The sequence below is a fragment of the Tinamus guttatus genome, unplaced genomic scaffold (genome assembly GCF_059628265.1).
Source record: "Tinamus guttatus ecotype Peru unplaced genomic scaffold, ASM5962826v1 Tinamus_guttatus_pri_ptg000376l, whole genome shotgun sequence".
NCBI classification, from domain to species: domain Eukaryota; kingdom Metazoa; phylum Chordata; class Aves; order Tinamiformes; family Tinamidae; genus Tinamus; species Tinamus guttatus.
Genome location: NW_028288910.1, coordinates 756732 through 826409, shown reverse-complemented (window position 1 = coordinate 826409; position 69678 = coordinate 756732). Strand labels below are relative to the sequence as shown.

Below are 69678 nucleotides of genomic sequence, written 5' to 3'. Positions count from 1 at the left end.
CAAGCAGGGCTCACTCCTTGGTTTTTATGTTATACATTGCTGGAAAATAAATATATATGTAGGTATTTTATGCATACCTATGCATATATAATGTATGCATTATATATGTGTGTGTCTCTATACAATACACGCACAGACACAGATATATGTATTTTTAAAGCAATCTGATATGCGTTTTACTGAAGTATCACTTTTCTTCCCTTTGGCAAACGCTATCGAAGGCCGTTGCTCAGAAAACCTTTTTTTCTTTCTTTTTCCCCTCAAACAGCTTGGGAGCAGGGGCAGAGCCGGCCCTGCAGAACAGTGACTTTATGTCACTGCCACCTAGCGGGGAATAAAACTAAATTATTTTCTGAGATCGCGGCCGCGCCGCCCACTTCCCCGCTGCGCCGGCCGGGTCCATGTGCCGTAAGCAGTCCTGTCACGAGACCTCCGTTTATTACTCGTTTTCACACCACAAAGCGCTATGTATATACACGTGTCTGTTTATATATATATATATATTATTTACAAACTTACTTTCAAATATTCAGTATTGCATACTTCTACCTGTGCCTTGATGGACTGTCTCTCTTTTAAAGCGTTCCTGCCCCGGTGCGCTGGGAACTCGAGGGGAGCCCCACAGAAAACGCGGCAAAATCCGCCCGGGGCCGGTTCTGCGGCGCCGCCAGAACCTTCTGGAACCGGGTCAAGCGGCGGCGTCGGTTGCCACGGCAACCGCGGCCCCTCCGCGCCCCGCCCCCCGCCTGTATCGTCACGCCCCGCGGCGGCCAATGGCGGCGCTGGAGCGGCGTGACGTGGAGGGGCGGGGGCCGGGAGGGGGATCGGCGCGCGGGGCCGCGCGGCCGCAGAGCGGGAGCTGCTGTGGTGCCGCCATGTTCGGGGGCCTGGGGCGCTGCTTCGAGGAGGACCCGTTTTTCCGGTGAGGAGCCTCGCCGGGCCCCGGGAGCGGCTGCGGGGGGCCCCCCGGAACGGAGCCTGCCTGCGCTGGGGGAGCTGCCGCCGGGGGGCTTCGCCGCCCGGAGCCGCTTTGCCGAGAAGGAGCCGTTGGGGGACCCCGAGGGACGCGGTTCGGGCAGAGCCGAAGCCCTGGAGGCTCGGGGTTACGTAGCGGGCTAAAACTGTCGCTGATCGTCCTAAATATCAAAGTTTCGGGTTTTACTCCTCTTCTCGCTAATGCTCTTTTATCTTTTCGTGGGTCGTGTTGCAGTGCAGAGCACGGTACTAACTTCAGTGATGCGTGTTGGGGGGGAAAGCGCCGCCGTGGGTTGGAGTTGCCTGACTTCTGTAGTGTCTTTAACAGCTTCTTAAAAAAATTAAAAAGTAGGTGTTCTTTTTTTTTTTTTTTTTTTTTGCGGCTTTAAATTTATTAATGTATTCAGAAGGCTCTTTTTGAGCACCTGCTGTGGATGCCTATGATAAGTACAGCCCTGGCTGGTGTTCTTACATTAAAACTTTGCAAGTGCCTCTGTGAGATCACCTGAAGAACTTAATGGAAAACATCTATCCTTCCAGAGCTCATTTGTAGAACATGTTGGTGCTTCAGTTAGGCAGAAGGGCTTTCTTATTTCTCTTCCAAGAGTTCAGTGATAGTGCTTTAGTGGTTAATGTGTGTGTGCATGTTTACACTACAGAATTAGCTTAATTTCCCTGTGGGAAACTAATGTGGGAATCCTTATTTGCTTTGAAAAGGTAGGCTAAAATAACAGGTGCTCCACTGGGGTATTGGGAAGCCCCAGAAGTTAAAGCACCTGATTTGACCTCAAACTTGCATGATTTGTCAGAAATTAACTTGCAGCAGGTAAGGATGAGTACTCAGGGGAGCCTATTAATTTTTGGAGGGGGGCATAGTGCTTACTACGTGGAGCTTAATTGCAAGGTAAGTGTGATAGGATTGGGTCTACAAGGAAGGATCATGCAGCAGGGCTTGTGCCGGGGGTTTGTTGACTCTCTATCTCCTGGCTACAGGATATTCTAGCTGAGATTGCCCTTGCAGCCCTCAAAGCAGGATCTGCTGCTCTGCTGCAGAAGCAGGTTCTTAGCACTGGGATGGCCTCTGGAGCTGTACGAACTTTGAGTGCATTTGGCTGGTGGGTTGTTAATAGCATATATGTTGCTGTAGGTTACACCTGGGGACACTGCAGGAAATTCACTGTATATATTCCTTATGCAAAGTGAAAATAAAAGTGAAAATGCAGTTTACAGTAACCTGTGTGTTCAAAGTATGCTTTCATGGTCCTCCTAAATATCAGTTGCTCTTATCTTGTTAATTTTTAGTGTAGTCCGTGGTACAGTTAAAAAATGGAGAGAGATGTTGGAGCAGCTAGGAGGGAGCAGGTACATGCAGGCAAACACGTGTCAAACACAGAGAAGGGACTGAGATATGTTCTTTTAGTGCTGTCCTGGTGTACCTGTCTTACCTATGGATAGGGAAGTGAGCTTACTGCTTTATATAAGAAGATTAGCTTCCAAAACTGTAATGCTAGGTTTCCGTTGCCTCACAAGGAGAGGTTTGGACTGTTGGGCTGGGAATAGTGCCCGAGTTAAAGGCAAGGTCCCCATCCCCAAGCAGCTGTGCTGGGAGGCTCTGATCCATGAGCCAACATGCTTCCAAAGCCTGTGCTGAGCTTCCCTCAATGGCTTGGACAGGTGCAAAAGTGGAATCTCCTCTGCCAAGTGCAGTCGTCCCGTGTTTCTGATTTACCATTGCACAGGTTTTGTTTTATTGTTCCAGGTGTTATATTCAGTGTGCTCCTGCAGCTTGGAACTTTCAACTATGCCTTGTTTGAATTAGGAAGCTAAAATATGAAGCATAGTTTTGAGAAATCATGAACTGAATTTCTTCTAAGTTACTGGTTTTCAACTGAAGAGAAACATACGATGAAGGAAGGAGGAGCAGTCATTTGGCTACTCTGCTCTGATCGTGTAATTGGTTTCAGCTGGAACATAGAGCCTTAAACTTTAGAAGTTGAATGTGAACCCTACAGGAGCTAAACTCACCAACTGATGTGTCTGCCAGTGCAGCTCTTTACGGTGTGTGTTAGTATCTGCCTTTTCATTCTTAATATTGTCTTTTCTGTATAGTTGTATTTGTTTTATATCTTAACAGGCTTGGAGGCTGGACTTTTGGTTCCCTTTAGTGCTCCCTTCAAACATGAATGTCAAGTGAAGGTCAAGTTAACTATCTGCTAGCTAACTATCTGTTATTGGAAAATAACAGAACAATGACTGTACAGATGGTTGATATTTCTCTTAAGAACTTAGGGAATTTATGGTGGCTAATGTGTTTAGGACACTAAATCAATGTGCCAAACCCTTCTAAAAACCTTCATTCCTTTCTCAGTCAATGGTGCGGTATAGTAGTGCCAAGTGTGTAGAAGAAACTGACACATGACTTCCAAAACTTTATTTGCTCTAAAGAAAGACAAACTTTGAATGTAGATGTGATCAGCAGTAGTTAAGCTAGGATGTTGTCCATCTGCTGCTGCTGTCCTGCAAAATATGCGACCCGAAGGAAGGACTTCAGATCTTTTATCCTCTATTGAAGATAAAAAGACAATTTATATGTCTTAAAACTAAGATGGTAAGCTTAGTGCCTTTGCCTCTTTATTTTCCAGGCAGGTTTTCAGTTGAATCTCCCCTCTCGTTTTTGTCTTACTCTGGAACATACAGAACTCATAATATTTCTTTGAAGGCTTGACAACGTTAGTGCTGCTTTGCACTTTGATCCCTAAAATGTGCTTAAACTTGAGACATTTCAGGGAACTGGGAAAGTGTACTTCTCCTCCTGGATTGGCACTCTGCAGCAGGAATTTTGCAGCAGATGGTAAGAAGCCATGCTTCTGAGATGTGTTGTGGCCTCCTGTAGAGGGAAAAAGAAACAATAATAATAAAAAAAGGTAGTTCTAGGTACAAGTATTGGTGCATCAGATGCTTTAAATGAAAAATGAATGGCCAACAGAAGTTGCTGGAAAAATGGAAATAAGGCAAAAAAAATCAACTTTATTTCTTAATTCTGATTGCCTTTGTTTATAAGTAATGGATTAAACAAAACATGAAGTTACAGTAGTGCCGATATGTTAACAAAAATAAGTTCAGATGGTGCTGGAGGAGATTATATGGAAATAAACACTACCCAAGGGCCAATGTATGTGCTCTCCTGATCTGGACTTGTGCAGTAATTTTGCATCTGTTTTTCATCCCCTGGAAAAACAAGGAGGCTCTTGCTGTCTGAGAGCTGCTTATCACGTTGGATTGAAGCTCAAGCTGGCAGTCATGTGAGTAGGGTGGAGAGGCTCTGCTCATGACAGGGGAAAAAATACTTGTGAGCGCCAGCAGCCTGTCTGCCTGCGGTGGAGTGGCTTAGCGGGTGCATCGCCTAAAGGGATGTTGTTGGGTTACAGATCGTGTTGGAGGATTAATCCCGTGTTGAAAGTGTAGCCTCATTTCTGTTAGTGTTTATGTGTGTGTGTGTGTATATATATATTTTCATTTAAGGAAAGTCAAATGCTATGTGGGGCGCAAGAAGAGATCAGAGTGGCTCATTTTCATAGGGCCGCGGATGGGGCTGGGGGAGAGGCAGGGAAATCTATTCAGGAGATAATTGGTGAAGTCAGGGGAGCAACCCGAAGCTTTTCCTGTGTGGAGGAAGAAGTTGTTTTATAGGAAAGGTTGCAGTGGCCTGCAGGAATGAGGGCATGAGGTATCTGGGGAATGCCAAGAAATAGGTGGAAAGGGAGATGAGGTGCTGTTAAGATAGAGTAAACAAATCTAGGAGGTGGCTGTTAACACAAAGTGATTTTCAGTGGAGTAGCACCGGCAAAAATTAAAAGGGAGATGAAGAGAGAAAATCAAGTGTGTGGTGGTGGTGTTGTTTTAATACCCCCGCCCTCCCCTCACCCGAAAATTCGTAGCCTTCACTAGGCTGTAGGCAACAGTACTGAACATACATTGTGTTTGTGCCAACATTGTATTTTACTTCTGGCCTCAGTTTGAACTCTAGTTCAAACAATGGGGTGCTGTGTGCAACAATTTGTTTGCAAGCTGAGCTTAGGAGTTATGGTGGAGCTCTATAGCTGTTGGGAGACAAAAAATGAGTGTTAGGAAGGAGGAGAGAAGAGACAAAAGCTCCCAAGGAAAGCAGGAAGGTGGGAATTTTTGCTTTTCCTGCATGGAGAGGCAGGATATCAGAACACTGGGAACTGGGAAAGTGACAATGCAATAGTGAGTCATAAAATAAAGGAGAGAAAGCTGGCTGAAATTTAGTGGATGCTACAAGTTTTCAAGCATGTGGGTTGAAGAGAATGAAAACTAGAATGGAAGCACCTAGAAGAGGAAGTGGTGGAAAACTTCTTAGCAAGACAGGTTAAGATCAGTGATTAATCCCCCACTAACCTCTACAAGACCAAAGCACAGGGGAAAACGGGATTCTCTTAATTTCAGGGGCTGCAGGTAAAAGAAACTAAAGGTAAGGTACAGATCATACTTGGAGTTTCTGGGAGTTTGGGAATGTGTAAACTGGAGTGAAAGATGTCTGTGAAGGATGGAAAGCTTCACAAAATATGAAGAAAGAGGAAAAACAAATAGGAGGCCAAGAAAAATGAGAGTAATGAGAGGTGGTGTAAGAAGACAAAAGCTTTTTTTTTTTTTTTTTTAAAAAAAAAAAAAGCCAAGTAACCTGAGAGATGGGGAAAAATGTGAAAGTGAGAATAGTGGGCAATGACTTCCTAATTGGGTTCTATTAAAATAAAAAAATATAAATAGAACACCTATGGAATGATTTAAAAAATCAGTTTTAAAATATTTTGTAACTATTTTACATAGCTTGAAAGAACATACGCTAACCTTCTGTGTGGAATGTCTCTCTTTCAGTGATCCCTTTGCGGCTCATCATGAATATATGCGCCAGATGATGAGAAGTTTCTCTGATCCTTTCGGAAGGGATCCATTTCTCAGCATAACGGATGGTAGGGAGAGAGGGGTCGATCGAAGAACGCGCCATGAATCTCAGCTTGCTCCGAGAGGAAGTCGCAGAGTAAGATTTGGGGGTTATTTTGTTTATTTTGTTTGTTTTCTCTGCCATTGTTAAATAGAATTTATACTTGCTATACTATATTTGACTTCACATTTGCATTTTGCCTAAACTTAGTCCAGTGGAAAAGCAGGCCTGTGACCTTGGTCAGATTACTTGTATCGTTCTCAATAAAATGTGAATAATACCTCTTAATTCTGAAATGGTCAAAGACTTGAGCATTTATTTTGTCAAGCTTATTTGTATTAGAACTAATAATACATCTGTGTACTAGTAAATATTTCTTTTAAATGATTATTTTAATAAATACTATGTGTTAAATGTTAAATGGTAAATAATTAACACTCAACTTCCACTCATATATGAAAGCCAAGCTTATGTTTCAGCCCTCTAGAACACCTAGCATGTTAAAATCTTTCAATTTATTTTGTATAAAGGCTTCATATTCTATTTTTTTCCAATTCTTAATAATTTCCTGTAGCTACATGGCTGTAAGAATTACAGAAGATGTAAACTGATATGAAACCTAATATTCCTGTAGATGGTCACCTACAACTGAGAAGGCAAAAATCTGTGTACAGAAAGTACATTTTCGATTATCTATGAGTTACAATTATTGCCTATGTTTCTCTAGTTAAATCTTACCTAATTAAAAAAGCTCCCACCATCACTTCTCTTTTTCCTCAGCACGAGCAAAATATTTTGAATGTTATTTTTTATTAAGTCAGCGTCACTCACTACTGTTTGAGTTCCAGGACAAAGCAGATTATAGAGGGTTATGGAACTCAGCCAGGTTATTCAAACATAGATATTCAGAATTTCAGCATAGCTGAAACAGACTGTCACCTGCAGGTCAAGAGGGTAACTGTCAGATTCTTTCCTCTGCACTCATGTGTTGCCAGTTAGTTTCAAATATAGATGTACTGGATCTAACTAAGGGAAAGGCTTGTCTCTCTTGAAGCAGTTTCTTAAGCTGTGCTTAGTAGATACTTAAAAATGGACCTAACCTATTTTGGTATTTTGGCAATGGGAGATAAAGCATAACATTTCCTGTGCCTCACCTTTTAAAGGATTTAAAGGTGCAAGAGCACTGTGTTATTTTGCTGAGTACAAAAGAATTCTGCACCTCCTAAAATCTTTTCAATGTGTCATTTTGAAGCTCTTCACATTTCACGTAAGTTTTCAGAAGAAAAGTCAGTACTGATTATTGGATCTTTATAGTAGTCCTGACTTGCTTTTGCCATTCTTTCAGAAATGATGCAAGCAAATTTGATATCCATATGTTCCTACATAAAAATCTAACTATATCTTTGTTGTGTACAGCACACTTTAGGTTAATTCTATGAGTACTGTTAACATTGTAATTTGTTTATAAAGTAGATTATAGCGTACCTAAGCTTTCTTTACAAATGAAAATTTGTTATCACAATGCTACATGCATAATGTGTTTGAAAAATTAAAAACTTTTGAAATTTGCAATATTCAAACAGATCTTCAGTGTCAATTTTCCTCCTTTTGAGGGGAAGTGGAAGAGGAGATAAGGAGTATGAGGAAGAATAGGGGAAAACATTTTCAGAGATATGCATGCATGCACACGAGTTCCGTGATAAACAGTCTGGCTTGCATTTATTTTGCTCCACTTGACTAGGAGAACTTCACTGTAGTTTTGAACTTTTTGAAAAACTTAATGTCATAATAGTTTTCAGCTCCCTCTCCCAAAAAAAAAAAAAAAAAAAAAAGCCAGTTCTTGTTAACTGGAAACCATGATGGAACTTGAACAGAAGCTTGGTCAATAGGATATCTGATTGCCATATATAATAGGCAAATAATTAAGAGCTTTCAATATCTTGTAAAATAGAGTACTTAAAGTTATTAGTCACAGTAAAGATTAAATTATTATTTACTAGCATGTCCTTTTGTACCCAATAGGATTATAGACTTTTCTACCCCCACATATTAGATAGAACTACAATCTGATTCTCTGCAGGCAAAAATTTTTTACTTTTGCAATTGTAATCTTTTTATAAAGAGTTTGTGCTTCTGCTTAACCAGCCTTTCTTTAGGTAGGCTTTTATATAACTCTTCCATCTGAGTTTCCTGGAAACATCAATTTGTTTTCTAGGATCTCATTGCCCTGTCATATAGGGATATTCAATATGTGCTGGTCAAACAGGAACTGTATTTGCTGGTGTTTATAGCTACATCTATTTATACATCTGCAGAAGAATATAACCTGCTCATGGGGGATTTATTAGTCTTCAGATGGTTCTGTATATGATGATAGATATACTTAGAACTTCTCTGCAGTGACCTTTGAAACTGCTGATGAGTCAGGCTTCGTTTTCTTTATTGCAAGAGGACTATGGATATTTTAGAGAAATGTATTTATATTTTATTGTAATATGCAAAGAGTGCTTGTGAACGATTGGTTGCTTCCCTTATTTTTGTTTTTTAATCTCTAACTGTATTTTAAAACACTGACATAATTTTACACAAATTTAAGAGGTATATTGATGATTTTAATCAGCTTTCAGTAATGGGATGCTATTGCGTGAATAGAATCAAGTGTTTTTAGAGAAGCAGGTGACATCTGAAGTATTAGACCTAATTTTAATTCCAATGTAAAGGCTGTGGTGTACAAACGGTTCTCAATTTTTAGCTTCAAGTGCTTCTAGTACATACTTATGAATGTGAATTATTAGATGTGGTGAGTTACTGTTTTTTTGTTTCTATGTACCAAGAAACTATTGCATATGGTCATAGCACTCTCTAAATTGCCAAGGTGTCCTTGAGTGACTGTATTTGATCAGAAATATTTAATATCACCTGCTGTACATGAAAATGCACTAGCCAGTTCTGTGTCTCCTAGTAGAAACAATAACTAAAGGAGGCTGGTTCATGTTTCCTTTCAGGCACTGAGCTGCTCCTTCATGCCCTTTCCAGGCTTTGGCAGACTGGTTAGTATCCCTGGAGCAATAACCTGTGCTGCTCGTGCCCGTGCCCGTGCCCTGTCTGCATGGCCAATGCGTGGGCAGAGGCCCCGTCTCTGCGCTGCGGGCTGCTCTGCCTGGGGCTTGGCTGCACTCAACAGCGTCGTTGGAGAGGGCTTGTGTCTTATTAATGGGAACGGTGACGTAGACTAAACACTCGGATACCTAGTTTGAAAAAGTGGCTATTTAGCAGCCTGTTTTTCTCCTCTGTGGTTTATCTGTTTGTCCTTGGTCGCAGAACTGTCTCCTAATGAATGAAACACTGTGGTTGGGGATTGAGTGCAGCCACAGAGCAGACGCCGCTGACCTGAAGCGTGTTAGTGTCTGTGATACCCCACAGGATGTAGGGCCAGTGCCCCGAGGGCTGGGAGCAGAGGCAGGCTGAGTTACTGACACTTGCAATGATCTGATTGCTGGAGTGTCTATAGTAACTGCCTGAAGGCTTTGATACGGCTTAAAAGAAGTTTCAAATGCCTCTTTTTTTTTTTTTTCCCTCCTTCCAATAGCAGCTTTTATCATTAGTCAGTATATGCTATCAGCTACAGACCTTGCTAATAAAACTGTGCATGGGAGCCTCTCTTAAAATTGTCTAATTGCCTGTGCACCAGTGGATCTTCTGCTCCCGTGTTTAAAAAAAAAAAAAGTTATTGTTGGATATATATGCAGCATCAAATACATAAGCTGCAGTTAGAGCCCCAAGTTGGGGTGTTCTCATTCCCGTCACCGTCTGTGTGTTATTGGAGGGATGTACACCAGACTCTTTGCAGAGGAGAAGCAATGGTCAATGCTCCACGAGAGGATTCAGGTGCATGAAGAGTATCTAAGTGCAAATCCCAAAGTACATGCCATGGATAACCAGTGCTAGGATCATGTGGGGTTCTATAGCTTTGCACATTCATCCTGTAACTTGCATGTTCCTTGCTAGAGATGTGGTTTTTATCTTTGTATGCTGTTAGGACAGATGGATTCAGTTTATCTGTTCTTTCTCTACAATTATTTAATGGCTTCCTTTGTTAAAGTCATGATTCACTTGTTCTCTTCAGTCCCCAAGTAAACTACTTTCACAAGTCTAACCCTGACTTTTGCTTCTGAAGATAACCTGAAGTGAAATCTTTGCATAGGGAAGCCTAAGACGGTGAATTTCAGGTTTTACCCTAAGAGGTGTGGTTAAAATACCCTATTTCTGTTTCAACTTCTTCTGGAATGTTTCATCTCTGTCGTTGTGCTCCACGTGGAACTCGGAGCTAGGCCCAACAAGATCCTTTCTGGTAATGACTTGGCAGCAGTGTCTGCAGAACCTCACTGCATGTCAGGAAGGAGTTGTCCTAGAATTTTGTCCTGCTTCATGTTTATTAAGCAGGCTCCGTGCACTATGGGATTTGAATAATAAGGGCGATTTGATCTTCAATAGATCTGTAAGGTGTGGAGGGCCATGTGGTGCTTTTGACTGTGACAGGAACTGATAAACTAATCAGATTAGAAAGCACTTGTAAACAGTTCTTGCAAGCTGTCCACAATATGTGCTTATTCTGACATTGGGGTAACAAAAGGCTCACATAGCCCTCTTCAGCATTTCCTTCTTAACAGTCGGGATTTCTGTGCTTGCTTTCATTTATTTATTTTTTATTTTAAAATATGCATTTTGGTTTGTGTGTGTTCAGTAATTGCAGGCTGTGAACCCTGTTAATGCTCTGATTGACAGACATTGAAACAGTGCATGTTAACCAGGTTTAGAAATTAGTCATCTTAATCTTCATTTTTGATTGTTGTCTTTCAGCAGGATTCAGATTTTGGGGAGCCATTTTTTGCAATGGACAGGATGATGTCAAATATGCGAAACAGTATGCTAGAGATGCAAAGAAAATTTGTGAGTAACTTAAAATTTGTTTAATGACAGTGATTTAAACTGTCATTACTCTGGAATGGGGAGAAGATGGGGAGGTTACTGGCTTAGAGCGGATAGTAAGAAAACATGCTGGGTAGTTTGCTTTGCTTTCCGGACTAGAAAATACTGTAATTATAGTTCTCTGTGCTGTCATTTATAATTTGCTAGCAGCAGTACTTTAAACATAAGCTTAATTCTCTAGTGTTGGGACTGCTTTAAGCTGTCTGGTGTCTCTGTTGACAGAGCTGAGTACACCCTCAGTGCAGGAGGAGGTAAAGTGTTACTGCACGTCCTAAAAACTACAAACTCCCCAAAGCCTAAATGCCACCCTGTGCATAGACTTTTTGAGTCTATGCTTTTTAGAAATCGTTCCTTTTTTCACTGGTTTTATGTTCACTGCTGTTTCTTCAGCAGTGCTTGAAGATAGAACATCAATGTTTTGACAGCATTTATGTTTGCTTTATTAACAGGGCCTTGTAAAATGGATTGTTGTCATTGTTGCTAAAATCCTATTTCACTTGAACTCCAAGACTCCTTACTAGATCTTCTAACCTATGAGATACATATGGAGATGAACATGGCATGACTAAGCTGTGCTAGGACAAAAGTATGAGCTGCTGCTTATTGCTGGTTCTGCTTTTAATTTGTTGGCCAGATTCCTGGCCTGGTGAGCCCTGTGCCCAGACAATGCTAAGATAAGAGTGAGGGCATATCGTGTCCCAGGATCTGTTCCCCCAAGGCTGCGTAGGCACATTCCCACCAAACTTGGGAAGAAAGATTTATGAAGGAGGGGAAGGAGTAAATTGAGGTAAAAGGATCAACTTGGGTGGATGGAACTGTGTCTGATACCAGAATTGAGGGTTAATTCCCCAGGAGTGATTCCTTTTCTTAATGATAATTCCATTAAGATATTCCTAGCATGTAAGAAGTATTTACTATTCACAGATTTAACTTACATTAATAAGAAAAATGCGATGATTGCTCGTAGGATGACTTGTCTGTCCATCCAGATGCACACACGTTCAGCTCCTCTTCTGTGATGACATACTCCAAAATAGGGGATGAACCTCCAAAGGTTTTCCAGGCTTCAGCTCAGACACGTACGGCTCCGGGAGGTGTAAGTAATTTTGAGATGCAGTGAAGAGCTGATAGGCAATTTACAGAATTAAAGTTAATCTAGGCTAAACCACAGTCTTCACATCTTTTTACTGGAGACAGTTACTCCTGTAATTTAGAAAAGTGTATGTTTACAAAATACTGCTTACATGAAATGCTGCTTAAGCTACAGTGCTGTTTTTTTCCTTGCAATTTGTTTATGTGTAAGTATACATTTAGTTAAATTGTATATATCAAAGACTGGAAAAACAGAGAGTCAGATCCCTTGATTTTCAAGGCAGTGTTCAGTGTTGTTGTTTGCTATAATTAATCTACCCCTATGCATTTTAAACCATCTAAAACATAAGCTACCAAAGGCTGTCTATGTCTGCATGGCATCACTTCAGATCATCCCCTTTACCCAAGTGCTTTTAAATGCTTATATAATGCTTCAGCTGAAGATGCCCTTTCATTGGCTTTCTTGCAGCTGTTGCATCTAATTCTGCTAAGAAATTTGAATTTGAACCCTGAAGCAAGGTTCATGAAAGACTATATGCAAGCGGTAAAGGCCGTTCAGCATGATTGGCTGGGGGATATGTTCAAGCTCAAGCAGGCACTCGGTTATCAAAAAGGTTCTAATAATATACCTATGAACACAGTGATAAGTGGTCGCCAGGGTTTCAAACCAGTCAACATGACAACCTGGTAATTAGTTGTCCCTTCGTGTTGAGAATACTGGCATATGCTATTATTCATCCTGGTGTCAAGATGACCGTTGAAGACTTGTCTGCAGGTAGTATATTTAGACCAGGCCTTGACAGATTCTGCCCTCCACCTCTCCCCCCAACAATTACTATCCAGAATCTGCATTCAATGGATAGAAATTGCTGGATCTGTGTTTTGCAAGTGTATTTTTAGCTAATGCAATAAACGCAATGACTGGAAAAGCCTATAAAGTCTAATTTAAAGTAAGAAATAAAAGCTTCGTGGAAGGAAAAAAATACTGTTGCAAGAACAGATATTTGCCTTTTTTGTACAGGTTAAGGAGACAAGAAAAGCCCTTAAAGATTCTGAAAGTGGAGTGGAAAAAATGGCTATTGGTCATCATATTCATGACCGTGCCCATGTTATAAAAAAATCAAAGAACACCAAAACCGGTGATGAAGAACTGAACCAAGAATTCATCAACTTGGATGAATGTATGTCTTTATATTCAATATTCTGGTTTTATACTGGTATTTCACATATCAATTTTGAAGTTTCATCCTGAGCAGTCTTAAAAGGAACCCTTTATGAGGAAATGCCAAGTCTGCAAATCAAGTTCTGTATGTTCAAGTTTGATATAAAGTGAACACCAAAGTTTAAAAACAAAGAAAAAAACAGTTAAGACTGGAAAATGTTGCATCGTAAGAATGTAATGGGTTCCCTTTGTGGGTATGGTAACTGCTTGTATTTGAAGATAATTTAAATAACATATTTTCAAATGAACTTTTTACAGAATTGTCAAATTTGCTGTGTGCTTATTTACATGGGTCTAGTTATATGACATATGCATATCAACACCTTCATATACTTTTACAGAACTGCCTTTCAATTTAATTTTTTATCTTTCAAGTTTTAAACCTAGTAGCCATAGGCTTCTTGGTTGTCTCATATGGAGCTTCCAGAATTAATCTTCAGGCCATATTAGAGAAATGTGGATCATAAGTTAAAAAACACTATTTCAACAAAATTAACTTTGATTACATGCTTTCTCCTGCTTTGGTTGCATTTGTTTAAAATAAAAATAACTTGGACTGTTTTTCAGCTGATGCCCAGAACTTTGATGAAGAGTGGCAGAAGGAGATTATGAAGTTCAAGCCATCTAGAACTACATACAATGTAGAAGCTCCAAAATACAGAAGTATTCACAACATACCCAAAGATGGATCAAGAAGGTAAAAGTGTAGTTTCCTATCAGAAAAAAGTGCAGGGCATCAATAGAATAAAAGCCAGTTCTGAAGCAATCTGTTTAAGTTAATGAACAGACAATGCTTTCTGTCAATCTGAGAAGGAATAGTATGCTTTGATGCTGCCACACTAAATATTAACATAAGGCATAAGTAGTTTTGTAACTAAACTTTGAAGAAATTCAGTATTCTGTCTTTGAAAATGGCTATAAGCTAGTAGAATAAAATGTATGAGATTTTTCTAGACAAGCATGTCGGTGCTTTTAGCTCAACTGTGCGCAGACATTTAAAATCCCTCCCTCACCCCACTCCATCATTAAGCTGGGTTAGTTGCATTAAGATTAAATCCTTATGTCGGAATCGGCTTTTGTGGAAGGAGGTCAGATGGCTTTGGTAGGGCGGTGTGTCTGTCTGCAGCTCTCCTTTGGGTTAGGTTTCAATTAGGTTCTCATACAGCCCAAAGGTCAGGAAATCTGTGTAGGGACAAGCGTTTCATCTGCAAAAGGAGAAGCTCCCTTGCATGGGCTGTTTCCTGTCAAGCTTCTTTTTTCCTTCCTCCTGTCAATGTAACTTCAGGGGAAGTTGTGATGCTTTTGAGTTTACTGTTTGGTAGGGAATGCTATGGTGAAGGTGAATGATCCTCTTCTGCAAACTGTGCAGAGCACTTTTCCTCTGGCACCTCTGCAGTCCTAGAGATTTACTACAGAGGCTACCTTACCTTAAACCCCCATCTTGAAATATTTCTCATCAGGTGTGCAAGATGAGAAAATGGTCCACCTCCTTTTAGTGAATTTTATTAAAAGCAACTCGGACACTTCAGTGTTTGTGCTTTTCTCTTTTCCCCCCCCCTTATGACTGCCATTCCCAGCCTGTAAACAGTGTGCTCCTTGCATGGCTTCTCAAATACAAGAGCAAGGGTGGCTCAAGGGTTTAAAAACAAACGTTGCTTAATTTTCATACCTTCTATATCATAGTGCTAATGTTATTTTACAGCTTCCAAAGTACATCTGTTCAGTAGATTGAAGACTTTTCCTAAAATAACTAGACCTCCAAATAAGTAATGAACAAAAAGCTTGATAAAAATGTATCACATATTGGTTTTGGTTTTAATTTTGTTTCAGAGAGAAACCAGTTACAAAAACACCAGTTGCAGGTTCTAGAGGACCCAGAGTTTCTTCAGAGAACCTCAGTGTGAAAGGATCACATGTTCCCATCAAAAGCAGCAAAAAATAAACAGTTTCCATGTCCTTTTGGACGGAGTCTCTTCAGAGAAGATAATGGTGCTGTCTGTTTGTTTGTAAAGTATATGCATATATATGACCAATCTCTGTTTTGTTTTACTATTAGTGTGCCTTTCTCCTTCAATCTTTTGACTACTGAATGTTCTCTAAAACTCTAGATCCTTGCTTTAAACTGTCTATTTTATTAAGTACTTTCCATTTCAAAGCACTTTAATGGGATATAGCTAATTCTGCTTAAAAATACTGTTTTGCAGGGTTTTTCCTCATAACTGCACTAGTTGTCTCTCTATCAGGCCTGATAAATCAAACTGCTTTTTTCTTGCACTGTATAACTTGCACAGGAAGTAGATTATTTCAATTTTGTGTGACAAACAATTATTAATTTGGGTTTGGCAGTACATCAGTTAACCACAAATTCAGTGCACTATTGCCAGTATGTAATTGGATTTACAGTCACATTGTGAATTGCTACAGAATCCACAGATACATCTTAAATGTGGGGAAAAAAAGTGAAAGAAATACTAAAATGCTAATGAAATACTTAAACAAAATTAAAAATTTATCAGCTTTCTTATTCATGCACTGTGTTTGCATCTCACTTTTTTTTTGTACCTAGGATGTTAATTCTGTATTTTTGATCACTTGTGTATTTCCTTTGGAAGTGGCCCATTATATTTCATTCTTGAAGACTCTCCAGTTCTCCCTTTTTCTGTAATAACAGTGTCCTCCTAAAACTCAACTGCAACTTAGTTCTTAATCAGAAAAGTATGTGGAAGAAATTGGTTCAGTAGGCAGTAGTTTGTTAATTAGATAATGAATTAAGGACTCCTGAATAACTAAAATATCTCTGCATATGGAAAACTTTTTTTTTCTGTCAGCTGACAGATCTGTTGTGTGACTTCTGTGCCCTGATCTAGCGGATGCAGCCGAATATTGTTCATGTTCCTCTTCCTTGTTTCTCCCCTTTTTCTTACCCTTACTGTTTGGTTAAAGGGTTGTTGAAGGAAGCAAACTGTGGTTGCCTGAGAAGGGGTAAAGTCTTTGTATTCGAAGTGTTGAAGTTCAGATGCTGTTTTGTTAATCAGACTAGCTCCCATGTTGTAGTGTTAATTTTCTGTAGAATATAGCATTATAGCATTCGCACTGTAACCTGTATTTCAAGGCTAAAATATTATAGTCTCACCTTAAAAAAAACTATTTATATGATAAATTAAAAAGTCTAATTTAAGTATTTGTATGACTAAAAATTAAAAGCTGTCTTTAAAGTGCTTCTTTCTGGAGATTCCTTAGAGTATTTAACGTGGTTCTTGCCCCCAGGTGCTTGTGTTGCAGTCCCTGCTCCTGCCAGCAGCCGCTTCCCTGCGCTGTGTGAGCCCTGGCGGCAGCGAGCTCCAACCCGCTCTGCTCCCCTAAGGAGGAGGTTTAACCTTAAATCTTACCCCTTGGGACAGTGACAAAGGACAAAGTGGGGGCTGAGCCTCCCCTCCCTCAAGACTGCACCAATCTTGCCCTTAACTTAATGGAGAAACATAGCTGACAAACTCACTGCGAGCTTTTCATGTGAATTTCTCACTGATAAACAGCAGAAAAACAAAATAGAGCATAGTGCTTTTTTAGAGGGTGAGTTCAGTGAAAAATATGGAACAAACTTCACTTTCAGAAAAGGTGCTCTTTAACAGAAACTACTATTTATCTGACCACTTACATTTTTAGGTACACATACTATGTATGCACTGGGTGAGGGAGAAGTGACCCTCTTGCGTAATTGAGAAAACAAGTGCAAAATTGCTGTGGAAAGAGGCTACTTCACTTCATTACAGATTATTTTGTTGTATAAAACGGTCTTCTAACCTGTAATGCTACACTTGTAGTTCTGAAGCGAGAGAAATCCTTCTCCATGGAACCACCTGCCCCTACTAATTCGTTAATAAAGAGTTACCACTTACTTTGGCTCAGTGTTAGTTTTTGGGGGTGTGCGTTATTTGCTTGGGGTCCCTTGGAAACGCAGCTGCCCTAAGAGCGCTGCAGTGAGAGGAGAGGTGGCGTTGCCCTTCCACCAGAGAAACGCACCTCCAACGTGATTAAAAATAATAAAATAATTATTAAAAGCAGGCGCCGGGGCGGGCCCTGCCGCGGCCCGCCCCCCGCATGCGCGGCGGCGCCGGAAGGCCGCGGAGCGGTGACTGCGGCGGGCGCGGGGCGCTGCCGGGGCCATGTTGGCGGCGCTGCTGCTGCGGGCGGCGCGGCGGCGCCGGGCGCAGGTAACGGCCGCGCCACCATTTCGTGAGGGCGAGGCCGCGCGCGCGGGAGGCGCCGGCCCCGCGGGAGCGCCTGTAATGGAGGCGGCGCGCGGGAAGGCGCCTCGTGGCGGCTCCCCCGCCCCGGGGCAGCCGTTGGGGCAGCCCCTCGGGCACCCGGCGGCCGCGGTTCATGTTGCTTTACCCCTCTCCGCGCGCGGGCTGGCAGGTCTGCCCCCCTAACCGCTGTTTTGCGGCCTCCCGCAGCTTCTCCCCAGCGCCTGCTGCTGCCGCCGCTCCTCCTCGGGCCCGCTCCCCAATGAGAGGATCCGCAACATCGGCATCTCGGCGCACATCGACTCCGGCAAGACCACGCTCACCGAGCGCGTCCTCTTCTACACCGGCAGGATCGCCCAGATGCACGAGGTGCCCCCGCCGCCCTCGCCCGCTTCCCACGTGCCCCAAACCCGGCTGTCAGGCCCGTGCCCGCCGAGCTCTGTGGAACGTATCCCCACAGATAGATGTTTCCCTTCAGAAGTGGCAGTCAGAAACAGGCAGCGCGTAAATGTGGGGGTTTTGTTTTGTTTTCAGCTTCAGGTGTGTTATTTTGTTAAATTCCCAGTGTAGCAGGAATTGCCACAGGTTTTCAGTAGGTTCTTGCAGGAAGGACCCTCAGAAGGGCAGAGGGTGTTAAAGTTGTAGATGAAACTGCCTAAATTCAAACCTGCTCATAGTTGAGGATTTTGAAAGTTATTCCATCTCGCCTGTTTTGGTGTGGAAGATGGTTCTCCCTGGGTAAAGCATCGCTGCTGCTCATGGAAACTCCTTAGTAGACTCTTTAAGAGAGATTTTTGCTTTTTTTCCACAAGGTGAAAGGTAAAGATGGAGTTGGAGCCGTCATGGACTCTATGGAGCTGGAGCGGCAGCGCGGCATCACGATTCAGTCTGCAGCAACGTACACCATGTGGAAGGACACCAACATCAACATCATAGACACACCAGGTAGCGCCGGCACTGAGCACATCAGCATTGCCATTCCTTGATAGACGCAGAAAATATGGATCCATCCTTGTGTCCATTAGTCACTTGAGTTGTGCCAATGGAATGTGCCACATTCCATTGGATTTTGCTTTTTTTTCCATACCTATGAGAGTATAATTGCTTTTTACCTTTTACTGTCTATGCTTCCCTTTTCCAGGGCACGTGGACTTCACAATTGAAGTGGAAAGGTCCTTGCGCGTTCTTGATGGAGCCGTTCTGGTCCTGTGTGCCGTGGGAGGCGTTCAGTGCCAGACCATCACCGTGAACAGGCAGATGAAACGCTACAGCGTGCCGTTCATCACGTTTATCAACAAGCTGGACAGGCTGGGCTCCAGTCCAACCAGAGCAGTGCAACAGATGAGGTGTTTGTCGCTTGGTTTGTGAAATAGTTCAGGACTCAGGTTAACACTGAGAATATTGGGAAATGTTACCTTTTGGAGGCTGTAGTTGTTTGGGGGGTAATTATGACTTGTGGTTAATCCTAGTCTACACCATAACAAATCTGTGCTTTCCCAAGAAAATGATAGCAAAACAAATCTTAGTGTTAGCCCAGACTCACGGAGTTGGGAGTTTATTTATTATATTAATTTGGTATTTATTTATTATAATAATCTAGTAAGTGCATTAAAATGCAGCCAGACATTTGTCTTCGGTATTAGTAGATTCTGGAACTGTCAAAGGAGTGAGAGACTTCAACTGCAGGAATACAGTAGGAATGGGATGTTTTTCAAGGAACATCTGGAGCACATATGTTTAATGACTACCTTTTTGCTTTCAGTCATATGTTTAATGACTGCTAATTTTTATTTGTTCACTTTTCCAGATCAAAGTTAAATCACAATGCAGCTTTTGTTCAGATTCCAATTGGGCTGGAGGGAAACTTTAAAGGAATTATAGATCTTATTGAAGAAAGAGCCATATATTTTGATGGTGCACTTGGGTAAGTGTCGCAACTTTAATATTTCTTACCCTGAAGCTACTATTTGTGTGGGTAATGCTGAAATACAGAAACCTATAGCTATTTAGAAATGGGAAAAAGAAAAACAAACAAAACCACTATTTGGACAATTGGGGGTGTTGCTTGTGCTAGGGCACAAACTCTCCAAGTTACAGACATAGGAACCTGCTTCATGACTGGCACCACTAATGTGTGTTTGACATGAGGTTACCAGGATGCGGATAGGAGGCAGGGGGGTGGCAGGGTGTTGATGAACAGGTTATTCTGCATCTTTGCAAAATCCTGCCGTGAAAGGGAAGGAGAAACCCTTCCCTGCTTAAGCATCAAAGATACCAAAGGGGAATATACCCTCATATGGTTTTTATTTTTCATACTGTTATGTGATTCTTTTGATATCCATGTCAGTGGTGCATTTTTTTTTCTTTTTGTTCAGCCTGGTCATACCAATGATCAGCGATCCAAGCATGATCCATACAATATTCCTTTAGAGCAGTTATTTTCTTTACTGTGTGTAGCCAGACTCTTCGGTACGATGAAATCCCAACTGAATTCAGGGCTGAGGCTGCAGATAGACGTCGGGAGTTGATTGAATGTGTGGCTAACTCAGATGATCAGCTTGGGGAGCTCTTTTTGGAAGAAAAGATTCCTACAGCTGCTGACTTAAAGGTAACTTCATAGTGGTCCTTGTTCCTGCAGCCAGGTGTTCTTTTTTCCCTAGAAAATGTCTTGAATTATTTCTTAATGCCTGAATCCTCTTGTATGGGCGTCATCTGCTACAGGCAATTCACAGTTTATACCCAGTGGAAGGCCCATTCTACCCTTGTTTTTTTGAGTAATTCTTTCCATAAAAACAACTTGTGCTAGTGGGCTCTCAGAAAGCATGGAGGAGGGAACTAATTTGACTGAAGTTGCTGGATCTCTAGGTAGATTTGTCCAGGAAATTTTGAGCTTTTGTGCTCCCTGGAGAGAAGCAAACATCTCCAAAGGAAATGGAGTGGTTTTATTTCTTTTTTTTTTTCCTCTGTTGCTTGTCTACACTACAACTTTCTGGGTGTGACTTGCTTCAAGTCCTCTTTGTAAGAAATCTTGCCTCTTTTTGTATTTGCCTTGATCACATCCACCTAAGGTGAAGGGAGCAGTACTCTAGAAGGGAATTGGAATGATTTGGGGTAGGGGAGCAAATCCAGAAGCAATGAACTTAAGTCAAAATAAGAATTTTTCAGGAAAGAAGAATGCTTTTCTTGGAATTGATACATGATTTATTTTGTGAAATATTTGGGTATTGCATGGCAAAAGGCTTTCCGACATGAAGGGATGCCCACAGAAGCGGTGAGGAGCACCAGTTTCCTTACAGCAGGTGACCACAGACCGAAAAGGTTCCGTTCTTGTGGTTTTGATGTCTGTGACTCCGAGCGCGGAGCCCCGGTGCGAAGGTGCCGCGGAGGCCTCGGGAGCTCCGCTGCGGCCGTGCAGCCTTCGTGCAGCTTCCACTGCCGCAGGCTGGGATGAGCTGCTGCTGCTCAGTGCAGCCCTAAGAGCAGGCTGGGGTGCAGTCCATATTTGAGACTGTTTTATGACTTGAAGCTTTGAATTACCAAAACAAAAGTTTGTTTTGGCCATATGGCTGGATTTACTGGTGGTTAATGTCTCTAGTACTGTAGAGGAATCTGTACAAGCATTTTTTTTTTCCAGAAGTATTAAGCAAATGTAACTCTTATGTCAGTAATCAGAGGTTTGGTTATTGGCATTTCCAGCAATCAATTGTTTTTTTATGAAGCACGAGCTGTTCATGTTGCAAAGCAGCCCTTGTCTATTTGGTAAAAGCAAAATATAGTAGCAGTTTTAGAGACGTGTGAGGATCCATGTTCCACTTGGAGGAGGGAATAATACAAATGGGAATACGCTATATTTCTGTAAGAGGTGAGAGATTCCAGCAGGAAGCTATTTTCAATGGCTCCTGCTGGGAGGGAAACCTGCTACAAAAATGAATTTGTTTGTTCAGCATGCCTCTGCTTCCCACTTCTGAAAGCCAATTAATTATAGTTATAATGGCTATAGCATTGCAGATGCAGGTTAATTTGTATTAATATGTCCCCAAAGATGGATTTTCTTTCAGTGGCCAGCAGCCAAGTTTCCGCTGAAAATCCCTTTTCATAGGAGGGATGGTAGGTATCACTCCTGGAGGTCAGAGCCTGAGCATCTGATGTTCATTAAAGATCGACTTCTTAAGCAAACACCTCATTTGCTACTGTCCAAAATGCTAGAGTCAAGGAACTGATATGCCCCAAGCTGCTCAGTGGGGCACTCAGTTACAATAATCTTTATTCAAAAATAAAATTACTTTTTTTTTTTCTTTTCCCTGAGGTAGTTGCTAATGTGAATCAATTGGAGCCACGCTGCTTCATTTGAAACAACATGGTAAAACAGAAACCCAGGCGTCAGCAGGGCTGTGTGCTCTGTGCTCAGCACAGTGTGGGAAAGACCCAAGGAAATGGTCATGTGGGAACATAATGCAAAAATTATTTTTGCAGAGTGATTAAATCAAGACATTCAGAGAAAGAGGTGTTTTCTTTTTCTAAGTTAAAGAATAGGAAATCCTTTTCTAATTTCTTCCTATAAATCAGTTTGCTTTCTTGAGGTTTATGCCTTGCTGACAGTTTTTGGCTGAGCTCTTCTGAATTGCTGTCTCTGAACTATAAATGTCATTTAGCCTTTTGTCTTTAGATACTCTAATAAACTCCCAGGTCAGATAATGTGATTAACTGCAGGAAACTCATTTGTTTAGCTTACCAAAGGAGACAGCAGCCCCTTTCCTTGGAGTGGAGGCTTTGTAAGCGTGGGCAAGGAGCATCCTCTAGTGGCAGGGAGAGGTGAGACCAAGTTAATAACTTGGGTTCAGTAACTTGTTCTTTTCTGGGATGAGCAATTAGCTCCTGCCCACCTTTCTCAGCCTTAAATGAAGACAGCTGTGACTGCTGTTTTGGGAGCTTTTGGCCCTCGGCTGTGTTTTTCAGTTGTGTGATGCTTGGGTGAAAGACACTGTATAATCGTGTGGTTATTGTGCAGTTAATTTATCCTACTGTGTTTGCTAGGGGGTCTTGGGAGGCTTCCTAAGGCAATCAGTGTGGCTTCAGCAGAAGAGTGTGAATAGGTCCTTCTGTAGCAGTGTGAAAACATTTTGGATTAAAACTGATGATTCATTCCACACACAAGTTCCCCAAGTGTCCCTTCTCTACCTTTCTTTTTCAGAAAGGTTTTACAGAGCTTTAAAGATGTCAAAGCTTCTTATTTTGCTTTCACAAATTGAAATGTATATTGTTTTCTAATGTAATAAATTGAGGAAAAAGGGAAATGAGGACCTGAAAACAGCAATGAAGAATCTTAACTTTACTGTTATATATTTTAGCTGATGTGTTTTCATTTTAAAGTTCAACTTAAGATAAAAAAAATCTCAAAATTCTCTAGAAAAGCACTGATTAACTTTCATGGTGTAGGGAGTTCTGCAGGAGAGTCTTGAGGGCAGCTACTTTACTCCACAGGTGAAGAAACCAGTAAAGCTGGAGAGTGGCATCTGTAATGCTGGGCAGTTCATACTGCATCAGACTCCTGAAGTTATGGCACAAGGAGAGTGACACATTGATATTTTTCTAGCTGGCAATCAGAAGAGCAACACTGAAAAGGTCCTTCACCCCTGTGCTTGTGGGAAGTGCTCTGAAGAACAAAGGAGTGCAACCGCTGCTGGATGCTGTCCTGGAATACCTGCCAAATCCCTCAGAAGTTGAGAACTACGCTATATTTAACAAGGAGTAAGTAAACTCGGGAGGGTATGGAATGCTTTTGGGATCAAGTTTCCTAGCAGTGTTTACCTGTAGCAGGAAACGCTACTTCCAAAATCTGCGAACATTTACGTTAAAAAATGCAATCACAGTTTCTGCACAACATTCTAAAAACAACAAGAGTTTCTCTCATTTGGGGGGACATATGTACTTCTAATGCTTATTGAATGTTAAGTTTGAAATTTTGTTAATTGAGATAAATGTGGGAGAACCACATGTGTGAGCATCTTGTAACTTTGTATTATAAAATTCTGTGGAACTGAAGGGGGACATTCCAGGATTGTTTGGAGGCTGCTGGTGTTTCCCTCGTAATACTAACTCCCTATCTTAACTCTTCTCCTAAGGGATTCTGAAGACAAAACCAAGTTCCTGTTGAACTCTGCTCGAGACAATTCCAAGCCTTTTATAGGTCTTGCTTTTAAGCTGGAGGTAAGCTGTTACTTTTCTAATGCAGCAAAAAGAGAAGGGAAGGAGAGCATTTCCTGGGAGAATTGTTGTGTATGTCAGTCTAACACACAGTGAGCAAGTACAGTCTACTATCATGCTGTCATCAGTTCCCAGGAAATGCCTTAATGCAGTGATGGTTGTTGCTTCTGGGGAGAAAAGCACTCCAGCATTCCCCTTTTAACGCTTGGTGTTTAAATGTGTCTGTGCATTTGATGGCAGTATTTGGTCACAGTATATGTTGTACAGCTAAACTAACAGCTTCTATAGAATACAGACCCAGCACATTAAGTGACTGAGTGACTTCAATTGTTCTGAATTTCCTACACTCCCAACACCTGACTTCTGCTGAGAGACTTAACAAGTTATATTCACTTTATGTTAATATTGAAGGAGAATAAAACCATATGCAGATTCATTATTTGTGATGTATGAAGCATATCAAACGTTTCAAATCTGCTAAACTTTCTAATGAATTAGTTGACTCAAATACTACAGGTTTTTCTTAGCTAAATCCTGAAAGCTTGGAAGGTTTTGTTGGCTTAGCTCAAAATGATTTCAGAGAAAAAACCTGCTTGCAGGTAAAAACAATGGAATATAAGAGAGAAAGAGCAAACAGCCTGACTCTTTAACCAAAAAGGCTGCTTGATACCTAGAGGGTAGAGGTTTGGATTTTTCTACATAAAGTGGCCAGCCAAATTGCTAGTTGCAGCATGTCTTTGCTGTGAAAGTTTAGGACTGATAAAATTGATAAAAAATTGCAAGGAGATGCCAGGTTTCCAGCCTGGAATAATGTAAAAGTTAGGTTTACGTTAATAAAAAAGTTTCATTTATTTGTCTACATGTCTGTATAAATTCAAAGCAGAATCATTGAGTCCATTAGTGCAGAGCATGCTTAGAATAATGGTGGTCTTGGTAGCCAGAAGGATTATACTTGACTTTTAATGCTTTTTTATTAATTTTCATTTCAGGCAGGCCGTTTTGGGCAGTTAACTTACATCCGAGTTTATCAGGGAATGCTGAAGAAAACGGACTATATTTATAACACGAGGACTGGGAAGAGAGTGCGTGTGCAGAGACTGGTCCGCATGCACGCGGACAACATGGAGGTGAGTGCGAGGGGGAGCGTCCACGCAAACTCGTCGCCTTTCGGGTCAGTGTTATTCACAAAGTGAGAAGCTAGTTTCCTATCTCTGAATAGTGTGATTACATGGCAATTTTTTGATATTGGTATTAATTCATATTTGTCTGCAGCCTTTCTTAGAGCTGTAATTACACTGAAGGCATTTTCAGTTTATTTTCACTTGAGTGGAAAAATATTTTCTTAGGAAACAAAATGACTTTGAGTTGACAGCCTAAAAATGCCTGCTGTGGTATTATCCTGCATATTCCTTACTTCTGGAGAAGGGAAATGGTACTGGCGAAATATACAACAAAATTTTCTTCCATATGTTTTTGAAAAGAATTCTTAAATGAATAAATGTTTCTTAAAATGCCGCAGGCATTACTCTGCTTAAAATCCTCTAACTGTAGCTGGGGCAGGACTGCCTGAAAAACAGTATGTTGCTTGCTCCACATCATACTGTCTAAGATCTCCTTTTTGTGCATTTCTTTTGAAGAAATAGAAAGTTTACAGAGCACTTTATCCAAGCTGGAATTTTCAAAGGAGTTGAACGTTGGGCTTTTAAGCACGGCATTTATGTCTTTGCCATATCTTTGTCATGTACTAATGCCTTCCAGTGATACCTAACTAGTGAACCTTTTCTTCTTAAGGATGTAAATGAAGCTTATGCAGGAGACATATGTGCATTGTTTGGAATTGATTGTGCGAGCGGGGATACGTTCACTGATAAAACGAGCACTGACATTTCCATGGTAAGTGCGCTTCTGAATCTGCAGAATACTTCATCCAGCATTGGAGTTTCCAGGCTTCTCTTAAATATTTTTATTCTTTGGTTCAGTTTAAGTACTTTTTGGATGTATATACAATTGCAAATAATTATTGTGATTTTTTGTTATACTTCAAAGAACCTGAATATACAGATGTATGTGTGTCCAAGAGATAGGAGCTCTTTCACAGCACTTGGCATCAAATATGTAACTCCAATTTTAGCAAACTTGGGAAACAACCATTTCCAGGATGCCAGGACCGCTACCACCTCCTTTTCTGTCAGTGTGTAGTCAAATACTGAGAGGGGACTGTAACCCCCAAAGTACTAAAAGATGTGTTGGTACCCATACGCAGGTATATCTGTTCTATTTATATGTTCCTCTACGAAGTCAGACATTAGAATATGTCCAGTGTGAGATCTCAGCAGAGATCAACTTGCATCCAGGGACTAGCATTATTATGGTGTGGTTGGCATTCAATGAGTATTAAGTAGTAGCTTTGTAATCCTGAGGAGAATTATGGTTTTGCTGCAGTGTGGTATTAGACACAGGCTGTATAAGTAAAGTGGTCGTGCCTGTTTGGAATCCAGGGTTCTTGTCATCAAACTTCCCTGGAGAAATATCAGCAGGTGTAGTGCAACCCGATTCTATGATCTCTTTCTTTATAACCATTACAGGAATCAATTCACGTCCCTGATCCTGTCGTTTCAGTAGCTATCAAGCCTTCCAACAAGGTAGGCACCTATGAATTAACCTTTTTCTGAGTTGCCTTTTTCTGATGCTTCTAACACTTTGTTCAAGTTAGCAGGCAAATACTGGCTCATACAGGCTAAAATGAGCAGCATTTAAAATATACTGTCCAAACCATTCAGATAACGTATTAGGATGCTAGATAGTAACACTTAACCATAGGGAAGCTGCATGTCTTTGATTTAAGTAAGTATGGTCTAGAAATAGCTATTTCAAACTAAAAGATACTTACTTCTATCTTCCATAAGAAAAGCAGAGATAAGCTAGACTCAAGGGACTTTCCTGTTCTATCAAGCTTACAGTCAGCCTGGCAAACTTCATCAGCATCCAGGAGCTAGAAGAATAAATGCAATTATAAATCTCTGGCTGTGCTTTAGAAAATAGCCTCATGAGAGTAGAAGTGCTAAGCAGTTGGCAAGTAAACTTGAGGCCTTTTTTGTTATGTGACTTTTGGATACCGAATTAATGTTTTTTTTCCCTTGCATGTGTTAATTGTTTTTAGAATGACTTTGATAAATTTTCGAAAGGCCTGAGCCGCTTTACCAGAGAAGATCCCACCTTTAGAGTCCATTTTGATGATGAGAGCAAAGAGACCGTTGTTTCTGGAATGGGGGAGCTGCACCTGGAAATCTATGCTCAGGTAATTTTGAAAGCGAATTCCACACACTGTGCTTTTGAATAGTTTCCCAAACAAGAGTTCTCCTTTCTTTCTGAGATGTTGCATTGCTCTGCCAAAATCTGTCTGCAGATGGGCTGTTGAGGCCACACCGAAGGCCTGATTTTGTAGTTGGTCCCCTAAGCTCACCTCACCCTTTCTGGATTGCTTGGAGATACAACTCCCCTTGATTTCATAGTAAATTAAGGTTTTCATATGGCAGCTATTTTGAGGCCTTTCTACCAGAGGGCACTGTGACATTAATGTGAACAATACTAGCCACTTGGGGAAGTGTTGAGCTTCTTAGGCAGCTCTTGAAGATTCTCTCTCCCTAGTGGTTCTTCTCTGGAGGCTTATAATCTATTTAAATGAACCTTCAGTCTGAAATGGTTTTACTTTTTGGTACAAAACCAATGGTGCCCGTCCAGTTTGGTACAAAAATGTTGTGTTAGACATTTCATTTTGCTTTAGTGAACCTTGCTTGTAATGAATTTTAACATTAACCTTTTTCCATAGGAGAGAGAAAAATTTTATTTCTCTGCTTTTATATGTATGTAATTTCATAATAAGAGGTGATGAAGTAGGAATAGTTACTTACAATGATCTGTTTATTTCTTTCATTCTAACATCTGTTTTTACAGGCTAACATAGTAGATATATCTGAAATGTTGACAGAATGAAAAAAGACGTTTCTGTCTTTGAAAACTTAAACTTGAATGCAGTAGTTATGCTGTTGCCTTGGCCTATATCAAAAGCTATCTAAAGCCCCTGAACAAGAATCACAGAATGCTTAAGGTTGGAAGGGATCTCTAGAGATCATCTAGTCCAACTCCCTGCTCCAGCAGGGACACCTGGAGCACGTGGCCCAGGGTGGCATCCAGACAGGTTTGGAAGATCTCCAGAGAAGGAGACTCCACAGCCTCTCTGGGCAGCCTGTGCCAGGGCTGTCTCACCCTCACAGTAAAGAAGTTCTTCCTCATATGGAGGTGGAACTGCCTATTCACTGTTTTAATGACAGTGAATAATTTATAACACCTGTTTTTCAAAAGTAAATAAAACCCAAACCAAAAGAACATGTTAACTCTGACTAAAGTTTCTCGCTGTAAAATTATTTGTGACAAAAAACCACTGTCAGTGTATAGGGACAGTTCTTATTTTGATTCTTTTTCCTTTTTTTTTGGATTCTGCAGCGAATGGAAAGAGAATATGGTTGTCCTTGCACCATGGGAAAGCCAAAAGTCGCCTTTAGAGAGACCATCTCTGCACCTGTGGAGTAAGTATTGTTCTACCAGTTTTCTATTAATTTTGACACAACATTTAATTATGCAGCATACAACATGACAGTAGGCTTACTGGATTAAAGTAAAAGCAGGAAAAGTTTTACTGAGCAAGGTGTTACTTGCTTTGGATTGTGTGTCCCCTTCTACTTATGTGCCCTCCTTCAAACACTTGTAGCATTTCAGCTTCTCCCACCGTCGTGCGGGGCGCTCCGTTAGTGCTCGGCGTGTTGCGGCTGACGGCTGTTCTGTGTTACTTTAACACCGTGCTGTGGGTGCCAGAGAACTGTCATTTGCCAGGGAATAATCTCCTGTGGGTGGAAAGCAAAGGGTGTGCTGGAGAAAGCAAGGAGGTATTTTCTTTGGACAACACTGAGCTGGAATTGACTGCTGTAATATAGACACCTGGACTGACTTTTAACTAGGTTGATCAAGCACTAATAGCAGTGTAGAGTAAGCAGCACAGCAGTCCATCCTGCTGAGCTCTCAATGTTTAAGTTCATTTTTCTCAGAAAATTCTGAGGAGCTGAAGCATTACAGATGCAGTAACTTCACTGTAGTGGAGTGGCGTAGGAAACAGTGAGGCAGGAATGGGAGTGAAATCTCTCATTCAGTGGGTGACTTACTGTAGGGTGTTACACAGTCAAGAGCTTCTGGTCTAGAACTCTTTTAGTTTCTCTGCATTGGTGTCTTCTGAAGACATTTGGCCAGATCCCAGTATTGCAGTGAAAATCACATACAGCGTAAATACTATTCTAGGAACTAGAGTTACTGCTTCTTGTTGTATACTCTGTATCCTTCTGTTTGAGAAAAGCTGGGGTGGATTTTGTGTATTGCATGTTGGTCCTCCAGTGCTATCCCTCTAGTAGAGAGATACCCTGTTTGCAACTGCAGCTGGAATGCAGTTAACCTGCCCAAAATGTGGCAGGTTTTGGTCCCTGTGCCAGTCTGGTGATAGTACCTCCCAAGAGAGGAGATCTGTCAGTGCCCCTCTGCCACTCACAAGAAGGGCTGAGATCAGTTAAAAATTGCAGCCTCCTGACACCAGCAAGAGACTCATGTCCTGCCTGCAAGGAGCAGAAGCAGGGAGCACTGAGGCAGTGGGTGCTCTTTTCCCTAACTGCCCCCAGTTTGCCACCCTGCTGCAGGCATCAGACCTGCGGACACCTCCCCATCCCCATGTCCGAGCTGGGCGTTACGGAGATGGCAGTCTTGAAACCAAGAGAAAAGATATTTTTTGGTTTGGGAAGTAAGACTTTACCTGGGACACAAATTCATGCAGGAGAACCATGTAGTCAAACTCAAGGTAATCATCACTTCTTTTCTGGAAAGACAAGGGCTGAATGAAAACGGTTGAATTCGGGGCTCTTTCCCCTCCCCATCCTCCTTTCAGAATGGTGAATCATTTCTCTCTTACAATAAAAAAGTCTCTGATGGGCGAAACTGGCAGCTTATATTCAAGGATAAAGCAGATGTAGTGTAGTCATTGTATCAAAAAAAGGATACTATTTTGCATTACCATGACCTGCAAAATTGCATTTGAGATGTTGGATGTAAAATCTGAAGCCATGCTAATTCCTGCCTTCAAGTTAGATTTTTTCCAACTCGAGAAACTTATTTGACAACACCTGGTTGTATAATGCTATAGTTCTTTAGTTTAGCTTAAATAATCCTAAATAAAATTGGCAATAGGATAAGACTTGTAAGGCACTCAAGGGTCTTTACAGTGACTAGTGAGTTATCAGTGACAGTGTGAGCAAAATACTCTCTTTCTTCTCCAGATAATAGAAAAGGTAAAAAAAAAAAAAAAAAAGTCCAGTAGTTTGATTGATAAAGTGGTCTGGTTTAATAGTATTGCTTTCTTTATATTTAAATTCATCTAGATGGTTTTAATCTTGCCTGTGCATAGCCCTACAGTATCCATGATCTGCTTTAGATACCAGAAGGAGCAAAATGTTAACAAATCGTGCTCCTAGAATGAGGTTCTGCATTTTCTTCATATCCATGAACTTCCTAAAAGTTCATGGGCTATTTCAAGTGGCCAAACATTTGGGCTCTGAAAGTTTATTCTGAAGAGCTCTGATATACTGGATTTTCTGCATATAAAGTCCTGTTTCTCTGCTCTAGACTATATACTAAATTTCCTTAAATTTGAAATTAACCATGTTTAGAAGTTATTCTCGCACCATGTTTATTTCCAAGTAGAGGAGATAATTCACAGAATTAGTTTTATTTATACTGTGTCCAGTTCTGGGCTCCACAGTACAAGAGGGATGTGGAGCTGCTGGAGAGAGTCCAGCGCAGGGCCACAAGGATGATCAGGGGCCTGGAACATCTGCCCTATGAGGAGAGGCTGAGGGAGCTGGGCCTGTTCAGCCTGGAGAAGAGAAGGCTGAGAGGGGATCTAATCAGTGTATATAAATACCTCAAGGGAGGGAGTGCAGAGGACGGTCATGGTCTCTTTTCAGTGGTGGCCACTGATAGGACTAGAGGAAATGGCCGGAAACTGAAACATCAAAAATTCCATAGGAACTTAAGGAAAAATTTCTTAACAGTGAGGGTGACAGAGCACTGGAACAGGCTGCCCAGAGAGGTTGTGGAGTCTCCTTCTCTGGAGATCTTCAAAACCCGCTTGGATGCAGTCCTGTGCCACGTGCTCTAGGTGACCCTGCGTATGCAGGGGGGTTGGACTAGATGATCTCTAGAGGTCCCTTCCAACCCTAAGCATTCTATGATTCTATGATTCTATGATTCTAAGGCCCTATAGAAGCTTTCCTGGAAACAGGTAGCTTAATCAGTTGAGGCTGTTCCAGGTAAAAGTCTGCAAGGCTTGCTGATTTGGCAGCTAACGACAAATCCAGGTCTGCTCACTATAAACACAGCTCTTGTCATCACTCAGAAAGTAATGAAAATGTAAATTACTCTGTCTTGAGATATTTTGCCCCTTTCTTCTTCGTGACACGTTTTCCTGAATACTCTTTTCCTATCATAAAGTTTAATCAATCATTACTATGATAATATAAGTCTAGGAACATTACTGCCATTGAGGTAACTTTTCAGATCATGTAGACAGCTATCCTTGAAGTAAGTGTAATAGGAATTATTAACTGGCTTATTTAAAAAAAAAAAAGAGGGTAGGATATTTCTTCTGAACAGTATGAACGAATGAATGAATGTGTCAGCTAATGTATGGTGTGAATGGTTCAGCTAAAAATAAGCTTATGCTTCAAATATTTCTTTTTCTCCTTTGCTTCACCCACCCCCACAAAAGAAATAGTAAAAATAAGTTGGGAAGAGCAAAGTAAAAAAGCTAACATTAAGAGTGTGAAAAAATTAGTACTTTCTTTCTTGATTAGGATTTTGAGGTGAACTAGCAGACAGCAGAATATGCCAGTGTATATTTTGCACATTCAAGAATACTGTCAGCTGGGCTTACAGGAGCCTATGGATGAAAGGCAGGAGAGTAATATAAGATTCTAATCAAAGCGATAACCTCCAGGTGGAAAAGTCACTTTTGTAACTAACAAGCAAAAATACTGTTGTTGCCGAGGATGTATAGCATCTATAAATAAAATTTTTGAAGAGAAGGAAGGATCTAAATACACATTCAAATCACAAGTGAAAGCAGAACTTGTTAGAGGGAATGGGTTGGGGGGGAATAAAAAACAAAAACAGGCTTAAAAATGAACCAGACCAAGAAATCAAGACACAGTTGAGGTTCCATGCTTAAGAGCTTAACCACACCTGCAGTCTGGGATCTGCCACAAAAGTTATTTTTCGTGCAGGCCCTTGCTGGTGACTTACCACTTGCCTCACACGTTGGATGTGGGCGAGCTCGTAGCGAGTGTTTTCGGTGGAGTTCTGCCACACCACGTAGCCGGCAGCGGCCCGAGCGAGCCGTCTGAGGGGCTCCATCTCTGGGGACACGTTGCCATGGCTGTCTGGCAGGGAAGACAACACTCATTAAGCAGGAGTCACAGAGTGGCAGTCATTAATGGAACACCCTAACGAGTAGGGTAGGCTGAACGCTACTGGAGCTGTGGCGTGTGGTCCTGTGTCACAGACCTCCTCTCCAGCCCTGGCATAGCTGCTGCACCACCCCGGTGTCCGTGTCCCTCCCACTGTCTGTATATAATGTGCAACGTCTTCAAAGCAAGAGTTTTTCTAAGGTCAGAACAGGGCCAAGCACCACAGCCAGAGCCGCATGGCTGACGCACAGGTAGGAGGGGGTGATCAGGAAACAGTGACAGGCGCCTCACAAATCACTTCTGGATTTTGGAGTTAGTGAATGACCCTGGTAATGCCGTGATTGGCAAAGCATCTTGAATAAGAGAAAACAGAGACTTGAGCTCAGAGCAGGGCTGCCAGCCTGTTCCCCCTCACTCCTCGCTGGCATAGCATGGACCACCAGCACGATAGCTCCACTTTGCTTCTAGAGACACTGCTGTGATAACTCCTCTTCCCCACTCCCTTCTGGGTACCTGGTATGTTCTGTGCCACCAGCTCTTTCTCCAGGCTCTTCATGCGATTGTAGAATATGTTATCTTGTTCGTCAGTGTTCTTAAGTTCTCCTTCAATTTCAAAGTGCACATCTGGAGCAGCATTTGTGTTGCCCACGTGATAAAGAATGTCAGCAGTGCAATTAACAGTGTAGCAGTCCTGTTACAGAGTTAATCATGTGTATCAAAAGTTAATGTATGTACAGTATTTTTAATTTGCACTTTTAAGTTTTTTTTTCATTATGTAGTTGGTATTTTGTCTGCAACTGACCCATGAGAATTGGGATTATTTAAAACAAGGTCAAATTCATAGCATCCCTGTGAATGTATTTTAAAGGTGATTTCCCTTCTGCCATTATGTAAAAGGTGATGCCCAGTGGGGTGTAGAATGGTGCTTGTGTTTCGCAATTGCAGAAATGGATTAAAATAACTTTGACTAGAAACTGAGAATTATGCCAAAATGTCCATGTCATCCTTCAGTTATCTTCATGTGTCATGGTGATAGGCACCAGCTATTACTCAGGGCTTTTGTGGTATAGCAAATGATAGTTTTCTTTTGGGGGAGGTTCGGCACTTTTTTTGTCTTTTTTCTTTTTTCCTTGAAATTTACTGAGTATCTGCGGGCCTCAACTAGGATCAGCAGCACAAAATGTCAGCTCAGAAGTGCCAATTCCTGCCCAGAGAATGTATTAATTAAATGAATCTGAACTCACTCTCTCCAGGGTGTCTTCTAACACCAATTTCAGATGGTATTTACGTCCAACGTTGTCGATGTCCTAAGTGTGCAAAGATGAAGAATATTTTATTTTGTAATCCTGAACTGCTTTGCATTGCGGAGAAGCTCATAGTTATTCCTGCGAAATGCATTGCAGCAGAGTCACTGTCTGCAACACCAGTGAGAGCAGGACTATTATTTCCTCCTACCGTGTTTAGATTTGCACATTTAATATGTGCCAGAGGTAACATCTGATTAGGTATCTCCAGATCCATTTCCAGACCTTACTGCTCAGCTCCCGTGTTAGAGCTCACAATATGCTCCTCTCCCAAAACTGCTGCTTGGTTAAATACTGAGCTGGGAGAGGCTTCATGGGGTTCCTTTAATTAATTGTATTTTGCATTATATCACACCTTGATGCATGTCTTAATCTCCCTGTGCCAACACGTCCAGTATTGAGTAAAAGTCCTGAGAAGGTGAAGGATCTGTGCAGACTTGGCCTGTTCTCAGCCTGCGTTTCACCCATGAGGTGCTGCAGCCCAGGAGACACCCGGCGTGAGAGGCCGTGCTGAAGGGTGCTGAGATGCAAGGGTGGCTTTTATCTCTGCTTGCTCAATCTGCGGAAGAGGCCTAGTTTGAGTGTTTTTTTAGGATTTGCCATTGACCATTTTAAAAGGCCTTCTCCTCATCCTTGTCTGCTCATTAGCCTGTCCATGAAAGATAAGCTAAGCTGCTGCCCGCAATTCCGAAAGCAAATAACCACGGAATAACCCGCTTTGTTCCTGCTCAGTATTACCGCCGTCTTCGGTGGCAGAGCACAATAGCTGGTTTTATCACCAGCTACAAAGTACAGCAGGAGCAGGGCAGTCCCGGGGGGCACACACCAATGGGCCCCGCGCCACGCTGAGGTAGCCAAGGGAGCCGCGGTGCCGCCGCGCTGGGCTGCCCCGCTCACCCCGGTGGCCACCAGCAAGCAGGATCCAGCAGGATCCCAGGCAGGGTCGGGAGGCTCCCGTGGGCATCCAGGCGGGATGCAGCAGCCCCGCAGCTCACCTGGGCGCTGGCGGCGGCGACGTGGCGCAGCGCGAGCGCGCGGCCCGGCCCCCCACAACTGGAGCTGAGGCAGGCGGCGGCCAGCACGCCCGCCCGCGCCGCGGCCCCGGCCTGCGGGGCCTCCATGGCCTCCGGGGCCTCCACACGCTCCGGGGCGGCAGCAGGAAGCGGCCGGCGGGGAGGGACGGCTGCCGCCCCGCGGCCTCCACACGTGGCAGGGCGGGCGCGCGCGGGAGGCACCTCCTTCCGCCTTCACCGCCATCAACGCGTGTGTCTACATATATATTATATTTTTTATATTTTAAAAAATATCTTATATTTTATATATATATTTAAATATATGTAAACCCCAGAAGCACACTAATTCAGAGTGCCAAGGCCTCCCCCTCCTGTTGAGCTTGCCCAGTGAAAGCGATACCGCCAGGATACTTTGTGTGAGAAAATTGCTGGCATGTGCAGAGGTGGAAAATCCTGCTCTTACGTCAGATAGCAGAAGGGTCTAAAGGTGAGCGGGCAGCGTCCCTCACTGCACACAGGAGAGACTGTTTTTTTTTTCTCTCTTTTTTTCGTCTTTTTTTACTCTTCAGGGTTTTTTTTTTCTTGTTTATTTTTTTTTCTCTCTTTTTTTCGTCTTTTTTTACTCTTCAGGGTTTTTTTTCTTGTTTTTTTTTTCCTTTTTTGTTTTTGCTCTTTAGTTCTTTTTGTTTCTTTTGTTGTTTTTGAGATTACATCATCACAATCTATTAGTTTCCAGCTCCCAAATGAAGAAACCTCTTCCTTCTCTTAAGGAAGTAGTGACACTGGAGGAATGAAGAAGGACTAGAACTCCCCCTCCAACAAGCTAATGAAATATTCTCAACTGTTCTTTCAGTCACTGTTAGGGCGTTTAGCCCTTTCAGTTAAGCATAACAAAATCACAGTGTGAGAAATTTAGCCTTATGAAACTCTGGTGAGAGCATCGTTTGTGTGACATGGTGCTCTGCGCTTGCTTGTGTGTTTTTAGGTTTGAATTTACGCACAAGAAACAGAGCGGTGGGGCAGGCCAGTATGGCAAAGTCATAGGGGTCCTCGAGCCTCTGGATCCAGAGGACTACACAAAGCTGGAATTCGAGGACAGGACCATTGGCACAAACATCCCCAAACAGTTTGTGCCTGCTGTGGAGAAGGTATGAAGCATTTTGTGATTGCTGTGTGTGCTGTTTGTCTTACCCCAGGCAAAGAGACATTTTCCATTACTTCAGTAGAAGCAGAATCGACTTTGTGTGTTTTTGCTTAATATCTTACATTCCTAGGTTTTCCACTTAATTTAGAAGCGACTGTTTGTTTTCTTTGCTAGCGTGTGCTTAGCTCTATTTCCATAGCAATGCCTCTGTGCAAAACGTAGCCTTTCCTTCCTTACAGTAAAACAAACCTACCCCTTTGAATCTGCCTTTTAATTCTCCTCTTCTGCTTTTGATTGTGGTCACTTGATCCTAATCTCTAATTCTGAAATATGTTACATAATTTTTTTGTTATTTTTCAGAGACCACTTACATAAGAAACTGCAGTTAAATTCGATTTCCTGATTAAATTACCCAATATTCTTTCTTTTTCCCTCCTTTGGTGGCAGCTTCTGTGTATGCCTCACTTCATGTAACTGCTTAGTTTATCACATATGGCTTTAAATAATGTCTTTTTATCACCATCTTAGCACCATCTCTGGATTCTTGTAATAAACTAAAAGAATTCTGTTTTTCTTCTGTGATGCAACACATCATGATTTTTGCCAAACACATGCAATCTTAAAAGAATTCTGTTCCTCAGTCAATTGGTTAATGTAGTTGCTCTCCACATGGAGCCTTTTTCAGTTATTGTTCACAGGCTTTATTTAACAAAACAAAATCCTGAACCCTTATCCTCAATTTCTCATCTGATTTCTAAGGTGATATCAAAATGAAAAACAACAGTACAAAATTTTCAAATGCTAGAGAATTTAAAAGTTTTCCCCACTATGTTGTATTCTGTTGTCATTTCATCAGACAAGAACATTCATGGTCCAGATGTGTGATGGTTGTTAAAAATGATGAAATACAGCTATAGTTATATTTCCATATAGCTGTCATTAAAGCTGCTGGGTTTTTGTTTGTTTGTTTGTTTTAAAGTTTCATTTTAATTTGAAAGCTAACTTTGAGGTGTTATTTGACAGGGATTCCGAGATGCCTGCGAAAAAGGTCCCATGTCAGGGTACAGGATATCTGGACTCCGGTTTGTCCTGGATGACGGTGCACATCACATGGTGGATTCTAATGAAATCTCCTTCATCAGAGCAGGAGAAGGAGCTCTAAAGCAAGGTATAAAGTTAGTGATTTGAACATGCACTGCTGCTGGAGCCAAATTAAACCACCTCATCTTCTAGTGTGCACTTACTGCCTGGTGTACGTGCATGCATACATTCCAAGTTTGTTGGCCAGTTACATAGCACAGAATAAATGCAAAAATATAGAGAATTTTAGAGGAGGCAACCTAATTCTTGTAGCTGTATGAAGGAAAAGGCACCCTTTTTTCTTAGATCATACTAAAAAAATATGAACAGCTTAATCTTTATAGAGATAAGAAAATAACATTCTGTCAAACTGCATGTCTGCTGGCAGTATGGGCTCTGAAATAGAAGGTAGTGGGGGACAGAATTCTGAAACAGTTGTAACCTTTTCCTCACTGATGCCGCAAACATTCAGCATTAGCCACAAAGACACCTCATTGCTGTACACAGGAGGATCTTGAGTGGTTCCAGGCTTGTTCTCCAGCTTGTCTTGCTGCATGTGAGTTTAGCTAGGAGTTAGTTTATTTGGTCTTGCAAAACACAAGTTCCGTGAGTAATACATTACCATTCAGTGTTAAGATCATGGGTCTAATAGAAAACATGTTGCCTTAGCTGTCACTTCTGGCCCTACTGCTGCAAGTCTGTGACAGCACCTTGTTTTCTTGCAAGGCCAAATTAAACATAGTTTAATGTGTATATACTAGGTAGCCATAAGAATTACAAGTTTTTTAATTAATCTTTTGTTTTTTTTTTTTTCCTTCCAGCCATGGAGAATGCCTCTGTGCGTATACTTGAACCCGTTATGGCAGTGGAGGTGATGGCACCCATCGAGTTCCAAGGAGCAGTGACAGCTGGCATTAACCGCCGTCACGGAGTGATCACGGGACAGGATGGCACCGAGGATTACTTCACTCTCTATGCTGAGGTGTGTCCTGTTAAATGATTGTTTATTATTTATCTCCATTGCTCTTTTTCTTAGTAACACACATAGATTTATAGCTAAGTTGCTAAGCAGCAGTGCATAGCATTAACTTGCAACTCAGCAGTGCAACATAAACATAATATTACAATGCACTGCATGCCTGCAGTGTACACAGTGCATACAGTGCAACATAGGGCTGTTGTGAGTCTGCCTTGCTTCAGCCAGCTGACTGAGCTAAACGTTACAGTGGCAGAGAAGGAAGGGAATGCAGGTGTCGTGCAGTTTGGCGTCATGCTCTGTTGGCTGCATCGACTCCCCCAACTGCGCTTCAGTGCTCGACCAGGACCCCCTTAATAAACCAGGTCTAGCAGCTGATCTACTTCCTAGTGAAACAAGCTGTGCAGCAACACGGACACACATCTGTCATGAAATCATTTGTCAGCTATCTTTCTTCAGCTGTTAAAAGGAGATGTTAATAATTGGAGCTGCACGCAATGGTTGCCTTCCAAGCCTTTAGTGTCCCTTCTAAAATGTGTTCACGTTCACGTTAGGTCATAGGAGATGCATTTCTAACAATGGATGTGGGATAAATCATCTCAGCAAGGGCTGGGTAGTGACAAAACACGTGCTGTGTCATTCCTGTTTTCAAAAGCACAGTGTGTTTAAAAGCTGCAGCCTTGACTTTCTAACATGACGGTCTCTTGCTTTGTAATGTTGATTACTGACTCTGGGATTTTCCAATATCTGGTGTATTATAGCTCAGAGATCTTTGGGGTTTCCCAATGAGTATACGTTATGAACATTAATTAAATGAAATAGGGTTATGTAAAAAAAAAAATTAAAAAGTTAGCAAAAAGTCAGTGATGTTTACAAAGAACACAAGATTTTGCAAAGTCTCTTTGTAGCATAATAAAGACTGATTGGATTGTAACCAAAAATTGGTGGGAAAATTGGTTGTTCCTACTACAAGAATAATATGTTTCATCTGTGTGGTTTTAGGTACCACTGAATGATATGTTTGGATATGCCACCGAGCTGAGGTCTTGTACTGAGGTAAGTTCTTTCAGTATTTTTTTTACTATGCTTATTTCCATATATAAAGTGTGTTAATTTGCATTGTCTTATACATAGCATGAGTAGCCTTAAAGGGATTAAAATAAAAACAAAAAGGCAGAATAGAAAAGATTACTAGAGTTACTACTGTTACTTTATCTATTTCTTAAATATCTTACCTAGTATTAGCTATGTCATTTCAGGCTAAAGATTTCTCTTAAACTTTGAGGAGGAAGGAAATAGTCTTAAGTAATTCAAAGTGGTAAATACCAATATTGAATTCATAGGTTGCAAATGTTTTTGCATAGTCCCAACATTCTGTTTCAAATGTCTGCAAGCCAAGAGATTTTTGAAGGAAATGCTTGCATTAATTAGGTGTCCCTTTTAGCAATATACATTTCTATGGCTAAACATTGAATTTCTAGATGTATTTGAATCAGGGGAGGTATTTTCTTAGTGTTTTACTAATAAATTGCTATTTCCCATCTCCTGTGATATAGAAGTAGTGTATTCTGTGAGCATGTGAATGGATTGTTGCTAATATAATCGTTCTCTGAATTTTAAGCAAAACAACCACTGGGATGGATATTACAGGCAATTTGCAATCCCATATCAAAGAAACAATGTTTAGATACTGTTTGTTTATTTTGGATCTCATAACTACATGCCTCAACATGCAATGTTGTATACTTCTTTGTAAAATATTGTTTACTTCACAGACCATGGTGTGGCTGAGTGCAAAACAGTTCCTTGTTCAGCATCCTAACTTTGATATATATTTTTTTCCAACTCTTCAGGGAAAAGGTGAATATACCATGGAGTACTGTAAATACCACCCATGTTTACCCAGTACCCAGGAAGAAATAATAAACAAATACCTTGAGGCCACAGGGCGACTTCCCGCGAAAAAGGGCAAAGCCAAGAGCTGACTTTCTTCTCCTTGAGCACATTGAACAGTTTTTCACAATCTCTAAGAGCTCAGTTGTCCAAGTGATACAAGGGACTGATGCTGGATGGATAAATACAGACTGCAGGAGGACTTCATTGCATCTTCATGCCCTTTTTTATGGTATTCTCAGAAGTCGCTGGGAGATTACAGCTGAATTGTTCACTTGTAGTTGCCACTCATTAACAAAATATATAAATACAATAACATTGATGATAATTTGTCTTGAATTTTGTCTCAGGTTGTATTAAAATCATTTTATTTTTTTACTTGATAAAATATTATTGTGTAATTAGGCTAGTTACTGTTTCTATTTTTGAAAGATTAAAAATCCTAAACATTTAGGAGGCTAAGTGTTAGCTGCCAATATGGTGAATATTTTTTGTTCAGGTGTTCCAAAAAGATCCTTTGGTGTTGCAGTTCACTGCAGCATACAGTCTAGGAAAAAATGCTAATGTTTTATTCTCATCCTTCAGAAACAGTGTTAAGATCCTCCAGAGCCATAACTCAGCTGTTAATGGAACTGGTGTTTCACCAAATCTACTTATCACAGATGGTGTGATGCATTTTTAGGAAGTTGGTAAGAACTTACATAGAAGTAAACTCTTTCCTAAACCATGTGCAAGATGAGTTCCTGTATATGTTGTTTACTTGGCTCTAGGTGCTCTACCTTCCTAAAAGAATCTCTCTGTCATAAAACCAAACAAAAAGATTCTTTTTTTCCAAAATCTTAAGAGATCATGTTCCTGTTGTTGTGCTTATCTTGAGAATTACGTAACTAGATACTGTTAACTTATAATACAGAGAAAAATTGAAGCTGTTAAAATTAGGTGAGAGAAAATATAGTACTTCTTAATGTTATTACTAAAAGATCCACTATGCATTTTCCTTGCGTGCTCTCTCTTCTTGACTTTCTCTGCTTGCAGCATTTTTGCAGACTTCCAGTAAACAGGGAATGAAGTTCCAGTTCAAAACCAACTGCATTCCTGGCACAGGATTGTGCTTGATGTTTACCAGACACAGAACTGTAATGGCTGGGCTTTTTTTGTCTCAGTCCTAACAGAAAGACAGTGAAAATTACACATTTTAAACTTGAAGTAAGTAGAGTGTCAGAGATTTGTCAGGGGCATGTAAATATTAACTAAACATGGGCATAAGGTTGTGTATGAATATGACGTTGCTTGGGGCCAAATCCTTCTTGTTTCCCTTACATCTGTAGCTTTTCGTTTTTTGTGAAGAAAAAATGCATCTGGAACTAATTTTAAGGAAAACCCTACAGGTTCTCTGTCATTTAGGGATTTTCTTAAGCAAACAAACATTCCCCTACCTTTGCCAAAATTCAGAGGAGACTTAGAAAAGCAGTATGAATGCAATTGCAAAGAAAGAAAAGCGGTAGTTATGTTAGTTGTATTTTTGGCTTTTATGTTTTGCTCATTAGAGGTCAGTCGTGATGTGAAGTCTTGGCTCTGATGCTGCCAGATGTGTATTGCTGCTCCCCAAATCTAACGCAGACGACGGGACCGCGCTCGGGACCGCACAGCGCAGGGACGGCCGCACCACGGTGGGGTCTGCTGCACTTAATGACCACAACTCTCTTCTCTTGTGGGCATCCACTCTGCCACGGATATTCTTATTGTGCTTTTTGGCACTGTGAACCGAGTCTTGACTCAGAAAATGTTTGCCTTTACCAACAATCTAATAATGGTAACTGAATTTTGCTTCAGTAAAAATTGCGTAGATAATTTCAGGTTTTGTTCCGCCGACTGAAATCTTGGCCCAAAAGACTTTGATGGAAATTTTGCCATTCATTTCCAACCAGCTGGTACTTTTCCAGAAGTTAGGATTGTGCAGTTTCTTAAGTGAGATAAAACTTGTGCTGCTTACTCGAGGTCAAAGTTACACGGGTTTGTCAAACTGGAAACAAACGATTCTCTGTTCTGGGCTTGGAAAGCAGTAGCAAAAACCGTACTTTGTTAGTAAGAAAACTAACCTTGTAGCTAATTATATTGCTAAAATAGAGCCCCAAAGTACGAAACTACTGTACTATTTTCTTGTTTAAATTCTTTAAAATTTTTAATCATCAGTTTCCTATTGAAGTTGTCATTAAAAGCTCTGATTACATGTTTTGCCAGCACAAAAGTAAACACAGTGTATGAAATGCTGTTTTACTGAGTTTATTTTAACATGTTACGTGCTGATATAAAAAGCTTCAATCAGTAAAAGTCTAGGAAGAGAAATACAGTTGTATAAAATGCCTGAATTATTTTGGGCTATCAGATCACACAAGATAACCATCTTCTAGTTGTGTTCAAATAACTTAAATCATCGTTACTGGTTACACATCACTGGTAGCCCAGGGTACTACAAGTTGTAGAAGAAAATAACCATTGCAGAAGGCAGAGACCACTGCCTGCTTCCAAGAGCAAGGCATACTTAGTACCTGGGGTTTATTTATCCTGATAGAAATTGTTAAGGAAAGAAAGCAACAAGTCAAAATAGTTTAGCGTTATCTTAGAGAGCAAAGGTGAGGAAGTGTGCTTGCCCTAAGCCCAAAATGGAGAATTTGATGTGAAAGGACAAAAACACATTCTTGCAGTAAGACTTTGTTGTATTTAAGATGGGTAAAAGACATGGCAGTTATTAAAATGTAGTATCTGATTGACTGGATATTGTGACACCAGGCTGTTCTCAGCCAAACCCGAGCGTGGAAATTTTTATCTGTCTGCTGTTCAGTCCATCATCGTTGGAGCTTGCAGCAAAATCTCCACCCATCCTGCAGACAGACAAAAAGACACAATATCTGCATGTTTGACAAACACTTCCCTTGTGGGGTCGTAGACTGGTGGTGGACAGAGAAGAGACAAAAAAACCCCACATTTTCCTTAAATCAGTATTTTCTCAGTTGACTTTGCCAATACAAGAGGATAAACTTTGTTTCTTTTTTAAGCAGGAATTGCTGTTCACCAGCAGGACTTGGGCCAGTGAGTCATAAAAGAAAACTCAACCTCTGCTGTGTGTAATGATACTTGTTTTATTGGAGATTTAAGTTAAAAAATAGCAAATAATATATCTATCCAAAAATGGAAAAAGAAGATTTAGTAGACAAGTATTTCTTATAGTGACAGAGTAATATTTTTTCTCAAGATTTTTATCCAAATATATTAACTTTGTTCACTTAGTTGCATAAAATCAGCCTGTGCATGTATATCTGTGAATGTATATAGTAGCAAAATTCATTTAGGTAGATCTCTAGAATGTGTGAGTTTTTACCATGTAAGAAATCAAACATTCATTCTGGAACAGACTAGTGAAAGTATTTAAAGTCACTGAAGTGTGACTAGTGTAGAAAAGTTATCAGAACTCTGGATTTATTAACTCGAGGGTCCTCCCATTTAATATACAAAGCTGAAAATCATCTCAAAAATTTTCTTCTTTTTCCTGTGAAATTCCAGCAGCGGATCCAGATTCCATTCCAGATGTCTCTTCAAACCACTGATTCTCTGAAGCACAGAAGTACTTTACTTTCTGAGGGTGACCAGGAAGCCAAATGACACGCAGGTGGCATGAAATCATTTCCTGGGTAATAGATTTAAGAAAAAGAAAAGAAAAAAAAAAGTTATCTTTATGATCTTTTTGTAGTTTTTCTGTTGATGAAAGTGGGTATTACACATCTATGCTTTCTTACCTGTGTTGGAATTTCGTGAAGTAAGACAGTGTAGTCAAACTCAATAAAATCATCTTGCCTTATCTGGACAGGTAACAAAGGAAAAAGGAACCAAAACCACAATGTTATATTGTTGAAGTGTAGTATCTGCTCTGATTAATTAAGTGCATTTAGCCTAATAAGGAGGAGAGAGAAAAAGAGACTTGAGATGCCAATGGTAAGATATGTTTTTGCGTGTGGAGAGGAGGGGAATTGGGAACAATTCCTGTGCCAAGACTCTGAGGACACTAACTGGAGTGGGGCTTTGCAGTTTGACTGTGCTCTGTTGTGAAACTAGGCTTATTCAGATGCCAGTTACTTAAGTTAACACTTGAATGAATGTGAGAATCCTATTAATCTCTCTAAAAATATATAATTCTGAATAACCTGGGAATAGAAAGCAAGCACACTATAGCTCACAGGTGACTGACACAGAAACAAACCTTTGAAAAGTCCTATATGGAAGAGCTGTGCAGTTTGCTTCCCAAGAGAACTTGTATCAAATACTAAATTGATGCTAGGAAAGTAAAAAAGAGTGGGAGTGACTTAGCATGGGGGTGCTGAATTGCAGGACCACATGTGTAAATCCTCTGATGAATCCTGCAGAAGCCAACTGATGTGCTCATGCAAACAGAACAGCATTTTGTCCAAATGACTAATATTTTTCTACCAAGCTCTGAATAACTTCATAACTCATTCTGATGGAGATACTTTTATGTGAAACCACTCGGATCTTGGAAGCACACAGATGCTGCAGAACATGTGAGCTGTGGCTGGCTGGTTTGTTTTCTCTTGCCTGGTGGACAGGGTTCGCCTCTAAGGCAGACTGGTAATTTGGACTTGGCTTACCCACTGCTTTGCAGACTTGACTTGTGCCATGGAGTAACTCAAGTTCTCTGTTGATTTTTCCCACATTATTTTGCTGCTGCCAACAACAGCCAAAGCCCACACTGGCTCAAAGGCAGGTTCAATATTTCCATAGCTGTCTGAAAGGGAGAAATAATATAAAAATGATGAATTCTGCCTGCTCATCAGGTAAATGATAGATCGCAGAGCCCGGCGCCGTGGCGCAGAAACACTTCATAACTCTTCCCTCGGCGCTGATAAACTCACGTGGCTGCAGAAGGACGAAAGCAGGAGGGAACTGGAAGTATCACGGGACGTTATTCGTGACCCCCCAACGCAGGAGGAAAAGGGAGACCAGGGCCCTCTATTTCTGGGATGGGAAAATTCAGTCATCCCTTGTGAATTCCCATCCATAGGTGGAGGAAGGTTTGTGCGTTAAAGCAGTCGTTTGCTTGAGTTTTAATTGAATATAGATTTGCATAGGCCTGCTCTCAAATCCTGAACAGTTGACTAACACTCTTGCTAAACCCAGCAGGCGTTTTTCTCCCCAAGGATTTTTGGCAAGGTGGAACTTTTTGGGGAGGGAAAGAGGGAGGAGGAGAGTTAGTCCTGGTTTTAGGGTGCTGCTGTGGAAATACACCTACTTTTTAAAACACGTGCACGTTCCCTTGCATTCTTAAAAGTGCCCGAAGTCTTTGATATAGCATAAGATTATTTGAGGGAATATACCTGGAATGTCATTTGCAACTATTGGTTTGGTTTGTTGCTTTATTTTTTGGTAAATTTTGTTGTCCTCTTCTTGGATTTGCTTCTCATCTTTGCTGTCTACACAGTTGATAGTGACAGCAGGCGGAGAGTTTCCCTTCTCAAAGAGCACCGTAGCAAGGCAGCTCCCAACGTTCTCCTAGAAAGGTACAACTTCAAACTGTTATTACCAATCAAGGCTTAAGTGTAGCACATTTTAAAAAGAGCTCTTGATACAATCATGTGAAACATATGCATAGAATACATACATTTCTATATGAGATTCTTTGTAGGAAACTATGAGGATCACAGACAGTCTTTTAGAAGATTTTTTTTTCAGAAATGGGTTAAAGAAAGACTAAAAAAAGTGATTTAGCAAGTGTAGCAGAAAAACTAAATCATCTTGGGGATATGTTTGAAAGTCCTTAGGAAAGGATACCAATTGATAACAACATTGACTGATTTTGTTATACAAAACATCTGCCATAGAACAAAAACAATGTAATGCTTCATATTACAATTCTGAAATTTGAGTTTCAGAAGACGTGTGTGTAAGGGCAGAGCAGATGCTTACCATAAAATTGCTAATGGCAGCTGAGAGGATGACTGGAGAGGGGGTTATAACTGCTAAAAGACAAGAGGCTGTGCAGTGTCTATTCCTGTCCTGGCAGACCCAGCGGGAGCTGCATGGGGACAAGGAGCAGGATGTGACAGCTCCGGAGCGCGGTGCCCGCAGGGGCTCCCGCAGCGCTGAGCAACGCAGGGAACCGCATGAAGTGCTCCGACCACTACGGAGGCAGAGAAGGGATCAGACAAAACGCTGCGTGGATAGCAAGAGGAAGCCCTGCCCGTGCTGTGCAAGCAGGTAAAAGCAAAGAATAAGTCATTTTATTGAGAAAGACTGATTTAGAGAAGCAGTTAAATATACCCTGTTTTACAGACGTTGAGGTTTAACACACGCTGTCGGGGAAGACACAGTTGGGCTGTAAACTTACCCTGCTTCTGTAGTCTTCGGTAGTGAACTGCAGGTAGTATTTATGACCAATTCCTGGGATGCTCTGCAAGAGAGAGGAGTTCTGTCCACGCTGTAACTACAGCCTTACATATTACTATAACTTAATTACTGCTGAGCACGTGGTGCAGGCAGCACTGCGGTAACGTATATCAGCGCCCCGTGTTCTGAAGAGGGCAAAGGCAGGACGAAGAGAGCTTGAAAGTAGTATCTGGGGGCATGGGAATCAACTGGAAAACAAATAACCTTTTTTGTGTTGGTTGTGGCTGACAGCTGCTGCTGGCGGTTGTGCTGGTTGTTTTTGTGTTGGTTGTTGCTTTGGTTAATTCTGATTTTGCTTTGGTTAATTCTGATTTTGCACAGACTGCTCTGACCCCTAGCAAGCTGAAACAAGCTTGTTTTCAATACTGGTCCTGAAAAGTAATAATTACTATGAACAGGATCAGGGTATCATTTAACAGGGCAAAAGCACAGCCTTCAAAAAAGTATTTGGATGATCTGCTCTTCATCAGTCAGTCCTCCAGCAACTTGTATACTCATTTGGCAGGGAGGAGTCAGTGACAGAATAGCAGTGACTTCACATTTATAGACCACTATTTGCTTGTAAGCTGTCTGGCATATTTTTGTCATTTGATTAAATTGCTCATACGTACATCAAAGTAAATCTTTTCTCCATGCTATACTGTGATTTATTAGGTAAGGTTTCTGATAACACCAGTCAAATCACTTCAGCATTTGAAAGTTTCTTCCTTTCACATCATCCATTGCTTTACTAAAAGGTGGTCTCCCTTGTCGCCAACCTCTTCTTGCTTCTATTCTCCAACTCTCAGTGACTCTAACGCTACTTGTTCAGTGTATTTTGGTACACAGGTTTTCTGCTTTGGGACATGTCAGGGAGCATGTAGAAAATGCGTTTTACGGGAGAATGCAAGCTGCCTTTCAAAGTGTGCCTTTAGGTGAAATTGCCGTGTTCCAGGGACAGCATTGATTTGGGAGCTTGCTTGCTTTCTAAACAACACTCTTCAAGTAAATAGTAGGGTAATTCTGGCCGTTTGCACGACATTGAAGGTTAAAATCCTAAGCAAATGTCTGCATATTTTACTTATCAAAAGTCAGACCTTTTTGCTCCCATCATACTTTCCGCCAGGAAGCCATTAATAGCAAAACAATCACAAAGTTTAATTCTGAGGCCAAGGCCACCAGCCCAGCACCTGCCTTAGTACATACACTAGTTGTATACTGCAGATAGAAGGTCAAACTGGCTTATTTACTCGCTCCACTTTTGTAACATCTCATCCCGAGGCTCCTGAAGAGGAAGCCGCCGCTTGGCCCCGATGGCGCTGCGCAGGGAGCGGGGAGGCCAAGGACGGCAGCCGGACACAGCCCAGCCCCGCTTCCAGTTCCCACCGCCGCGCCTGGAGTTGGTCCGTGACCCCGGCATCCACGAGCCAGCTCGGGAACGGAGCTGCCCGTGACGCGCCGAGCCCCGCGCGCCCGGAGCGCGGCACGGAGCCGGCAGCACCTTCACCTCCTCCCTGCGAGGCAGCATTAACACGCACGAGCATATACGTGCATACGTATATAGTGCACATATACACACACACACGTGCACTTCTGAAGCAGCAGTGCATGTGCGTGTGTATATATGCACATATATAGCAAATATATATGCATGGGCACTTGTGCATATATATATACACACACACCTATAACTTGTTTACAATGCACATGCATATAGACACACCTTTAACATTTACAGTGCACATACATATAGGATACATAATGCACATGCAGACATGCGTATGGCATATGTGCAGTACACATCACAGAGTGCACATGCATATATATACAATGCGCATCCATACACGCATGTTGCACATATAGCGTGTATGCACACATACACATATAGCATCTAAACAGTGCACAGGCACATATACCCCACACCACATGTATTCATGGTGCACATGCATAGATGCAGATGCATAGCATATATATACACTCAGTGCACATGCATAGATGCCTACACATAGCATCTATGGGCACATGCATAGATGCAGACGCATAGCATATATATACATGGTGCACATGCATAAATGCAGACACATAGCATCTGTAGGCACGTGCATATATCTATGCATGTGCACTATGAATATATATGCTATGTGTCAGTGTCTATGCATGTGCACTATGTATATGCAGACACATAGCATATATATTCATAGTGCACATGCATATATGCAGACACCGCATATACATGCATGTGCACAGATGCAGACACAGAGTATATACATGCACAGTGCACATGGATGTATGCACACGCAGCATATGCATGCACAGTGCACATGGATGCATGCACATACACAGCATTACCTACACCGTGCACGTGCACACCCGCATACACACACGCATCCCGCACAGCCACCCCACCAGCACCCACTGCACAGCGCTGCCCCGCGCGGCGCCCGCCCGTGTCCCCGCGCGCGGGCCCGGCCCGGCCGCGCTACCTTGACGCCGGCCTTGCGCAGGGCGCGCAGCGCGCGCAGCGCCGCGGGGGAGCCCGCGCGCCCGTTGAGGTAGTGCAGCGCGGCGCGCGCCGCCGCCGCCGCCAGCCGCCCGCCGGGGGGCAGCGCCCGCGCCTCGGGGGGCTGCGCCGGGGGCTGCTCCGCGGGCTGCTCCGCGGCCGCGCTCAGCAGCAGCAGCAGCGCCAGGGCGGCGATGGCGGCGGGAGGCTCCATGGCGGGCGGCTCTGGGGCGGCGCGGCCCGCGGGCGCCGCTAATAAGGGGCCCCGGCGCGGCCCTGCCCCTCGCTGCCCGCGCCGGGAAGCGCCCCGGGCGCCTCCGCCCCGCCGGAGGGAGGCCCGGAGGGAGCGGGGGTGTGAGGGGAGGCGGGAGGGACGCGGGAGCCTGCGAGGGGAACTGCGGGGGACGGGAGGGAGCCAGGGTGTGAGGGGAGCCATGGGGGACGTGAGGGGAGTCAGGGTGTGAGGGGAGCCATGGGGGACGCGAGGGGAGTCAGGGTGTGAGGGGAGCCATGAGGGATGTGATGGAACTAGGGAACGTGAGGAGAATCAAGGTGTGAGGGGAGTCATGGGGGACCTGAGGGGAGTCAAGGTGTGAGGGGAGCCATGGGGGACGTGAGGGGAGTCAGGGTGTGAGGGGAGCCATGAGGGATGTGATGGAACTAGGGAACGTGAGGAGAATCAAGGTGTGAGGGGAGCCATGGGGGACGCGAGGGAACCGGGGGTCATGAGGGGAATCAAGGTGTGAGAGGAGCCATGGGGCACGTGATGGAACTAGGGGACATGAGGGGAGTCAAGGTGTGAGGGGAGCCATGGGCGACGTGAGGGAACAGGAGGATGTGAGGGGAGTCAAGGTGTGAGAGGAGCCATGGGCGACGTGATGGAAACTGAGAGGGGACCCCAGCAGTATGAGGAGATTTGAAGGTCCTTGAAGGAGACTGGGCATCCTGAAGGGTTTGGGGTGAACGGGGCAGGAGGGAAGCTGGGGTGTGAGGGGATCTGGGGGCCCTCAAGGGGGACCAGGCATCCCGAGGGGCAGCAGAGGGATCAGGAGGAGTCAGCGGGGTGCAGAGGTGCCCCAAGGAGCCTGTCCCCGTCACCCCCGGCCTGGCCGCCTTGCGTGGCAAGAGTCATGTGGACAGAGAGGGGCAAGGACGGGCACGGGACAGCCCGACAGAGCCCAGCAGTGTCCTCATGAAGGTGAGTCCTTAGAGAAAGACCAAGAATGAGGACAATCCAGGTGAGATTTCCCAGGAAAACTCCCCCAGTCACCACCGATAACATCTCAGTGACATCCTGAGGTGGCAGGAGTATTTCCTGCAGGTTTCTTCAGTCTTACCCTTCAGGAACCTTTGCTTTGCGGGATTGGCTCCCTATGCCAGGCGCAGGCCAGCATTGCTTGGAACGCTACTTCGTTCCATCATTTTTTACTGATTACACTCGTAACCCATCCAAGCTATTGCTTTGCTGCCAAAAACTGTGATTGGTTCCAGGCAGCGCTACAGACATGTTTTTTTGCCGTTTTCTTTGATTTAGCATTTGTGCCTTCATCCCCAGTTTGTCTGACCTGTGTAGTACACAGGCACTCCTCCAGGAGCTGTGTTAGGAAAATAAAATAGTAATTTATTCTCTGATACCAGCTGAGTTACAAGACAGTATTTTTTTTAGCAAATTCAAACAATTTCAGTGAGTAATAGAAAATGTGCAGCTATTCAATTTGTTTGTCTTTCTAACTAAATCATGGAAATTCTTGGTTTGGTTTTTGTTTTTTCCTTTTAGACTGAAGCAGAGCAGCTTATGGCAATCCTGTCACTCAAACTGAGGAAGCTGTGTAAATTCAGGCTTTACTTAACACAGGAGCTGCCATGCACTGCTTGCTGGAACATCTCTCAAGGAACAGCCATCCTTTTATTTCTAATACTTTTAATAAAGGAAAACTTCATTTGCAAAACAGAGGTAACAGCTCTTTTTTTTTTTAATTTCATTTACAATTTTAAGCCTGTTTGCACTAAAGGCTCAAGAACTTCTGTAACAAATTAAGTTTCTTGTATCTGTTACAGGAACCAAACTTCTCAAGTCCTCCTGGGGTTAGAGCTTCTGGCTGATTTGCCAGCTCTGCTGGTTTCACAGTATATTGCTCAGCATCATGTCTGGAGTGGTACAGCCAGGCAGTAGGTGCTACCTGAGTTTTTCCTTTTTTTTTTTTTTTAGGAACGTTTTTGCAGAGGGAGCAGTCTAATTAGAGCACTCACTGTGTTTGTCTCATGTTTTCTTACGTTTAGCTAGAGGGAACCCAATTCCAGGCTTCGGATGCTACTTTTCAAGCTAAACACAAGTTGTTCTTCCCAGCGGGGACGGGGAGGTCCGAGCGGTGCCGATCGCTTCCCGCTGCCGCCAGCTTGCTCCGTGCAGCAGCTCTCCGGAGAAGGGACCGAGGAGGCTACGGGAGCGAAGGAAGCGGAGGCCAGCGAGGTCCTGACGGGCGCCGAGGTGGAGCGGGGTGTTCTGGTGAGAAAAGGGTTTTTTAAGCAAGCGGCGCAGCAGCGAGCGGGAGGGGAGCCCTCCTGCCCTGCGCGGAGCTTCCACACTCGCTTTTGTGGGGCTTTTGCTGCCTTTCTGTGGGAAATCAGAGGCTTAAATAAGACATAAATTGCTTAAAATGTGTTTGTGAAACTGTCCCAATGTCACTGTTGCTGGAAGAGCCTGTAAGAGCCATGGGGCTAGTCCTGATCCGTTGCTTTCTAGCACTTCCTTTCCCCTCCCGTTCTCCTCCTTTTCCTGCTCCGTGTCAGCATCCCTGTCAACGATTCGGTTGCTTCCTTCCTCCTGAGCATTACAAAGAAGTTATAATTGAGGTCTGAGGGTCAGTGCGGCAGGGCAGCAAACCTATTTCCATGGCAATTTCCTAAACATTTATAGAAATTACATTGCTATATCTCACTGTTGAACAAACACGGCTCCAGGTTAACCAAGCGTTGTGACTTGGGGAAATAAAAGTTCAAAGGCTGGGTCATAGCTGGGGGAAGGTTCCTAAATGTGGAGAATCACATGCGCTTGCTACTTCCATGAAATTTAGGAAATGTGTTTATTTTAAGTCCTGGTTTTATGAGGCCCTTAAAAACTGTCAGTGCTTCTCTAAGAGCCAGGTCTCCAGCTAGACTCTGCTCATTTGCTGTGGACTTTGTGGTGGCAGTGGAAATGAAGCTCTACATCAAGCAATATCCGAACAAAAGGAAGAGAAGTTAGTGATGGAAACATAAGTAACATATATATATTATAGTTAGGCAAATTGGGATGCATGCAGCCTTTCCGTTTTTTGTGTGTGTGTTTGTGTTTTTTTGCTTTTTGTTTTTTACAAACTATGCATTGTGGCAAATATCCTGATATTGGAGCAAGGGTTTGTCTCACACTTAGGTCGCATCTGGCTTGGACCCTTGGACTCAAACGGAAGTTGGATTGTTTGGGGCAACTAGGCTAAAAAGCATTCCGAGATTTTCGTTCTCTTGCAGCTCTTCTCATACATCAGGTACTTGTTTAGAAGCCATTTTTTTCTAATTTATTTCATATTTGAAAAGTATTTTTATATCCTTTGTAAACATTTTACAACAGGCTCATAATCACTAGCAGATGGCTGTAATACAATACAATGAATTTGGATAAAAATCTGTGTATTTTGTGCTGCAAGTTCTCCAGTCAAGCCCCAGTGTTGGCATCTTGCTGTCGTTATGTTCTTATGGCCCTTTTACTTGATTTTAAGTAAATTGTGTGACTTTTTTTTCCCATCAATAATTGTGTCTTATTTTTGCCAATAAAAACAGAAGTTATTTACATATATTTATATAATTTGCCTTCACAGTTTTTTTGATAGGTAAATCAAGCTTTGAATAGTTGATCATTTAATTATTTCCTGGTCTGAGCTTGACTGTAGTGAAGCTCAGATTTAGACATACATATGGTGCTTATGGTGTGGCTCATTTCTTTCAGGGAAATTCGTTTTGCAAGGCTTCTGACTATTTTTAAATCTTTCTGGTTATGGATAAGGTTTCTAAAGATGAACATTTAGTGCCATGGGTGAGAGATTCAATTCTTGTGTTCCCAGGGAATAGGATTTTTCCCTATAGATTTTGCATATGTGACTCAGCTCAGATGGTTGCTTTGTCTTACCAGTGTCAGTGATGAAAGTGTAATGTATCTATGTATTTTTGCAGAATATATATTTTGCAGGCAATATTAAAGCCAAAGTGAAGTCTTCTATATTTTGGGTGACTATATAATGGACAATTTATCTATACACCTATGTATAATGTATGCTGATTTAACTCAGGGGAAATTTTGGTTTGGTAATCCCTTTTGGCCATCGACTATGTATAGACTGATGCTATCTGGTTACAAGAGTTTGCGTATTTTTTATTGCTTTTAAAATGCGTGCCAACATCCTGTACCAGGGAAATGGGCCGTGTCCGATGGTGCCCGTCACCGTTCATCTCCAGTTGTATGCTGTGACCCTACCATGTTTCTAGGCAAATACAGCATTTCTTGCTGTTTACTGTAGCTTTAGTGTGTGAAATCAATACCCGTTACAGCCCATCAAGCATTTAAGCATATGAATAACTTTGTGGACTCGGTGAAACACATGAACACAGAATTTCTCAAATACACGAGCATTTACAGGATCCTGTTTTTGTTGGATTTTTGTTGCGTTTTGGTGGATTTAGGCCACTATTTGTTTTTTCCTCCCCAAAGCTAGCAATGTTTCTTCCCAAAATATTAACAGTGGTTGCAGTATAGATCTGCTAGCATCAATTCTAGTAAAAGAACCTACGTGTGGTTTGAATCTGTTTTCCTGTTTGTTTAATGGTGGTATCGTGTATTTGAGGACCTCAGTGTGAAACTGTGTATCATCCCTGACTGCTTCAAGTGACTAATGCAATACGCACCACTGAGGCTTTGCAGTTTTCTTAAGAATATATTTCATACCACATTAATAGTCAATTCACCTTGGGGAGTAGTCCCAAAGCTAAGATTTGCCTCTTACTAATATTTTTTAGAGAAATCAGTTTATGGAGATATCCATCTCCAAATCCCTTACATGCCCAATAAGTTATAATCATTGAGCTAAGCGTAAACTATCATAATACCTACTAGTAATATGCTAATCTTCTAAGCCTTGTAAATCTTTAATAAATGGATCAGGGGTACACATGTAGGCCTGCTTAAAACTAACTAACTAAAATTAGCCTTTCTTGCTGAATTCCCCCAGCAGCCCTGGGCACTAAGCCGTGACCCCTCGTCTCACTTGCAAACTATTCCGATTTGTTTGAGGTTAACATTTACTGCAGCTGGTAGCAATAAACGTCGTCTTGAGGAACTGGCATTTCTGACAGGGGTATCATAAAGATTCCGTATATGTCACCGTTAAATAACTATTGCAACAGGGTTACACTTCTCGAGGTGTTTGGTTGCACAATGTTTAAGCAAGGCATTAATGTTTGTGCAGGAGGAGAGCGATTGCTCAGCAAGGTGGGGACAAACTCTTGCTCTTGGAGAGGCCCAGCTCAAGCCAGAGCCTGCAGGAACCGCGCTATTCCACACAGCCCCTTTTTTCACTCTTTTCTCCTTAATCTGCCATTTTGCCTCTCGCTGGTGACCGTTGTCCTCGTCTGTCCTTTGCAGTGGGCAGAATATTTATTTTCCCCCCAGCTTCTGCCTAACCAAAGATACAACGTGCAGAACCCCCCTGCTCTTCACTGAACTTGGTGAGCCAGGGCTGTTATTTAGGCTGGAAAATGAGCAGATTTTATGTTTAATTCTCTGACAAAAAGGAAGATACAGTTCTGTTGCAGTGTGACTTTTCAGACATTGATTGATTTATATATGTGTGGTTTTTATCTCCATGTAAAAAACAAACTCAATTTCCAAAGATGGCTACTCAAAATTAAATAATCTATCTTAATGTTATCAGATACATTACCCAATATTCAGTTCACACTATAAAAAAGTGAGAAATTTGCAGCTCCCTAATTTTACTTTTTCTGCAGAGTTTCCTGAAGAAACATGATAGAGTGCTGAAGGAGACTGATCACCTTGATGGTAATAAAAGCAAATTATTACTTCTTTAGGGCCTTCTAAAACTACCTCAGGCACAGAACAACCCAAAATCCCATATTTTAATTTATTTAATTACGGAGAATCATGTTTGGTTATTGCAGATACTACAGTGTTTTAAAAAAAATGGGACGATATTTTTTTTCTCTAAACATCCTTTGCAAACAAATAAGGAATAAACTCACTGGAGCAGCTATCTCTAGTTCTTTAAATAATTCAGACATATTTTATATACGTACTAATTAATAACTAGTTTTCTCAGCACTCCCCTCATTGGCCAGTGATGGATTTCTCATCGTTACTTCACATGATAGTTTGATTTTATGGTTCCGATTAGGAATAATTCCTCCTTTGTTCTTTTCTGCATGAGGGTGTACTCCCAGAAATTCCGAGAAAATGATCTTTTTTCTCTATTAGTCATCGCGTTTTGACAAACGTGCTTTCCTCGCCCACGTGGGTAAGGCCAGTCCTGTTTATTTGCAGCCTTGGGCTTAGCCAGCAGGATGTTGGGAGGGCAAAATGAACACCTACCCTTTAGGTGTAAGGGTTAAAGACAGTGTGGAGAGATAATACTGCAGACTTTGGGGTTGCCAGTGTGGCGCTTTTCATGAACATTATACTGAAAAAAATCCGAGTCAGAGTTTAAAGCTGTGACCTAAACAGCACCTTTGATCACTGTTAAGACTGAGTAACAGAGTTTTGATTATTCAAGGAACAAAAAAAACAGGATACAAGGAACAGCAGAGGAACTATCCTGGAAAATTATGACACAAACTACAAGGAGCGAGTTCTTTAATTTTCATTACTGTGAAATTTAAATGAATCTGTGTAATCTGGATAATCTTGACTGATAAGAGCTGAGTACTGGAGAAGTGTATCAAGTAATTAATTATTAAATAATTGACATTTGTACTTTAATCTGTTGCAGCATGCCATTATAAAAATTGTTTTTATGCATTCAAAAATATTGAAACTGATACTCATGGTTAGCATTCTTCCTTTATCTTAACAGCTTCTAGAGCAAATTGAAACAAGACATGTTTAATGTCACATGGAGCCTATGCTATACATCTGGTCTATGGCAGCTCACTGTTTCTCATGCTGACACTATATATATTAGCAGTGAAAACCTGGGACTGGACAAGTTTCTCCTGTATGTGAGGCCTAAAATAAACCCCTTAAGGCATTTCCCTCTCTTGTGGGTTTGCATTTAGTGTCAGAGTGGAAAACTGAAGTTTTGTAAGAAATAAATGCCTTTATTTACAATAAAAATATTGTCGTTGCAATCCACTTGAGGCGTGAATGTTAACAATTAAAAACAAATCTGTTTTAAGGCAATAAAGTAGCATAAAGAGCATTTATGTGCAAAATGGAGCAGTGACGGGAGAAACCCCCAAAGGCCCGTGGCAGCCCTGGGGATGTAGGGGTCGGTTCTAAGCCAACGTGGAGCTGCGGTTCTCAGTTTTATGTTGTGAAACTATGGCCAGGAATAGCTTGGTTAATTTCTGGAGGAAAAACTGTGTGCAGAATGGAAATTTTACTCTTTCTGATAAAATTCTGTTAATAGATAGAGCATCTCCGAGTGGCTGTTTTGCTGCGTGCAGTTGGATGAGCAGTATGAGAGCCCGATGCCGTCTTCTCTTGGCTGGAAATAGGCTGGGCTGCAGGTCTGTAACAGGTTCACAATTAAAACATATTGCCACATGTATATGAAAAAAAAACTCTATACTGACCGTATTATAATATGTATTATTGAGGCATTAACATGCTGTGAGTACTGTGTTTAAGATTTCCTTCCTGAGCCCATCCACCCATTCCTTTTGTGATAGGTTTTAATCGAGGCTGGTATTCCCAGCCTGCTCTCATCCAAACAGAACACCCCAAAGATTTAAGGAAAATCATGGTGAGCCAAAAAAAAATAAAAAAAGGAAGGGGAGAACTTACATCTTACATTGCTGCAAGGTTTTCCATGCAGATAGCTCACAGACATGCTGAAATTTTGTTGTGACTTGTTTTAATCAGCCTTCACTGACCTCGCTTCCAAAGGTGACTATGGGGAACAATAGCAAGGGCAAAAACGCGGAGCGTATTTAAGGCACAATGATGGGAAGTGCCGATACCTCCTATTTCCATGAAGGCCCTTTCCTTCCCCTGGCAAAGCCTATGGCTTATGCCCAGCACGGCCCCAGGTTCTGGGAGCTAAATTAAAATAACATATATGTATTCCAGTGGTAACGCTTTAAAGCAGTGGATGAAGGACGGAATTCAGACGCGCACGCAGGACGCTGCTCGTGGCTGCAGACCTGCAGGAGCAGAAGGAGCCTCTTGGTGAGGCCTGGCCCTGCGCACGGCACCTGCTCGTAGTGTCGGGGGGTTCCCAAATCTCCCTGTGTTTCCTCTTAGCCGAGGAGTTAGAAATAAAACGGAACCAAAAACACTGTGTACAAAAGAGCAAAGGAAGCACCTCTAGCCAGTTTGCACAACGGATGTTACAAAGCAGAGTCTCTTACTAACTTCTGATGCATCTTGTGACAAATCCCAATATTTACAAAAAGAAAAAAAAATTTGGCAAGATTACAAGATTACAAAGCTGTATAATTTAGGTATTTATTTGTAATAAATTATTTTTTCTAGCCCTGTGGATTCTATGAAGCCCCTTTGTAAACTTGTAGGGGATACAGTGTTTTAAGGAAGCAGAGCAAATCTGGCACAGGTGTGAAAACTTGTTGCTAGGAATAAAGCAAATAGCTGTAATAATTAAGAGACTTAGGGTGGAAGGGGGTTTCATATTAGTATTTCACATTCGAGGGCAAGCTATCAACCCAAACAAGAAAGGAATGGCAGTCACACAAGCGCCTGCCCCTAGCTTTTTTCCTCAGGAATTGTCTTACTGCTCATGATAAGGATGATAAAAAACATTTTTTATACAATAAAGTAATAAAGGTAAATGCAGGCAAAGAAATAAAGGTAAATAAAAGATTGTGTCCTGATGTGAGATGTGCAGCAATTAAATTTTTAAGTGAGATCGAGAAGGGAGCAGAAATCTGCTGTTAATTATGTTAATACATGTTAATAAAATATGAGATGACAGTTGATCAGCAAGAAATATCAGAGACAGTGGGATGCAGGGAGACTTTGGGAAGTCCCCTCGTCCATCCCTGACATGACTGACTGTCCTGAGAACAAAAGTGCCTGTTTCCCACAGCAAAAGTCATGGTTTCATCATGATAAAACCTATAAAAATGATTTAGCATCTGATCTTGCAGCTGATGGATTTATATTTTGCCCGTGAGCTGCTAAGGATGCCAGCTTTTCCTTATGCTGTCATGTGAGGGGTCACGGCCTGCATTAAATGTCTTAAATCTACATTAATAGTTTAGATGTGTAAAAAGGCGATTGAAGCTCTAAAGTCTTTCTCTTGCCTTTGCAGGACTCTGAGTTGGATCTAGAGTAAGAAAAGAAGAAACACCAAAGCAACATTTCCCCTCCCAAAAGAGACGCTGATAATCAAGACGTGGATAGAGCTGAAAATTGATTTTATGTCAGTGTGTTAATGGATTGCTCATGTTCAAATACAAGAATATTATTTTCTGAATGACTGATGATTGTATTTTTTGTAAGTTTAGTAGCATGTTTCTAACCAGATACCAATAGTGTGTTTGTAATCAAGTACCTTTCTCCTAAGGATACCCAGAACCTGTACCCTGTTTTACTAAGTAAATCAGGAGTGTTGTTACTTGCTTTCTTTGCCTGTGACTCGCCTGTCACTGTTTCTTCTGTAGGTGTCTGCCATGGAATTGAACATTTAGAGAAACCCCAGCGGGACCCAGGAGAAGAGACTCACCCTGGTGAACATCAAAGCAAAGAAGAGAGAAAATTCCGGCCTTGGGGGAAGTGGCAGGAACGTGCTTGAAAGAAGCTGCTCCGGTGAGTATGTGGATGAGGAAGTTCATTGGGGCAGCCTGAGAGGCTTGGGAATATTCCGAAGGAATCTAAAGGAGAGCCCAGAGGCTGTTGGGTTCCTACCTGAGCAATGTGGGGGTCCAGCCAGACTGACCCGTGTTGGTGACAGCGCTGAAATTAGATGTTTCTTGGCTGCTTCAGGTGGCCCGAGAGTATCTGATAGATTTTTTTTTCTTGGTCTTATCACTTCTTTAAAAGAGAGGTGAGTGCCATGGGCCACAGTGTGGGTGACTCTGGCATGGGCTGCTATGTGTTTGCACAGGCATGTTTGTAGATACATATGTGAATTTATGGGATACTGCAGGCAATAGTTAGCTAGTCTATAGGTAAGTTTGTCAGTTTACATGCTCTGTAAGGCACCATGCGATTATAACCTGATATAATTCCTCACTATCTGGCTAACGAGGGTTGCAGTGTGAGGGTGCAGTGTGATGGTGACCCTTGCTAATCGTGGCTTCACCAAAGAGCTTGAGAAGGCAACGAAATCTTAGCTATGAAAGCAAAGGTATGATCTAAGCTTTTATATCTGGAGTATTAGCTATGTAATACTTTCCACTAGGTCTGTGAAATGTTAAGAAAATAAGGCTTTTCCCCCTCCTTTAACCATTGTTGCTGTGATTTCACCTGCCAGCAAAGTAGAGAGGCAGCTGGAGTTGGGGGCAGTCCTGCTGCCATCTTCAGCAATGCAGGTTCCCCTCAACAGTCTGCCTAATTAAATGAGAGTGCAGAACTGTAAAAGAAGTTGGATATTTTTCCATTTTTTCCTGAATAGGGTTAATTAGCTTTTCCTTGTGCTAACACAAAGACGACCTGTTTATGAAGTCAGCATGTGTCCAGGCTCTGGAGCAGCTTTGTTACTAGGAGAAGGAATTGCAAACATTAACTCCTCAGTTTTGTGCTTGTTCCTTCTTGCTTTTCCCCCAACTATGCTGCACTGAGAGCCACCAGCAGCTCCACGACGGTGAGCACAGGGGCACCAGCAGCTAGTTAGTCCCCAAAAACACGGGGCATAACGCTGTTCTTAAACATGGAAAACAACTGCAAAAATCAATATGAAACTGGAAACAAAAACCTTGGACGAATAGGCATAGAAATTGTTTTAAAGGCTAGTATCTAACACTTCAGAAAGGGCAGATCTGAACGGTACCTCCTAGCAGGGAGGTGTGATTTTCAGCCTGCTGGTAGAATGTACCACTTTTAGCTACACTGATTTGAGCTAGGTTATATTTGGTGGCTTCTGGACAGTGGTAACGTGGTCGATATTACTGTTCTGCCACCAGCCAGCTCTTCTTGTCTTTGGTTTCCTTTTCTATAAATCAGATAAAATCATTCCTTCCTTCCTCATTCAGCAGGCAACTGACACGTTCTAAGTATTACTATTTCTTTGCTTCCCCTCCAGGAAAGCAGTACTGTTTTGTCTTTTAACCTGTTTTTACTATGAAATACAGGAAAACGTCTCGGGCTTTGGGTCTCTGTGATTTTTCACCTTCCACTGAATGTTTCTGGAAGCACTGCTGGGATTTGGAGCAGTGTCTTTTTTAGGAGAAGGCAGAAGCAGAGAAGGCTGAGCCTTGCTCAGAGGAAGAGGATGGTGACGTCCTGGGCACCTGCTTTGGTTTGGTTTCTAGAGCTTTGTCCAGCCACCCGTGGCATCTCTGACTTCCTCTGTGACAGCAGCATCACCTGGAAATAGTCACTCTGGGGCCTGTAAATTCAGAGGAACATTATGGGAGAGCTCTGGGTGATATAAATGGTAAATATACAAAATTAATCTTCATGCAGAGGAGTATATCTCAGCTTAACCTGCCTGACAGCTAAATCTGTATTTGCTGACTATCCAGCATCATTACAACATAAGTTACTCTTACCAGATTCAATAAATCATTCTGAATTTGCAAGAATTTTTATTGCAGGGCATTTCTTTTTCCCCTTGTGAAGTGTTTGTTAAAATCTTAGCGTCTCTTCTGTATTTCTTGGAAGCACTTTGCATGTGCTGCAGGTTTCTGGGCTGCCTTGCCCAGCTGTGCTGTGCAGGGGTTCAGACCTGACTACCACAACGTTGTATTCTGGGTGTAGCTTCTAGGTCATGATCCTTCCCCAAATACTTGCCCTTCAGTCTTGGAGCCAAAGGACTTTTCCTATGCAGAGGAGCACGGGGTGTGCGGCTGCCAGTGGGAAATATCCTGAGAGATAAAGGCCGGAAATGTGCTGGAAAGAGCACGGCTGTCTCAGTGTTCTCAGTGAGATCTTGGTCCTGCGTGTTGGACAGAATGTGCTGGGAAATAGGAAATGGTTAGAAAAATATGGACCTTGTGGTACTGCCTGCCAGGGCTTTCAGGGCACTGGTGAAGACCTGCACGATAGGAATTGCTGGTGTTGATGCACTGAGTGGCCAGAGGTTGAAATGATGCTTGGACAGATAGGAGTGGAGACAGGAGGGTCCTCTGTGGAAAACCCAGGAAGGGTCACACTTAAGGGAAAGCTTATATCGAGGCATTGTGCTTTGGAAAATGCAGTAACTATAAACTCTGAGCAATTGTTTATAAAAACAAGGAATTCTGATTGGTTTTTGGTGTGACTTTGGCATGTGACAACCTGAATGTACTGGTTTAACTTGTGTAAGTGAGGTTCTGACTCGCGTGGGGTATGGATTCTGAACATTTGACTACAAAGCCGTGTTCTTGCCCAGTGTGAATAACTGTGATCTTTGTACATTGTTTGATCTGATTCTCACTCAGACCTAAAGGTCTAGATCCTCAAGCACACCAAAGTCCTTTCAGGATCCAGGATTATATTACTCGAGAAAATTTAACTCTGGAGAAACATCTGCTTGCTTCTTTTGGTTGAGAAATGGCCATGGTCAATGCCATTTTTAATGAAGTTACTAAAATGCCACTGATTTTTGTTCTTATTTTTACTGAGCTAGGCTGGAGAAGGAGACGTGAACACGTGTTTGCTGGTCCCACCTCCCCCTCCAGAGCACTTCTCCCTGCAGGAGCTTTCATTGTGAGACTCTTGTTTTGAGCCCTCTCACCTCCCAGGGCTTCTGCTGGCTTATCCCCTGGAAAACGCGGATTTTAACAAGTTATAAAAACACCAACCTTCATTCTGTCTTTCTGACAGAAAGCGTGAGTAAAGAGGCTGGACAGAGCGTGGTTCTACCCCCTTTGCCAAGGGAAGCAAAGTCTCCAGCTCTTGTCCTGGGGCCAGGATAGGATGTTGCTACTTGGTGTCATTTGCAAAAGCAGGATTTTTATCTCTTCCCTTCCTGAGCTCAGTTTCCGCTCTTCACTCTGCATTCCCTACAGTTTTGCTAAGGAATATACCTGGCATTTGCTGTGCAACTGTAGATATTTGAAATAAAAGTGTCACAGCAGTGACACAGCGTTCTTGTAGTTTATTTGAATGTTTGAGGCTATTGATCACAGTCACAGCAGCTGAAGGCTCACATGCTCAGATAAAAGACAAAACAAAACAAAAAAAATCAAAAAAACATTCTATTTGCAGATAAAAGAAGAAAACTTAGTGTTTTTTTCTTCAGTTTCTTCTGAAGGAAGACTTCACTGAATGTCACCAAGGAGGAGCGAGAGGAGGAAGCATCCTCAGTGGCTCGGGGAGGTGAGGCCGCTGCAGGAGCGTGGGGGCACTCGTGGCCTTACACATGGCCAATGTCCTCCCCTGAATAACACGAGCTCATGTTTCCAGGGCAGAGCAGGAGGATCTGAAAACTTCAGGCAGAAAAGATCCGCAATATATGCTAAATATGATATCCCTAACCAACAAAGCGCCTTCACGAAAGGTAAAATCTTCAACGCCAAGAAAGCCAGAATGACCTGTCATTGAAACTTAAACCTAGAGATAATGTTCACTCTAACGTCTCCTTGCCCTATCAGTTACCTCTGTCTGCAGCCACAGTGTTACTTGCATAACGCCAGGAACGTTATTCTCATATTTCGGTTAGTCACCCGTGTAACTTGTATTTATTCACTTGTCATTTATGTGAAGGAGCAGGAATCTATCTGATTTCTTTTTCTATTGCCGTGAGTAATATTTATGAAGCTGTTTGCAGTTCTAAACCACAAGGTGTCATAAAAATGCAAAGCATTGTAATCGCTGAGGAATGAAGATGAGAAATCAAGTGTTGAGCAAGATGCTTCTACAGGAAATAATGTATTTTCTGAATTATGTTACAGGTGAATTTCTTGCTGAGCAGAATAATTTTTCATTCACTCTTTGAAGGAAAGTAAAAAAGGAACTGCTGTATTTCATCCCCCTTGCCAGCCCCTTAGCACTTGTTTCGGCAGAATATCTTGTCTTCATTTTACTTTTGATCATCAATTTGTGGAATTTTCTTCCCCACTCCCCAGGCTGATAAGCTACTGATTTCCATTTCTTTGCCAATGAGGAAAGAATCATGCTTTTTAATCTAAATATCCTATCTGCTTTTTGGTGCTACTGCGTAAAGCTGATGCTGGAGAATTTGTCCCAGCTCTGGATTCCAGTTTGGGGTGTGGGGAGCTCCCCAAACCCTCCTCAGCGGTGGCTTGGAGACTCCCCAGGAAGGGCCGTGACTCGAGGGCAGAGGAGGTGCTGCTGTCTGCGGATCTGCTTCACCGGCTCCCGATTCCCGGCGCGGGCAGGAGTTTCTTTCTCGCGTGCGTCTCCGTTTCTGCACATTGTCACTTACAAAGCGCGCGAGGACGGCACGGGCACGGGTGGGAACTTCCTCATCCGCAGGGCCCTTTACCCAGCGAGCGCTGCGGTCGTGCTAGGCCGACTTTGGAGCATTTCTATCCAAATCCAAGCTTCCTTCCCAAATCGCCGGGCTTCATCACACAGTATTTCACATCTGTCCCATAAAGGCTCAGAAAATGCCTATTTTGCTAATGGAGTAGTGAGCAACTGTTTTGGTTCGGTCTATGGATTAGAGCTATCTTTCAATTATAACTATAATTATGTATAAATATGTATATATAAGTCATGAGAGGTTTTTAAGCAGCAGTGTTGTTCAAAGCTGTTTGCCACAGCAAGGGGGAAGCAGTTATGACTGTCTTGAGGAAAACTTGTGTAGGCACAAAGGGAAAATTGTGTGTTGAGCAATGTGCAGGTGTTATCTGGTAATTCAAGCATGGTCCCCAAAGCCAAAATTTCTGAGTATCCTCCCTGGCTCGAGATACAGGTTATGACTGGCTCCAGACGTAGACCTGAGTACTGATCAGCTGCTGATGAACCTTGTTTTGTCTCCTCTGAATGCCTGATATCCCCTGTAGGAATAAGGAATAGGAAGAAAGGGTGGCCAGGGATGAAAATAATAATGCTGATTGCTTGATGGATAAAAGGATTTTCTGAGGCCAACCATTATGGGTTAACAAGGAACACTTGGTGAGATATAAGCAGCACCTGGGAAGGCTGTGGTAAAGGTAGAGACGTGAGGGTATAAGGATCACCTGGGAAGACTCCTAAAGGTAAAGAGAGAGAAAAGATGTCCTGGATGGAGGAGGCCTTTTGGTTGTTGCCTCTGTTTTCCCAAAAAATGGTGCCTGAACAGGGATCTGAACCCTGGACGATAAGAGAAGCTCTAGAGGGTTGTGTGAGCCATGCGGGATGCGAGCCTCAGAAGCTCTAGAAGATTGTGTGGAGAAACAAGCTCGACAGGATGAACAGGAAACAACGTAAATGGTAACAAGGTGCTGAGCTACATGGGATGAGCATGGCCTCAGAAGCTCTGGACACTCAGGAATACGTGGGAGTGCAGGCTGGGGAAGCTCTAGCCACGTGGGAACAAGCCTCAGAAGCTTTAGTTACTGAATAAGGAGAGGAAAAAGGGAAGATAAAAAGGAAGAAGAATTAAGGGGCAGTGAGAAAGAAAATAAAAAGGGAAAACAGGATGCTGAGCCTCAGAAGCTCTACGAGATTGATACTTTGGAATAGAAAGGTAGGAATAGGAATTTAATCATTACTAAACTAAAAAGGGGAAAATGTAGGAATAAGAAATAGGAAGAAAGGTTGGCGAGGGATGAAAATAATAGTATGGATTGCATAAAATGATTTTCTGAGGCCAACCATTAGGGGTTAACAGGGAACACTTGGTGAGAGATAGGCAGCACCTGGGAATGTTGTGGTAAAGGTGGAGAGGTGAGGGTATAAGGATTACCTGGGAAGATTGCCAGGTAAAGGAGAAGGGAGAGAAACCTGCATGGAGAAGAGGTGGTGGGGCCTCTTGGTTGTTCCCTCCTCCTCTCTGTTTTCCCACAATCCCCCTCCATAGCCATTATGGGAGAATTTCAGCTGCTCTGTGGAAACTCATTGCACACATGAGAGGATAAAAACGAGCATGCTGAGTTAAGCTTTGCAGGAAACACACGTTTGTTCTTCAAAATGACACAGATCTGCTGCGTCTGTCTCCTCCAGCGTGCAAGCCATGAGCACTGTCCTGGCTTTTTTTTTATAGAAGATTTTACTTTTGAAACTGCCTGCCACATTCCTACCTTGGGGAATCGTCAGGGGGCTCATAATTTGGGGCTGTATGAGGATGCCTTTTTCTTGATTAGCTTATTGAAAAGCAGTGATGAACCTGCAGGGCTCGGTTATGCGCTGTTGGCGGAGTGGGCAGGACGTGTTTGCCCTGGCAGAGCGACCTCTCCAAGCTCAGGAGGTTCCTTGGGCCAGGATCTTTGGTCTCAGATGGATTTCTGGGGGGAAAAAATACTGACATTTTCTACGTTTTTTTTTTTTTTTTTTTTTTTTCCTCAAAGAAAAAGAGTTTATAGAAACTAGACATGTCTTAAGGAGAGGGTATGTAAGTCCAGTAATATCTAGGAGTAAGAGAGGAAGAGTACAGCACACAGGGAGCTTTTCATAGCGTCTTCCTTAATGTATGAAATGTTTTCCAAAAAAAAAAAAAATGTTTTCATGCCTGTGTATGGCAGGTCTTTGGCTCCTGCATGCATTAACGACCTGTTATGAAAGTCTCAGGTTTTTCTTGCAGAGGATAGCTAATAGGCTAATGATAAAGTGAATTTAATCATGCTAAATGCAGTTCCCATTTCTCTGCAGTTTTTTCACGTTTTGAAACGGCTTCACTGAAGACAGCAATAACTTAGACGAACGAAGCTGCCCAAGCTAATCGTGGCCTCACGTGAGCATTTACTGTCCTGGACATGGAGGGAATTTGATTGATCCGGGTGATGCAGAAAGGTGAGGCCCCCAGCACGAGGATTTTATAGCCCCTATAAAGTGCTACATGAGTTTTAGCTCAATTTTATGCAGTTAAACTAAGCATTTGGTGTCATATAGCACTTGGAGTGCTTTGATTTATGTTAAGACAGAAATTGCATCTGCAATAACCACCCTAAAGCGGGGGTTTAAGAGCAATCTCCTGTGTTTATTTGTGGCACCTGCAATGGGCTGGGGGAAGCGTCATGGCCCCAGCTCACACCTCATTGAGCTGCAAGCGCAGCACAGTCACACCAAGGGGAAGGCTGTAGGGAGCCCACGGCTGGCGCCACAAATATCTTGGAATTCCTCATCTGCTATCAAGACTTGACATTGTGAATATCAAGATATCCAAATATATTTGCAGTGCTATATCTTGATAGCAGATGGAGGAACATTGCTTTTCTCCTGATGAATATTCTGGATAAATTGGTATAATTCCTTGCTCTCTTAGAAGGGATCCTATGGCGTGCTGTGCAACAAAAGTACAAATCCAGTGGCTTTTAAGGAAAGCTGTTGATCAGTGTTTAGGCCTCGAGGTGCTGTGTGCTCAAGCTGATGACTTTTGCCACCCTTTTTCAGAAGGAATAGGAAGAGGAAACATTCCCTTTCTGTGTTTCTGTTATGGATGCAATGGGGACATCCCAATTTTGGGAGGAAGACTTACATAAAGTACTGGGGACAATGAAATATGGGGCAGGAACGTGGAAAACTGTATTAAAATCCTGCTGCTGAGTAACAGGGGAGCAAGGGTGATATTCCTGGAGGAGCACCCACTTTTCCAGTGATCTGGAAGCTGTTACCATCCTCCTTTCTGCACCATCCAAGCCTTCCTGCAGATCCAGGGGCTCCTGGAACAGCGGGGCTCGTTAGCTTTAGTAATAATAATAACAGTCTTTTTTGTGTGTGTACACAGATTTCCAGGCAGGTGGGCCTTTGCCCTCCAAAGTCACCCTGCTTATTCCTACATCTCCCTCCATGGAGCTCGTGGGACCCTGGCACGACCACAGGTGACCCTCGGGCTCCCTCCAGCGGGTGACGTTGCTCCCGCGCGTGGGTTCTTTGCCCGCGGCGGTGCCTGTGGCCGAGGCGCGGGGGGAGCGGCGGCGCCATGGCAACGGGGAGCCCCGCGCGGCGCCATGGCAACGGGAACCCCCGCGTGTCGCGTCGCTGTGGTAACGGCGAGCCCTTCAACCCCCCCCCCCGCGCGTCGCGTCGCCGTGGCAACGGGGACGCCCGCGCGTCGCGTCGCCGTGGCAACGGGGAGCGCCGCCCCAGAGGCGCGGGCGGCGCGTGACGCGGCGGGCGGTCAGGTGGCGGCGGCGCACGTGACGCGCGGGCGGGCGGCCATGGCGGCGGCGGTGGCGGACGAGGAGGAGCGGGCGCTGCTGGGCCCCGGCGGCGACGGCTCCGGCTCCGCCGTGGCCGGGCCCGACGGCCTGGCCGCCGCCTGCGACCCGCGGCGCCTGCTGCACCGCCTGCTGGTGCTCGCCCTCATGTGCTTCCTGGGCTTCGGTGCGCGGCGGCGGCGGCGGGGGGTGGCTGTGGCGGGGCCTCCCCGCGCGCGGCCGGGCTCTGAGGCCTCTGCTTGTCCTTGCAGGCAGCTACTTCTGCTACGACAACCCGGCGGCCCTGCAGACGCAAGTGCAGGCGGTGTGTAGCCTTCTGCGGCCATCCTGTGTCCTCACCGGCAATAACAGCTCTCTTGCTCCCTTCTTTTCTCTCATTTCCCTTCTTTTTTTTTTTTTTTTTTTTTTTTTTTTTTTTTTTTTAAATCTTTTTAAAATTCCCCTCTCCTTCTCTACAGGACATGAAGGTGAACACGGCCCAGTTCATGGCTCTCTACGCCTGGTACTCCTGGCCCAACGTGGTTCTCTGCTTCTTCGGCGGCTTCCTCATCGACCGGGTGTTTGGGATCCGGTAAGTGGCCGGGAGCGGTGTCGCCCCAAGGGCTGCAAGGCCCCTGGGGGGTCTCTGCTTGGTTTCTCCCTGCTGATGGAGAGACATGTGACCTGTGGCAGAGCAGGAGCTTCCCCTGCCTTTCCGTGAAGCTGTAAGCGAAAAACTTGCTTCTCCAGCAAATACTTGGGAAATGGGGCACATAAAGATCCCTTCTTTGCCTGAAGCTTCTTCAGGATTACCCTGTTTGTTTTGTAATGCAAGTGCTAATAAACTTTACATAAATTGGAGCTGCAATTAGAATATTCAGGGTATTTTAGTAAGTACATGGAAATACTCAGTGAATTGCAGCTTTTTGGCTGGGAGGCCTTAGGTGTTTCAGCACACGTCTGTTTTAGATGTGGATTGCAGGCTAATGCTTTGTGCTTATTGTGGGCCAGTGCTGTTTGTGTTCTTCAACACTAACATCAGTTTGTGTTCTTTGAAACTAACGACAGTTAGTAACTAATGTTACTAACTAGTAACAGAACTGCATCCTTCCGATTTAATGTAACATTGAAGATCACATTAAATAAGTGAATCTATTTTGTGATTTGGCAATCAAAACCTTATAAATGTTACACAGGTTTTCAAAGACTTTTCACATGATGTAGAAATTTCCAGGGGTATAAATAAGCTTTCTTCTTTTTATAGCTCCAGTAAAGTTATTGCTAGTCTCTGCAGTGTATTTGTGATGAAGCAGTGGCCCTTGTTAGGGAGAGCTTGTGTTGTGTGTTGTCCTTCCTTGTGTTCCTTGCTGTGGATCTAATACTGTGTTGTATAGGAAAACAGATATGTTTAGCTTTTACCTTAAGCATTCTATGGTTCATTAAATCATCTCTTTTTCTTCCAGGTTGGGCACAATAATATTTAGTATCTTTGTTTGTGTTGGGCAGGTAAGTGCAAATGGGAGGCTGAAGGGTAATATGTTTGAAATATCTCTGAAAAGAACAAAAGAGGCTGTTTCTCTGTGGTGTGTGTTTCAGGTGGGAGGAAGCAGGGAAGAGAACAGATGGGGGAGAACCCTGACCCAGGGTGACCTTCCTTCCCAGCACGTGCCTATGCCTGTTATTTAAATAAAATCTTTCATTAGTATAGAAGTGGCATAATCATGTTACTAGGACTCTTTGGCAGATATGCAACTGTGCAAGGATGTCTTCTTCTGTAGTCATGTGCTTTATATTGGCTGCCCTGCCCAGTTCCTGAGTCCTGGGCATGACTAACACCTGGCCTGTAAATTTATCTCAAATTATCTGCTTATATTTTCACATAACATAGGAATTTAGCCTTTATCCAGCTCAGGTAGACTGGGCTGCGCCTGTGTACCTCTGCTGGCCTGGGATGAAGGTTGATGACCTGCCTGTCTGTCTCTGACTGTTTGGTCCTCGTGGGGCACAGGAGTGGCTGGGGACAGGGGCCAGAGCAGCCCTGCACACAGTACATGAGGGGGGCAAAGAGGGTGAGGGCATGACTGGCACCTAGAGATGTTTTCCGAGTGCAGCTTCGGGGTGGACCAGGTTGGATATTGTGTAGCTGGCTGGGATGAGGCGTAAGGCAGAGGGAGCTAAGGGCAAAGGCTACGAGCAGGAAGTGGGTGTAAAATATTCCTTTGGGTTGAGGAAAGGGAAAGCGTTTTTAGCGGTTCTGAGACTTGTTCCTTTTGTACTTCCAGTGTGAAATGATCGTTTCTCCCATGTGCTTGTCTCGCAGGTGATTTTTGCAGTGGGAGCACTAATTAATGCCTTCTGGCTGATGGAAGCAGGCAGATTTGTGTTTGGGTGAGTCTAGGTGAATGTAGTGTGTGTCCTCTGGGGGAAGGGCCAGCTTTTTGTGTCCTGGAAAGCTGCCCCCATGATTGTACTTTCAA

At 42.7% G+C, this 69678-nt stretch overlaps 5 protein-coding genes across 6 annotated transcripts in view; 3 read left to right on the top strand and 2 right to left on the bottom strand.

Annotated features, from left to right (window-relative positions):
• The first annotated feature begins 852 nt into the window (after positions 1 to 852).
• Positions 853 to 15352, top strand: MLF1 (myeloid leukemia factor 1). Its single transcript, XM_088530476.1, has 8 exons — positions 853 to 922; positions 5872 to 6034; positions 8944 to 8988; positions 10799 to 10888; positions 11895 to 12023; positions 13041 to 13200; positions 13809 to 13938; positions 15072 to 15352. The coding sequence occupies exons 1-8, from the start codon at positions 876 to 878 to the stop codon at positions 15181 to 15183; spliced, it is 876 nt and encodes a 291-aa protein (XP_088386602.1). The 5' UTR covers positions 853 to 875; the 3' UTR covers positions 15184 to 15352.
• Positions 15353 to 17713: 2361 nt separating this feature from the next.
• Positions 17714 to 39870, top strand: GFM1 (G elongation factor mitochondrial 1). The gene is made up of 17 exons (XM_088530466.1): positions 17714 to 17854; positions 18298 to 18430; positions 18627 to 18831; positions 19293 to 19409; positions 19943 to 20093; positions 23079 to 23233; positions 23608 to 23692; positions 24679 to 24816; positions 25481 to 25582; positions 26275 to 26331; positions 26850 to 26987; positions 28193 to 28275; positions 35550 to 35712; positions 36732 to 36876; positions 37610 to 37770; positions 38767 to 38820; positions 39618 to 39870. The coding sequence occupies exons 1-17, from the start codon at positions 17846 to 17848 to the stop codon at positions 39747 to 39749; spliced, it is 2028 nt and encodes a 675-aa protein (XP_088386592.1). The 5' UTR covers positions 17714 to 17845; the 3' UTR covers positions 39750 to 39870.
• LXN (latexin) lies at positions 28413 to 34672 on the bottom strand. Its single transcript, XM_088530426.1, has 6 exons — positions 34547 to 34672; positions 33492 to 33554; positions 32761 to 32938; positions 32084 to 32220; positions 29541 to 29603; positions 28413 to 28590 (listed from the first exon to the last, which is right to left on the bottom strand). Exons 1-6 carry the CDS (start codon positions 34670 to 34672, stop codon positions 28495 to 28497), a joined length of 663 nt encoding a protein of 220 aa, XP_088386552.1. The 3' UTR covers positions 28413 to 28494.
• A 3018-nt stretch (positions 39871 to 42888) lies between the features above and the next one.
• LOC104566430 (ovocalyxin-32) lies at positions 42889 to 48806 on the bottom strand. Its single transcript, XM_088530441.1, has 6 exons — positions 48576 to 48806; positions 46055 to 46117; positions 45045 to 45219; positions 44319 to 44455; positions 43452 to 43514; positions 42889 to 43342 (listed from the first exon to the last, which is right to left on the bottom strand). Exons 1-6 carry the CDS (start codon positions 48804 to 48806, stop codon positions 43184 to 43186), a joined length of 828 nt encoding a protein of 275 aa, XP_088386567.1. The 3' UTR covers positions 42889 to 43183.
• Positions 48807 to 67261: 18455 nt separating this feature from the next.
• The window catches only part of MFSD1 (major facilitator superfamily domain containing 1), an 11933-nt gene continuing 9516 nt past the window's right edge, over positions 67262 to 69678 (top strand). The window contains exons 1-5 of one of the 2 annotated variants that reach the window (XM_088530454.1): positions 67262 to 67388; positions 67474 to 67526; positions 67681 to 67793; positions 68665 to 68707; positions 69522 to 69589. In XM_088530454.1, coding sequence (XP_088386580.1) covers positions 67370 to 67388; positions 67474 to 67526; positions 67681 to 67793; positions 68665 to 68707; positions 69522 to 69589 — 296 coding nt within the window. In that variant the 5' untranslated portion in view covers positions 67262 to 67369. The remainder of the gene's footprint in view (positions 67389 to 67473; positions 67527 to 67680; positions 67794 to 68664; positions 68708 to 69521; positions 69590 to 69678) is intronic. The other variant, XM_088530453.1, reaches the window with a different exon arrangement.

Bases quoted from the DNA above. Each gene is read 5' to 3' on its own strand.
- MLF1 (XM_088530476.1), top strand. From the start codon at position 876: ATGTTCGGGGGCCTGGGGCGCTGCTTCGAGGAGGACCCGTTTTTCCG. The intron at 6,035-8,943 runs GTAAGATTTGGG...GTTTCCTTTCAG, and splicing joins CTCCGAGAGGAAGTCGCAGA to GCACTGAGCTGCTCCTTCAT. The intron at 8,989-10,798 runs GTTAGTATCCCT...GTTGTCTTTCAG, and splicing joins TTCCAGGCTTTGGCAGACTG to CAGGATTCAGATTTTGGGGA.
- GFM1 (XM_088530466.1), top strand. The intron at 18,832-19,292 runs GTGTTTGTCGCT...TCACTTTTCCAG, and splicing joins AGAGCAGTGCAACAGATGAG to ATCAAAGTTAAATCACAATG. The intron at 24,817-25,480 runs GTGAGTGCGAGG...TTTCTTCTTAAG, and splicing joins TGCACGCGGACAACATGGAG to GATGTAAATGAAGCTTATGC.
- LXN (XM_088530426.1), bottom strand. From the start codon at position 34,672: ATGGAGGCCCCGCAGGCCGGGGCCGCGGCGCGGGCGGGCGTGCTGGCC. The intron at 33,555-34,546 runs GTGAGCTGCGGG...TTGCACACTTAG, and splicing joins TCGCCGCCGCCAGCGCCCAG to GACATCGACAACGTTGGACG. The intron at 29,604-32,083 runs GTAAGTCACCAG...TTGTCTTTCCAG, and splicing joins TCCAACGTGTGAGGCAAGTG to AAAAGAAGTGATGATTACCT.
- LOC104566430 (XM_088530441.1), bottom strand. From the start codon at position 48,806: ATGGAGCCTCCCGCCGCCATCGCCGCCCTGGCGCTGCTGCTGCTGCTG. The intron at 45,220-46,054 runs GTAAGTTTACAG...GTACCTTTCTAG, and splicing joins CCGAAGACTACAGAAGCAGG to GAGAACGTTGGGAGCTGCCT. The intron at 44,456-45,044 runs GTATATTCCCTC...TCTCCCTTTCAG, and splicing joins AGTTGCAAATGACATTCCAG to ACAGCTATGGAAATATTGAA.